The sequence below is a fragment of the Amblyomma mixtum genome, chromosome 6 (genome assembly GCF_055824585.1).
Source record: "Amblyomma mixtum isolate Tamu chromosome 6, ASM5582458v1, whole genome shotgun sequence".
NCBI classification, from domain to species: Eukaryota; Metazoa; Arthropoda; class Arachnida; order Ixodida; family Ixodidae; genus Amblyomma; species Amblyomma mixtum.
This window is the reverse complement of record NC_143017.1, coordinates 65,489,511-65,560,383: the sequence shown is the minus strand read 5'-3', so window position 1 is coordinate 65,560,383 and position 70,873 is coordinate 65,489,511. Positions and strand designations below refer to the sequence as shown.

The window sequence follows — 70,873 nt, the reverse complement described above, 5'->3', positions numbered from 1 at the left end:
ACAGACTCACCAGACTTATCAAGGTAGCGCAAAATTCTGCCGACGAATAGGCTCCCTTTGATAGCGCACCAGAGAAGTCACAGAAATTGTATGTAACGGGTTTAAGTTCTTCCTCGCACAATGCAGCACTCGCAACAATGTCAAAACTCAACGTCGGAACGAAGATGTGGCAGATTTTATCCGAATGCATACGAAGTGCTCCCAACCCATCCAAGCCTGTTTTTTACCATACTTTTTGTTTATAAATAAAGATGGCGACGACATTAGCATAGGTCAAAATCTTAATTTTACACTTTACTAGCGAGAAGCCACGAGCTGTGTTTTTGAAGATACTGAGTTTTAGGGGTTCGAGATATTCTAATACGAGTCGCAAAGGCAATACGAATAGGTGATTTAAATAAAATATATATTTGGCAAGCTCTTCAGATGGATGTTGGAGGTATTGGAGGGAAGTCGGTTTTACGGTGACGGAAAGGTGTGTTGTCTGTATATACCTGCCGATACAAAAGAGCTTCTTCTCTCAATGCCGTGCGGTAGCATAGGGGGCGCATGCAGTGGTCTAGAAGGTGCCCGGGAAAGCACTCTGCAAAGGAGAAGTTCCCGACTCACACGAGCTTCAGAGGAGACCTATTACTCACGCGACGGGGTCCCCAAAAGTGCTGTAGCTTGAAACTGAAGGTTTTTTGGATGCGAAATCCACCAGCTTTTCTACTTACGTACCTCAACTGATAGATTCTAGCGCATACATAGCCGATTTACAGTGATCTTGAGTTTTTTGTTTGCGGTTCTTGCTATAAATTTCTATCTTTTTGCTGCGGACAGGAAATTAAAGACGTTAAAGGGAAAGCATATCACTGTAAGATAATTTTCCATTCTTTCATTTTATATACCAATGTCACACAGAAAAATAAGCAGCATAATCATCGTCATCATCAGCCTGACTACACCCACTGCAGGGCAAAGGCCTCTCCCATGTCTCTCCAATTAACCCTGTCCTTTGTCAGTTGCCGCCACTGTATCCCCGCAAACTTCTCATCCGCCCACCTAACTTTCTGCCGTCCCCTGCTACGTTTGCTTTCTCTTGGAATCCACTCCGTTACCCTTAAGGACCGGCGGTTATCTTGCCTTCGCATTACATGCCCTGCCCAAGCCCATTTCTTCCTCTTGATTTCGACTAAGATGTCATTAACCCGCGTTTGTTCCCTCACCCACTCCGCCCGCTTTCGATCTCTTAACGTTACACCTATCATTTTCCTTTCCATAACTCGCTGCGTTGTTCTTAACTTAAGCTGAACCCTCTTTGTTAGCCTCCACGTTTCTGCCCCATAGGTGAGTACCGGTATGATACAGCTGTTGTATACTTTTCTCTTCAGGGATATTGGTAAGCTACCATTCATGATCTGAGAGAACCTGCCATATGCGCTCGACCCCATTCTTATTCTTCTAGTTATTTTCCTCTCATGATCCGGATCTGCGGTCACTACCTGCCCTAAATAGACATATTCTCTTACTACTTCCAGCACCTCGCTACCAATGGCGAACTGCTGTTCCCTTGCTAGGCTGTTGAACATTACTTTGGTTTTCTGCATGTTAATTCTTAGCCCCACCGTTCTGCTCTGCCTGTCTAACTGATTGATCATGCTTTGCAGTTCTTGTCCTGAGTGGCTTAGCAAGATAATGTCATCAGCGAATAGCAAGTTACTCAGGTATTCTCCATTAACTCTTATCCCCAACTGTTCCCATTCCAGTCCCCGGAATACCTCCTGTAAGCAGGCAGTGAAGAGCATTGGCGAGATCGTGTCTCCCTGCCTGACACCTTTCCGTATTGGAATTTTATTGCTGACTTTATGGAGAACTATAGTAGCTGTGCAATCGTTATAACTATCTTCCAATATTTTCACATAGCACTCTTCTACACCCTGATTCCGCAATGCCTGCATGACAGCTGAGGTTTCCACTGAGTCAAATGCTTTCTCGTAATCAATGAAGGCTATATATAGGGGTTGGTTATATTCTGCGCATTTCTCTATCACCTGATTGATAGTGTGAATGTGATCTATTGTCGAGTATCCTTTACGAAAGCCTGCCTGATCATTTGGTTGACTAAAGTCCAAGGTTGTCCTGACTCTATTAGCGATTACCTTAGTAAATACCTTGTAGGCAACGGACAATAAGCTGATTGGTCTGTAATTCTTCAAGTCCTTGACGTCTCCTTTCTTATGAATTAAGATAATATTAGCGTTCTTCCAAGCTTCTGGTACTCTCGAGCTCACAAGGCATTGCGTATACAGGGTGGCTAGTTTTTGTAGCACACTCTCCTCCGTCCTTCAACAAATGTGCTGTTACCTGGTCCTCACCAGCTGCTTTCCCTCTTTGCATTGCTCCTAAGGCTTTCTTTACTTCCTCCTTCGTTACTGGCAGGATGTCCCATTGCTGTGCTCGACTGCCTCCCTCAGTAACTTGATTAGATTCGCTACTGTATAGATTTTTGTAGAACTCCTCGGCTAATTCAACTATCTTATCCATATTGCTGATGACATTGCCCTGTTTGTCTTTTAGCGCATACATCTGGTTTTTACCTATGCCCAGTTTTCTCCTCACTGATTTTAGGCTACCTCCGTTCCTTAGAGCACGCTCGATTTTCTCCATGTTAAACATTCTTATGTCGGCTACCTTGCGCTTATTTATTAACTTCGATAGCTCTGCTAGTTCTATCCTGTCTGTGGAGTTAGACGTACTCATGCTTTGACGTTTCTTAATCAGATCTTTAGTCTCCTGAGATAGATTGCTGGTATCCTGTCGAACAATCCTACCACCTACTTCTGCGGCGCACTCTGTAACGATAGCTGTAAGATTGTCATTCATTGTTTGAACACTACGGTCGTCTTCTTCAGTTAAAGCGGAAAATCTGTTTTGCAGCGACATTCTGAATTCCTCTACCTTCCCTCTTAATGCTAACTCGTTAATAGCCTTTCTCTTCACCAGTTTCCTCCGTTCCCTCTTCAAATCTAAGCTAACACGAGACCTTACCATACTGTTGTCGCTACAACGGACCTTACCGAGGACCTCCACATCCTCTACGATTCCAGGGTGTGCTCACATTATTTAGTCTATTTCGTTTTTAGTCTCACCATTGGGGCTCTTCCACGTCCACTTCCTGTTTGCTCGTTTGCGGAAAGAAGGTATTCATAATCCGTAAATTATTTCTATCTGCAAACTCTACTAATAACTCTCCCCTACTGTTCCTAGAACCTATGCCATAGTCACCTACCGCCTTGTCTCCAGCTTGCTTTTTACCTACCTTTGCATTAAAGTCGCCCATCAGTACAGTGTACTGTGATTTTACTTTGGTCATTGCCGCTTCCACATCCTCATAGAAGCTTTCAACTATCTGGTCATCATGGCTTGATGTATAGGCGCGTAGGCCTGCACCACGTTCAGCTTGTACTTCTTATTAAGCCTAATTACGATAGCTGCCACTCTCTCGTTAATAATGTAAAACTCCTCGATGTTGCCAGCTATATCTTGATTAATGAGGAATCCCACACCTAGTTCTCGCCTATCTGCTAATCCACGATAGCACAGTAGATGCCCGCCCTTTAGTACTGTATACGCCTCATCTGTCCTCCTAACCTCACTAAGCCCTATGACATCCCATTTAATACCGGCTAATTCCTCCAATAGAACTGCTAAGCTAGCCTCACTTGATAAGGTTCTTGCGTTAAACGTTGCCAGGTTCAGTTTCCAATGGCGGCCTGTCCGGAGCCAGAGATTCTTAGCACCATCCGCTGCGTCACAGATCTGACCGCCGCCTTGGTCAGTTGCTCCGCAGCTGCTGGGGACTGAGGGCCGAGGGTTAATTGGTTTGTTCATAGAAGGTTATGGCCATGTACTACACCAGGGTGGCCAAATCCTGTTCTGGTGAGGAAGTGCGTTGTCGGTTCTGTTCACCGAAATCAGGCCACACTCCAAGCCTGGGTATGCAATTCCATCGACACGCGGAGTTTTTTTTTTTTTTAATCTGGTGGAGAATTGTGTGGCACCGGGATTCGAACCCCGGTCCTCTTGCACGCGAGGCGGATGCTCTACCTCTACGCCATCGCTGCACCTGCTAATAAGCAGCATAATAAGGTTGATTAAAACCCATCAACGTTCAGAATTTTTTGGGGTGTGAACCCGTTTGAACCGGTTCAGACCGATCCGGTCCTAATCGGTTCGAACCGGAACGGAATGTCGCTCCGGAGCCGAATCCGTAACTGAACCCGAAAGGCGTGAACCGAACCGTAAAAGAAGCCGAAAACCTGTTCGATATCGACCCTGCATGCTTTCTACACATGCGCAGGTTCCTGAATCAAACACTGCATTTGCATCAGGTTCCATCGCATAGGCACCACTTGCCCGAGTACGATTTCGGAATAATGTTCTAACTAGCCAAATAAGCTGAGAATGATGACGACGATTATGTCGCCGTGCAACAAATGGCCACCTAAGAGAACGACATCCGGCCAAAGCACATTTAAGAACAAGGTGAAACAAAGCAACGAAAGCCACCTACGGGCCCATTGTTTTCAACAGCTGAAAACAGACAACGGTTAGCAATGAAGGAGCGGCATGTCAAAGAGCTTTCGCCGCTTTCAATGCATCTTGGTCACAGTGAGGCCCATTTTAACTCCAATTCTTAACAGATTACAAGAAACATATGATGCCGTTGTCTGCCAGCATGCGGTGTACAAAAAAAAAATTCAAGTATCCTGATCGGGGCCATCATTAGAAAGCATGGGCAGCCTTTGTGAAAAATGTACAGCCCACCGGGTATGTTTCTCGTAGCTCGTTTTGCATGATCAACTTTCCAAACCTGATCTGTAAAATCTGTTACATCAGCCAAATTCTAGTACTCACCTCCACACAACCTCGCAACACTTCTTATATAGAAGCAAAGCCTTTTTCCCCAGAACTGGAAACTGTGCGCGGACTAAAACAACAAATAAACGATCTAGAGCAATACAGTCGAAGGCAAAACATCGAAATCCACGGTCTTAAGCCACAAGAAGATGAGGACCTCTTGGAAGAAGTAAATAAAATAGCTCAGCACCTTGAGATCACAGAACTGTCTAAAGATGACATTGAAGGATTGCACAGACTGCCCTCTAAACCCGGCAGGCCAGATGTAGTAATTGTCAGATTTGTGTCGCGAGCTCTCAGATCAAAATGGTTTGAAAGAAGGAAGCAGTTGCAGACTAAGAAACCTGGAGTCATATTCTTTGACAACCTGACGGCAACCAACAAGCGTCTGCGCTGGCTCGCCAAACGTAAAGCGAAAGAAAATGGGTATCAGTACGTTTGGATTTCAGAAGGGCGAGTCTTCGTGCGCAAATGCCCTGGTGCAACTGCTGTCAGGATCTCAAACGAAGATGACCTCGAACAAATTGTCTAGCGTTCAGTTCATGCACAGTGCGGCATCCAAATCAAATCATGGCCACTTACACGACTGAATCCTTTAACAGACTGTATAACAGTGAAAACTGGTTGCGTAGGAAGCACGTTGCTGTCTTTCATATGAACGCGAGAAGCCTCCGGAACAAACATGCGGAAATCGAAACATATATTTCTCTTATTGCATGTGCTTTTGACTTCTTGGTTTTTACAGAAACTTGGTATTCTGATAGCTCAGAGGTACTCAGTTTTTGTGATTATAGACACGTTTCTGTTTATCGCTCGGAAAGACGCGGTGGGGGCGTTTCCATTTATGTTCGGCAGCATCATCTGTTTGAATGTTTGCAAGATTTCACATGCGTGAACAATGATTTTGAAACAGTCGCAATTGTGTCCCGTAATGTACTCGTTCTTGCATTTTACCGCCCTACCCATGGCATCCTTGATAAATTTCTTAGTTTTGTGGAAACACTGCTGGTTCTTGCAAATGCCAAAAAATGGCATGTAGTTGTTGTCGGCGATTTCAATGTTGACCTGTTTTCAGCTGAACAACCGAAATGTCAACTTCTCGAAGTTATGCTTGCAAATAATTGTGAAAACCTAATTACCGAGGCCACTAGAGTAACTGCACACTCAAACACGTTGATTGACCTGTGTTTTACAAACATTCCAAAGGATATAACTTTGTCCGGTGTCCTTTGTTCTGATATTAGCGACCATCTATCTATATTTTCAGCCCTTCCAATAGATGAAAATTTTCAAAGTATAAAATACACTAGAAGACATATTAATCACCAGAGTGTCAGTTTTTTCACGTCTTTAGTTGCTAGCTCACAGTGGGTAAATGTGTACTCTGAAAGTGATCCCTCTCAGTCATACGATGCATTCATTTCCACACTACAACACTGCTATAATGCTGCCTTCCCTTTATCAACTGTGCTTCAGTACAAAAAATCCCGGAAACAATGGATAACTAAGGATCTTTATAAGCGCATCAAGCAGAAGGAAAAGATGTTTAGTCTGTTTCTAAAAACACGTGACGTTGAAACACTGCATGAATTTAAACGCTTCAGGAACAGGTTAAATTCAGATTTAAAGAAAGCCAAATTCGCGTTTTTTCAACATAAACTTGAGAACTTAGCGCGAAATAGCAGCAGAGCGTGGAAAGTTTTTCGCGAGTTGACCAATGCTCCTACAGCAGACTTACCATCTGAATTACAAATAAATGGAAAAATATATTCTCGCGAATCGTTAGCCGGTCTGTTTAATGATTATTTCATAAATATCGGAGCTCCAATGACCATTCCCGATAACCAACCAGAGTGCAGCCCTTTATATTATATTAACGATGTCATAAATGACAGTGTATTTCTTGCTCCTACTTCTGAAGATGAAGTTATTTCTCTGTTAAGTTCCCTTGACAACAAATCCGCAGCTGGCGAAGATGATATTAAAGCCCTACCGATTAAAGCAGTTGCTAGTGTTATCGCAAAGCCCCTAACCCATATTTACAATCAAATGTTATCCCTTGGTGTTTTTCCACAAAGATAAAAATTGCTCGTGTTACTTTAATACACAAAGGTGGTAAATACAATGAGTTAAACAATTACAGACCAATCTCAGTCTTATCACTGTTCTCCAAAGTTGCAGAGCGCATCCTATATAAACGATTTAGTACCTTTTTATTGTCAAAGAAAGTTGTTGTCGAACAGCAGTATGGATTTCAAAAAGGAAAATCAACAGAAACTGCGCTGCTGCGCATTAAGGACAAAATCATTCGGAATATTGAAGCTAAGTTATTTACAGTTGGAATTTACTTAGATTTTCGGAAGGCATTCGATTCTATATAGCACCATATCTTGTTCAACAAGCTTGAAGCATATGGCTTTAGAGGCATCACACAAAGTCTTATACGCAGTTATCTGCATGAGAGGTCCCAGTTCACATCCATACACGGCATTGCATCGGGGAAAGGTAATATTAAATACGGCGTTCCTCAGGGCTCTATACTCGGGCCGCTGTTATTCGTTCTGTACATCAATGACATCGTTAACATTTCGTCAGCGGGAGAAGTGTTGCTGTATGCTGACGACACAAGTGTATTTTTTTCCGGAGAAACCCTTGAGGAACTTGAGTCGACGTCAAACGCATGGCTGCATGAGCTTAGTTTATGGGTATTAACAAACAAGCTTCAAATAAATACAAAGAAAACAAAATATATGATATTTTCTTCAAAAAATAAACCCAATGTCTTCAACCTAAACCTGAACTTTAATGATGCATTGCTTGAGCGCGTAGATTGTCATTCCTTTCTAGGTGTTACTTTTCAGTCGAACTTGTCATGGTCCTATCATGTAGAAAATATAAGAATGAAAGTAGCCAGATCTATTGGAATGTTATGCCGCCTTCGAAATCTCGTCCCTGCCAGGCTCAAAAAACAGCTTTATTTTTCACTTGTACACTCACACTTTAATTACTGTGCTTTAATATGGGGAACTGGAATTAAGACCGATAATGATAGATTATCTGCACTGCAGCGAAGGGCGATTAGAACATTATATAAAGAAAATGTACACCCTGTAACCTTAATGAGAACACAAAATATCCGACCTTTTCACGAAATATACACACAGAAATTATCTGCCTACATATTCTCTGAAGTATCAAGCAATTACAGTAGATTTGTTAGTCATTATCTAAATAGAGATACTGGCCACAATTTGCGTAGGACTTTCATTGTCATAGAAAAACCAAGGACAAATTATGCTAAACAGACAATTGATCATCAAATTATGAAACTATGTAATAATTACCCAGACATTCTCGAGATCGCAAAATCATGTAGAAGTCTGAGAACTTTCAAGCGCAGAATACAACTTCTTTTCACTCCAAACAGCTTGCCAAACATGTACGAATAATGATTTCTAATTGCAAACGTATTGTGTTCTCGTTTCTATATTTGTGTACAAAATGTTAACAATTTGTGTTTTTCTTTTTGAACTTGCTCCATGTGCATTTTTGTACGGTGATGACTGCTGTATCCAATTGTATGTGTACTGTCTCCATGTATTTTGTAACCGGAATTGTATTTTGTAACCGCTGCTGTTGTGCCCAGTGGGGCCAGGGCCTCGTCAGGAGACAATTAACTCCTTTTGTCCTGCCCCACGGGCAGTACCATGCATTGCCCATTCAATAAATAAATAAATAAATAAATGTATAGTATTTAAAGAAGGCTCTGCTTTGCAGATAGCAACTCAAACCACCACTCCAGAACTCAGAACGCATTGACAGTGTGCCTCGGTATCTTAAACTGGGCACGCGTCTAAGCTGAATATTTCATATGCCTTGTTAACTGTCACTGGAAGGTACCAAAGTCGCAGTAATTTTTTAAGGTCCTCCTCTGTGGCTCAGTGACTGTGGCGTTTAGCCGGTTATCCAAAAGGTTGCCGGATCGAATCCCCGCCACGGCCGCATTTAGATAGAGGCGAAATGCGAAAAGCCCGTGTGCGGTGTGATGTCAGTTCCCGTTTAAAACTCTAGATGGTCGAGATTAATCGACAGCTCCCCACTGCTGTCCTCAACCATACCACCATTACCAACTATTTTTATTCCGACTTGTTTGTCTCCAAACTAAACACTGTCATCCTCTGTCGTATATAGTTACGGTTTCATAACCAGCAAAGGATATTTACTGTTTAATCCTTATGTCGTATGAAGGAAACGCCTTTAATCGTTCACGCATCGACAGTACAACAAAATCTGAATACAAATGTATTTTTCTCCTCTACCACTGAAATTTTCATGGGCAACACAGTAGCGGCCTGCTTGGGTTGTCTGTAGCACGGATCAGCAAGCCGGGGCGGTGTTTGGAGACTGAGTTTGAAGATCATCCGCGTGTGATCCAGTTAAATGTAAAATCGACCCAGACACACCCCTTCTCAGCAGCACAAACACAGTGACAACGGGGTGAGCACCGTGAAGTTCATCATTGTTTCGTCCTTGATTTACTTGAGTGATTGTGCGTTTGTCACTACGACTAACATTTACTGTCTCTGTGAAAAAGTTAAAAATCAAATTAGGAAATTCAAGAAATGGCGGCACTTTGCGACAATTTACGCACATTTAGATGCCGCCTCACAAGCTCTCGAAGCACTTCCAACGAGAAACCATACCATATCAGACGGCCAAACAGTGTCATACGCTATAAAATCAGTGTCTGAAATATGTCTCAGAATAAATGTGTGCCTCACATGTGTGTTTAAATCAGTGTGTCGAGAAATATTTGTAGGTGTGATGTTTAGGGGAATCCCGTAAGGTGGAGTAGATTACTAATAAATAAACACTTATTAGGGAGTACGAATAAGGGAGTACTAATTACATCCTTTTCAGAAAAATATATAACCACCCAGTGCTGCATTCTCACTGAAACATTTCGGAAGCTAAAGTGCATCCTTCGCTATTTAAGAACCAGCCTTCCCTGGCTGTCTGTTTCTGCCATTCCTCCAACGCTTCGGCAGCGAAGTTGAAATCCTTTTTTATGCAACACCTATAAATGCGCCCGCTGATGTGCAAGTGCACAGTTATGAGGTCTCGGAACGCCACTTTCACTGTACGACGATTAAAATGCCTGTATTTTTAGAGCCACCCGTTCATTGGCGCGTCAAAAGCAACAGGTGTCAATAGATCAGACAATATGCTTCAGTAATTCAAGGAAGAGAACGGAAACGTTCGCTAACAGGCAAGTAAAACCAACCTAAAGATTGTATTCACTCAAAACTTTGTCCCTCCCTTTGATCTGGATTCCTAACCGAAATGCGTAGAAAGCCAAAACAAAAGAAAGATCAGAGCAGGCGATGACATCGGAGAGAATTTGATCTCCACAACGCAAACACACACAACGAATCCACATGAGGCAAGCAAATGTTCACGTAAGAACTAAACTCAGAAACAGAGTTTGTTTTAGCGTCCTTGGGGAGCTAAAGCAATAATATTTTTTTGACGAACGTTATAAAGTAAGCCAACATTCGAATAGACGTTTTTTGCAAGCTGCAGTCAATCTGGCTAAGCCTTCATGACCTAACATTGATGAACCTGTAGACAGGGATGTCAGGTAAGGTCATTGGTAGCGTTCGATATCTTCAAGAGAGCGTCCGCCAATCTCCGGCATGTAGACTACGGCGGCACCGGCAATGAGCAGAAGTGTCAGGCTGTAGGCGACAGTCGACCCCTGATACATGGCGATGCGCAGCACGTGGTCGTCGCCGTGAACCAGCGCAAACGCTACAAGCCAGCGGAAGCTCCAGACGCACGAGGCGCCCAGGAAGCGCCACTTATTCAGGGGCAGCAGCTCGCTGGTCAGCAGCGGCGGCAAATGGCACAACCCCACCGAGTGGGCGAGGGCCAGCAGGGTGACCGAGATCACGGCGCCCCACCGGGTAGCCGTAGGCACCTCCTCTGCCGTCCACTGCCTTCGGTGCATGGATAGACATTGGAGGCAATAGTAATCATCTTTGAATTAGGATGGTTAGCAGGCTATGAAGCAGCTTCGGGAAAAATAGCGTTAACCTGATAATCAGCGCATTTCGAGAGTTCCCAGGGAACTTCACCATCGACAGAAACAATCGGCTGGTCTTATAGATGCTACTTACCGCGCTGCCTAAACTCCAGGCGTTATGTTCGACCGTTATTCTCCCGGTCTCAAGCCATCCGGAAAAAGCTGAGTGCGACCGGAACACCGCGCGAATCGTAGCCGTTCATTTCATATAGAGAGGCTCAGAAAGTTCCTTAATGCTGTATGCATGAATTAATGTTCCACTATACGAGTTCCTTCAAGCGTAGCTAGAACCAGCAGTGCTAGGAGCGACATCCTGTACCGCTGCGCTTAACCAAAACAAGCGGGGACTATTGAGATAAGTAGCTGTTCTCAGCTGGCTCAGCGGACTGTGTTGAGATCAATTCTGAGGAGAAACATTCATGAGAGGAAGCAAGCATGGCTCGGTCATGTAACAACAACTCTAGCTATATCTCACTGACCAAGTTACTAAAGATGGGGCTACTGGCTATGATGGCGTGATGCCACTGCAGTTAGGCGACCATCAGGATAATCTCTATTAGACTAATATTTACACCAACAGAACCAAGACGTTGTCTCATAAGACCTGACAGGAAGGAATACGACTGTTATCTCGATTTGTGTGTGGTGTCTAATGATAACTGGAGTCCACTCCTAACAAAATAGTGAACCTTCTGCTCTGATACAACCACCCTCATGCCCCTCGTACAAAGGCGTCCCCGAGCGGACACGTAGCAAAAAGACAATGTCTAAACTTCTCGTTCATGATTCTTTTTGTCATTATTGTTTGGAATTTCATTTCAATTGCGCAGTATACACTTCTAGCACCCCGCATTTCTGCTGCTACAGCTTGTCGCTACCAGATGTCGGTAGTAAAGGCACGTATAAAAATAATAAAATGTACCACAAACAGGTTCTCTTAAAAGTGTAATTTAGCTGAGAATTGTGCGCCGAGATGCATTTAACAAGTAGTTCGTAAACAATTGTGTATGTACCATTAATCGCCTTACAACGCGAGTCATGTCACGTGCTTTGTCTCGCCTGTCTATACCAAATAATAGCTAAGCGCATGGATAGAGCAGTCACTGCAGCTCAGTGCTGACGTCAACGTCTTTCTAAATAAACACATTAACGCTATGCGGCTTGACCAAATTATGAATAAAGTGCCTCTCTTCAAAAGCTAGGATGATCGATAAGAGGAAAATTATCACTCTATGTCGATATGAACAGGAAATAAAATGCTACCAGACTTTTCTCACATTCCGTGGCCAAAAAATGACGGGGCTAGCATTACCGTGTTACGCAGTCCTCCGCCATGACTGTCCCTGCTGCCGGGCCAACTACAATCACAATTGTTGTAGGTACGAATTGCGCACAAAAGACACACACAGGAAAAACACGAGGGAGACTGAAAGAGCGCAATGCGCAATTCGTACCTACAACAGTATGCACCAACTCGCCCAACAAGAAGTTCTTACAATCACAATCATAGTCCCATATGGTATATTTTCCTGAGCACCCTTTCCCGGCCAAAATATCTTCTATGGTCACGCCCACCTGTGAAACATTCTCATTGGGATACCAAATACAAACACGCAGACACCGATCGCGATGTCGTTGCATTGGAGAAAATCATTAATGCATCTATCAGCGTAAAAAATGAGCAAATGGTAATAGCATGCAAGAAATGCGTGTATAGCTTTTTCAAGACAGGACGCCAACCTGAATACCAGGTGCTCGAGAGGCCGCAAGGTTGCGAGAACGCCAGCCACCAGCACTGCAGAGACTCCGAGCAGACGGCGGCGACCCGCTACTTGCGTCATAGTAACGAATAGAGCCGAGCAGGACACGTGCAAGAGGACAACCAGGACGGCTGCCTCGTGTCCGGACAGTGTGGACACCAGCGGTTCCATGATCTGCACTGCTCGCAGCAACAGGAGCTGAACGCAGGACAGGTTCTGCACCAGGTTCACCAGCAGGCATAGGCACACCATCCTGCGCAACGCAGCAAAAATGAACAGTGAACCTAAATGGCCGCTGAACAAAGTGCAGAAACGGCATCTGTCTACTGAAACTGCTGGACCTTATTCTTCCAAGTTAAGTCAGGCGCGTAACAGGTAAGCTTTTCTCCCTGTTCTCCATACTGGAAAATTGCAGCGCAGCAGTAACAAGGACAAGACAAAAAGGACGCAAACGCAGCGCTTGTGTTTGCGTCCTTCTCGTCTCGTCCTTGTTACTGCTGCGCTGCAATTTTCTGGTATGCAGAACCAACTAGCCAGTCACTATGTTTTAAGCTCTTCTCCATGCTTGTCATACGCCCCCCCCCCCCCCCCCCGCTTCCTCCTCACACTGATATACAGGGTGTGTCACGTAACTTAAAGGGACACTGACGAGGAATTGAAGTTGGCTTGTATCGATAAATTACCCGCTCCTGATTACAAAAACACCACTCAAACTGGCAACAAAGCTCTTGTAACGTAGAAAAGAGCAAGAACCAAAATACAGTTATCGCCGCCACAGGCCAAACTCGCGAGTACAGGCGTGATGACGTCATAGGAGAAGACAGTGTTGCTAGAACCAATCGTTCTAGCAACACTGGGACACGAGTCGCCACGAATCACTGAGGCTGACAAACGAAGGTTGCGCGGTTGAATATTGAAGTAAGTTTTGTTTTGAAACTAATAGTGCGCTTTTATCACACAAGAAAGACCGACAAAAGACAGCCTGAGTGTTGTAAGCGAAGAAAATCAATACTTAGCGGTGCCACAGGTGGCCAGATGAGTTTCAGTATATCATGGCGCTTCGTATCTATGCGCTATGCATGCCCGCGTGGTTTCGTTGTTGACGCGCCTCGATTTACAAGCGCGGAACAGCAGAGGTACTCCAAGTGCCACTCCAAATGCTAGTTAACTTTTGAAGGAGCCTGTTAAGGTTGGTCAGATGATCGCCACGGTCGATGAAAAAGTATGATGGCACGATTTTCGGTGATCGCACAAGGCAGTCTGCAGTGTAAAGAGCACCTTGAGTCTTCGTATGCTCGCCTGGCGAAACGTTCCCGGTTGTGCCAGTCAACACGCAACTACTTGACGCTCTGTGGGGCTGAGGTCGCTGATGTGGAGGCCGAAGTTATTAGACACTTTTAGCATACCGTGTACCGCGTTCCCGTTACCGGAACCTGAGTTCCGGGAGCGCGCGCGCAGCTAATTCATGCGCAAATCGCCTTGACGTCGCCAGATGGCGCCTTGTACCCGGCAGCTACGCCTGAGGAAATTGGACGATAACAGGTGGGCAGCTAAGGTATTTAAATATTTATACAGAAAGAGCGTTGACTCACAGTGGCGGAAAAGAACTAGAAAACTAACCAGTAAGTATGCCGGTCATGAGGACGGAGAAAGAAAGAGCATTAAACGACAGGTTAAAAACGCGGAAGTTAAAAATTGGATGAATTCAATGGAAAAGAAACATAGTGTATAACTATATCGATACTGGAAAAGGCAGATCAGGAAAGAATTTTTCTCTGATAACTCAAGAGGTAGTGCCCTACTTTTTGAAGCTAGGTCTGGGTGTCTTAGAACGCGCAGCTACAAAAAGAAATTTAACGAAGAAGATGACACATGTGCAGTGTGTGGTAGATCTGTGAAAACAATTGAACACCTCATAATCAAATGTGATGGTATCTATCCGGATGTCGATGCAGGCGCAGTCACTCTTCATGAGGCCCTAGGGTTTAAAGGTAACAATGGTCATGTAAATAAATCTGCAGTGGAAGTTAGCAAAAAGCGATTGGAGGATTGGTGGCTGAAAAGCAGAGATGTGGCATAAGGTTAGAATTGTAGGAAACCGTAGGTAAAGATGATGACGAATCTTAATGAGAATTGACAACACACTAAACAAAAAAATAATAAAGAAAGAAAAGCTGAGCATGGTGGCAATTGCCACCACCCCGTTTCAAAGGGGGCGCTCCTATCCATCCATCCATCCATCCTACGCGCGCGCCTGCATCATCAGGACCAATCGGCGCCTGCTCACCGGCGGTAGGCGGGCTCCCGGTACTCCGCTAATGGTAACAAGGTACACGGTATGCTAAAGGTGTCTATTTGCGAGAACTTCGTTGACGACTTCGAGAACGGGATCCATCCTAACGCTGGCAAAACGCAGGTGCAAACTTAAACGAAGCGACGGTAGCGACGGCCGCAATAGCCGATAGATGCCTTCAACGTGCGTCCGGCGGTAGCGTTCATTTGGGTTGCTGCTAGGCCGCACCGCTAGCCGCCAGAAATCACGGAGTCTGCGTTACGTCATGTGCACGTCATATTTTACGTCATGTTTCACATCACTTAGTCCTGTGTCGTCATAAGAGAGTCTCAAGTTTGAATCAGCGGCGGGAAAAACTTTTTCAACTTCGAATCTAAATTTCTTAGAAGTAAATGCATCTTTCGCTGCCGGCCAAGTGGCAACAAAGCCATTAAATGCCGAACTATCGGATTTTGCTATAAAAAAAATATTAATAGAGCTCTCCTCACTATCCCTTTAAGCCTAGGATTACGCCCCTTCACACTGATATACAGAGCCTATACGTAACTTAAGCCTAGGGTTAAAAAACGGGGTATGACGCAAATGCGCGAAACCGATGACAGTCTTTGTTTTTAATTTCGTATAATGGGTAAATTAGCTAAAACTAGCCCTTCAACCGGCCGTGTCGTGAATTCCCGACGTACGTTTGTACGCCGTGCAGCCAGTACAACATGTAGTTAGTACACAAAGTATGAAGATGCTCGCAGCAGCCAGCGCTTTTCGATTAGGATTACTGGCGTGACGGTGCAGAAGCTGTGCGAAAACTATGCGAATAAAAGTTCGTGCGAATGTGCGGCTTCCAGCCAGTGTTTAATGATTTCTCGTCTCGTTTTCTGACAGCCGCTGAGGGAGAAAAGGGAAGACGTGTGTTGGATAAAGAAATCGTCTACTGCCCCTGAACCTTCGAAACTGTTCGATGCATTCAAGTTGGTCTTTCATGCAATTCGGACATGCTGTAGAAAATTAACCAAATGACCACTATCGAGAATGCACGACATAGCAATTTGTCAAATTTTAGCTGCGCTAACAAATTTTATACAACGCCTTTTGATTACGAGTACATTAGCTAGAATAATTTGGAAGTAATGACTTTTCCTGAGGTGCTTTGCAGTTTCGGCAATCAAAAATTAATTCTGTAAAATTTGTAGTATTTGTAGGGAAAATTTGCAGGCTCAATCATATTTCATTCAGTTGTAGGGGATGTTCAGGCGATTCAGTTACAGCAGCGTAACGTCTGACAAAAGCAAGCAAGCATCGGAGTTTTTTTTTTCTTTGTCGTTTAGCGTATTTAAAGCACGCCTTATGCTTTAAATCTGTGTATAAAGTAAGCAGAACCCTTGTCCCCACCTTTCGAGACCTTTTGGTATTTATGGATGTGAGAGCTCCAATATACGGCGGCAGCCAACATAGTCGCATGATCACTTTTCGCAAGTGATCTTGCCAGTGAAGGACCAGGTCCTTTTTTTCTTGCCTGGTCCTTCTTTCTTGCGTTTAAAGGAAACCCGCTAAATATTAAAAAAAAATAACACACGTCACTGCGCCTTTGCACTACTGTAGTGCATAAGATTGCAAGCATAAGATCGAACGATGCGACTAACTATACGCCGTATTTTTCAAAAGGCTTCAAAATCCACACGCACTTGGCCTCCTTCCGCCAGCGCAGCCAAGCCCCGTCCAGCTGAATCTCGCTTCGTGTCGGCCTCCTGCGCCTGAACTCCTGCGGCGGGTCCAGGCCGTACAGCTGTGTCACGGCCGTGTCTGCGTCGTGGCCTCTGCCGCGCGCTCGGAGCCAGAGCGGGCTCTCGATGACGTGGTGCTGCATCGCCAACACCGGGAGGGGCGCCACTGCGCACAGGATCGCCTGGATCTCCCACTTGAATCCACTCAGCGAGTAGGCTGATAGCGCCCCCATGTTCATGGCCACCTGCTGCCACGAAAAGCATACAAAAGCAGAAACATTGCTTGCCTTAAAACGGCCCGTGTACAGACCACAGGACTGTTGACAGAAACTAGCCAGAGTGTGGCCAGCAGCGCCAGTTGTGCCGCCTTTCGAGCGTCTTAGTGAGCCTACTGAATGGCGATTTGTTGGAATCCTGCGGATTATACCGCTAAGAACAAGGTCCCCGAACACGGAACGTCTGCGTTGCGATGTCAAGAAAGTTTTGACAGCAGTAAAATTGCTAGTGGTAGGAAGAACCTGTGACGGCACGCATTTCTTTTTCTAAGAAGACTTAATGAGACGCACGCCCCCATCTCCACCACCTGCGCCTGGCAGATCGTCTACATGGAGTCGCAGCGAAACGCCGACAGCCGCCTGGAGATGGCACGACAGGTGTCGCCGGTTAAGTTGTCATGTGTCGTTACTGAGTTGCACAAAAATGGTATCCTGTGAATCCGGCCTTTGAGCTTCTTTTGTCCCTTTGTCCCTTCCCGGCCACAACAAGCTCAACCCTCGATAGTTCTCGATAACGCAGTATTATGGCGGCGTGTTCCTAAGAGTGCGAAGTCTAACCGGAGTCCTAGTTTTGAATTGAAATCAAAGCACCGAACACTCATTCGCCTATAGTCATCAGCTGTGCGAGCAGTGGATAAGCTAAATCTCCAGAAGTAGAACAGCCTCTTACAGGTGCGCTGCAGAGAAGGCTGGTGAGCTTTGTGAGCGTTTATAACAACTTCCCTTCCAGCTTTATTTGTCGACACGCCAGTTTCTCAAGTGGCAGCTAGATTTTACCATCACCATCAGTGTTGTCTACTACACGTAACTACCCCAACACAAACTCATGAAACAGCCTGAGTTCTTTTCAGAACTCCAGAAGTATATGAGACTTTCTCTTGGATTAATGGAATCGGCGCCGCTATCACCGTTTTAGCACGTCGCAATGATATACTCTCGAAACACATGCTGGCTTATCGCAATGCTATCCAAGAGGTCCGAATGTACTAGTGGGATTCGGAGTGGGCGCTCATGAGAACATGCAATGTTACCCAAGCGGGCCTAGGCTTTAGACGACAAGGGAAGTGGAGAGTAGGCGCTTTCAAGAGTGTGTCATCATGTGTGCTCTTGTGATGCGCGAGTGGCCGTTTACGTAATATGTACGGTAAAGCTCTCGCTGCGGTTTTCTTCCCTTGAAGACGGCAAAAAATCGGGCAGCTATTTCTTCCTTTTTGCAACGTAGCTTTCCCAGGGGCATTTTTCGGAAAGTACGGTGTTTCTATCGTTGTCCTGGTTATATCAATAGTAGTAGTGTGCCGGAACACAAAACTACAGGAAGTCACCTCTTCATCGTCATGTTATTGCTTTTTGAGCAATGTGGTGGCAGAGCTGCCGTGTCTGCCTCCCAGCCAGTGAGAAAGTTATATTTGGAGCCATGTGACTCAGGTCGACAGTCTTTGACTTCAAAGTGTGTCTCTTTGAATGGCGGAGTGTTAACCCAGCCAAATTGATTTACCCGACAGAAGGCGCTGGTACCAAAATTCAACAGGAAAACGGCGCAAAAGACGTGGACAAAAGAGACAAACACGACAGGACCAGCGCCATTTTTGACTCGGGACTGGCATGTAGACACGGCGATGAGGTTGACACACACAACGGCTGGTTCGGTGCGGGAACTTCGAGACAGTAAAGGGCCCATTGTAGAAGAAATATGCTCAAGAAGAACTCTAGTTTGGGCTAGTTGGTTCATGATTCAACAGGAAAACGGCGCAAAAGACGTGGACAAAAGAGACAAACACGACAGGACCAGCGCCACGTGTTTGTCTCTTTTGTCCACGTCTTTTGCGCCGTTTTCCTGTTGAATCACAAACCAACTAGCCCAAACTAGAGTTCTTCTGGTACCAAAAGCCCGGAAGGTTTTGTCAGCCTCATTGTGAACCAATCACAGCGGGCGCAGAGCAGAATGCTTCGCTTACGCACACCTCCGTGAGGCCTCCAAACAAGGATCTCTTCGCCGGAGGAGCCACATCGCACACGTAGAGGCTAGCGCAGTTGGTGGTGACGCCAAGCCAGAGGCCGCACAGAGCTCTGCCGAAGAGCAGCATGGCGACGTGGTTGGACACGAAGAGAGAGATCCACGCGCCGAACTGGCCGACCGCGGACAGCATCAGGGTTCTCCGGTGGCCCACCAGACGAAGCAGGAGCCCTGTGCGCAACCCGGCCACATCGCAGTCGCAAATCTGGCCTCACTAGGTCAAACTGCCGCGAAACGTCGGGGCTGCTATGTCCAGTATTAATGACTTCCCTTTCTGCTCGAAGATGCCCGGAAGGATCATTAGTGAAAACCAAACTGTCTATACTACACGCAAACTGCAAAGTTTATGGAAATTCAAAGTACAGCGCTGAATGGTCTTACCGAAGTCCTTTCTAACGGCATAAGTTGCATGGTTTGATCTGCAAAATTTTGGGAGTTATGAGCCACAGTGTCTCTCGTATGTGTGGTCGGGTGTACGCCGCTCTCTCTGACATGCACAAAAGGTGCACCCTTTGGGAAAAGTTTACATCTCAAGGGATGTAAGCCATGCAGCCGCTCTCCAGTATCACCATGCAAGTCCTAACTTTCAGAAGGGTAAGGGCTATGGGTCAGAGAACTCTAGCCCTCACTTTTCTGGAAGTTGAGACCTAACGCATGGTACTGGAGCCCGGCTACATGGCTTTTCAGCAAACCCATTGGGATGTAAACTTTTGATAGAAGCGTGTACATGACTGCAGGGGCAGGGAATGCGCCACGTCGTGGTTTCGAAATGTACAGGAGGAGTAATGTTCATCCGAGAAAGAGGTTTTAAGCAAAAGGCAGCCGAACGTAGAAAGCACACAGACAGCGCAGAGAAGGCTCCAACTGACGCGGCAGTTACCAACCTGCGTTGTCTACTACCGTAAATAGGTTGCCAGTAACTGGTTCTTGTGAAGAGCTTGTGTTTATTGGTCCTTGTTTTTGCTTCGTACATTCGAGCGTTGTTGGAAGCAGCTCGCCATCCCCTTTAGTTTATGCGTGCATTTTACTCTGTGCAAGCCGCTAATTGACTTCAGTCTTTCATGATTCTGAAAAGCAAATTTGATCTTCCAAATATTTCACGAGAACAAATTGGCTTCTAGCACATAGTTAATGGCACATCTATAAGAATAAATTAATTGTTCAAAAAGATTTTCTTTATGCTCCACTGCAATGCAGCGCAAAAAAAAAACGGCTCGGTTTCTTATGCACACCAGTCAGGCTTCCATATGTTTCATGAACCTGGCAGCCGCCACGATAAGCAGTGAAATGTAGAAGGGAGCTCAACTGTTTCTTGCAATAGATCGTCGAAAGTGCAGTGCCATTATTTCCGGCTGGATTTCTTAATACATGGCAGCGAATAGGCAAAAGTACTGCGTGGCCTTAAATTCGCAACAGAAGTTCGTACTGGGACAAAAACTCAATATTTAGATATCATTCTCTTTCTCCAAGAAGAAAACTTCACCTAATAGGCAGCGTTATGAGAAACGTTATGACAAAAGTTTTTGCTCCGTTGTTTTCTGTCTCAATGAAGCTGCGATGCTTGCCTAAGAAAACAGCCACGTGAGTTTGCGCTACTATAGGAGATTGGCCAAACCATTGCTAAACATCCCATCCGGTGCTTGGAAGCTCATCAAGGATGACATCACTCTCTCCTGGCTGATAAAATATGTAACAAAGACGGCAAGACCAAATGAGACTCATAAAACGCACAAACGACAGGATCAGCGCCAGCGTCGTTTGTCTCTTCGTTGTCCGTTTTGGTCGCGCCGTCTTCACTATACCTTTCGACATGAACGAACTAGCCCGAACAAGAATACTACTATTGCCTGTAATTGGCAATAAAAGAGTAATGTCAAGAAAGGAGTAGTACGGGCGTTTTGGCAAAGATCAGCAAATTATGGGTTAAAGGCTATCCCCTTTATCTCATTTCCAGGGTTTTGTGAGCAATTGCTCAGGCATGTTAAAGAAAAGAGTTATCCCAAAAAGAGGAAAAAGAAAGGAAAGTTTGGATGTTGTTTCGGATGCGCGTGGCAAGTCACTCGGGTTCAAGAGAGATGCGGGGAAGTACAATGTTGAGGTCGCCTTTTCTCCACGCAAGAAAAAATTCTCAGAACACTTGAGCTCCGCGTTAATGCAGCAGCGTTAATGGGCCCCCCTTCAGCGGCCTGGGGTCCTCTTTACATATCACCTGGCAGGCATGGACACTGTACTTCGTTTTTTTTTTAATTTTGTTTTTATTTACCAGTAGAGAAACAAGGCCTCGCTTTAACCAAGTCGAACGTTTCATTGTATGCCCACGCCTTTCAAGCCAATAAAGAAGAAATAAAACAAGTTTCTCAGTGGTCGAGAGGTATAGCGCCCGGCACACGACCCAAAGGCTCCGGTGCGAGACCCGGCTCGAACATTTTTTTATTTTTTTTTCTTCAGAAGTGCACGTAACGATGATGGATTGACGTCGCGACCATGCAGGTCAATGAGGAATTGCGTAATGACGTCATCACGGTTGGTTTGGTTTGGTTTGGTTTGGTTTATGAGGTTTAACGTCCCAAAGCGACTCAGGCTATGAGGGACGCCGTAGTGAAGGGCTCCGGAAATTTCGACCACCTGGGGTTCTTTAACGTGCACTGACATCGCACAGTACACGGGCCTCTAGAATTTCGCCTCCATCGAAATTCGACCACCGCGGCCGGGATCGAACCCGCTCCTTTCGGTTCAGCAGCCGAGCACCATAACCACTGAGCTACTGCGGCGGCGGTTCGCGTATAGCACTACCACATGATCTAGATCAGATGTCGAAGGCCGATAGTCAAATTTCAGAAAATTCAGTTTCACTGCCAGTACATATCATCGACACAGGCACGCAGTCCTGCCGAGATCGTTCGCGGTTAACAGCTCACCGGACAGCAGCGCTCCTGCCGCAGCCCCGACTAGCAGTATGTCGGCGACCCAGCGGTTCTGCGGAGGGCTGCGTTCCAGGCTGTACCAGTACTCGCGCTCGATAGAAGGCATCGTCACGGATGCGTGGCCCAGCGCGGTGCCGGACGCCAGGGTGGCCAGGCAGGCGATCGCCATGGAGCGCACGTGGTCTCCCCGGGGCAGCGAGGTCTCCACGTCGGTGACCGGGGTGCCGCCTACGGCCGAGGGGCACAGCTTGCGCAGTTGCTCCATGGCGGCGTTGAAGGGCAGAAGAGACGACGCCGCGGGCTCGCTGCTCGCGGTGATCATCGCCGGCGACGGAGCGGCCACCGAACTGGGAGCACATTTCATCTCATTTCAGATTGACCTCGCAGTGTCTTAAAGGAGGGTGGAAATCGATTTTCCAGCTTGCTTTTCGCTGGTAGCTTTAGAAGTGATGTAACTGATGAGATGTGCCTTAGTGCCCCGCATTTTATTACACCTTTGCTTTTAGTAGGCAATTTCGGCTTCGGTTCCCGCGACCTGTGGCATTGAAAGATAGCACACACAACCCCAACAGTCACGTGCTCTAACAAAACAAGGACGAAGCACTGCTCTGTCGCTTGCTACGAACACACACGATTTGCGGAGTTTCTGTGCTGCACAGCAGCCGATGGATCAACAAATGCGGCACTGTTCTGTAAGAACAAGGCGTATGGCGGTTCAGTGTGGTATCTTTTTACGGGACAACCTGCAGAAACAGATTCGAGACAGCGGGTGAAAAAAAAAACGTAGTAATAAATTCTTTAGTATCCTGGAGGGCTTATATATCTTCTTCAATTCTGTCTGCCAAGTCCATCCCTATGTAACGAGATATTTTCTCATAATGTTTCCGGAACTGACAACAGAAATTCTTGTAGTAACAACAGGACTTTCTGCAGCACTGTAGAGTCATCTGTTCAAGCGACAGAGCCAGTTATGTCGCTGCAACAGGCGACTACGCAATATAACAAAAAAAAAAAATCTGTGGTTACGGCAGGGCGACGAAAAAAAAGCTACCGTATTTTGGGACCGGCTCTTTTCACTTTTCGATTTCGATGCGCATCGTTATCAGGAGGGAAACAATTCAGTGCACCTACTCATTTTTAATGCGCTAGCCCAAAACGTCAACAAATGTTCCCGGGAAAAGGATTTAAGGCGGCCTTATTCAGGTTGTCCATATCTTTGGCACCGAACGCAGGTGTGGACTTTAAAATAACAGTTTTGCGTTCGACCTTTCATTTCTGGCAAATATCACCTAAACAAACACTACCGCTAACACCAGGTCATCCTCTACATGGGTCCTTCATATAATCTCACCCACTCACGCACCACCACCGCCGTGTTCAAAGACATCCACAGCTCAACATTCAATGCCGCCCCCGTCCAATCCATCAGCATCTTCGAGGCAGAATGCCTGGTCATCGCACTCGCAATCACATACACGATCTTACACCAGACTTGGCACACCACAATACGCAGAGACCCTCTCAAGCAGCACACCGACAGCCCCTCCGAGGCGTCGTCCCACATTCTTCCCGTCGAATTCCCTCAGCCTTGCCCGACCTTAAGTGGCGCCTCTTTTTAAAGCGAAAGCATTACTGTGTGCGTGCGTTCGTTCGTTCGTTCGTTCGTGCGTGCGTGCGTGCGTGCGTGCGTGCGTGAGCACACTCGCAGATGGTACAGAGAATCCTTGCGATAGCAACAAAAATAGGGCGACGTCATCAAGTGGCAGCAGAAAGCCGATCACCACCGCTTCAGACAGTCCTGTACACTCCTTGCCAAAAGTAACCGAGCAACAGGTTCTTGCCTCTCAAACGTATAACGGAGCATTTACGAGCAGCCCTAAAGACCGAACGGTGCCATAATGTAAGGACAAGGTCTCACCTTTCTTTACGCAGAATCAGACCTTAAGGGCTGCCATGAGTGCTTGCTTCGCTACGCGGCAAAGAAATAAACCACCTGTGCCGAGTTACTTTTGACAAAGACTGTACATGTCGTTCGCCTATACATACTCACCACTAGCCGATCTCCGTGTGGCGCAGGTTTTCCCGATATTTGTACAAAAAGTGGGACGCAGCCGTTTGCCGCAGAGCACTCCGCGTGGTGTCATGTGATTTTTCGTTGCACATAACTTCCATGTGCTAGTCAAGTTGGCGGCTAGCTTGCGAGAGGGATTCGAACAGATGGCATATGCACGTTAAATTGCATGCCTTTTCAGTCTTTCGTCTCAAAATTGTGATGCAACCGTTCGTCGTACAGCGTTCCGGGTGGCGTCATACACGCGTGTGTGCGTGTGTGTGGATGGTGTGTGTGTGGGTGAGTGTCAAAGCACACAGAGACAGTAATCCTTTAGCAGGCCCACATTTTTTTTTATGCAACTCTGCACTGCGGAGCTCATTTCTGGAAAACCTCAGAGCGAGAGTTCTTTATTTTAATAGTGGGGCAAGATTATAGGTTATGTATGCGTTGTGCAAACTGAGACTCAAAGAAGCCTGTTCATTTCTTAGGTACTGTCTGTGAACAACGAACTGCAAAGCGCTTAAGACGAATATTTATCATTTTGTTCAAGTTCAATGCCCTCGCTACCTTCGTAAGTGGTTTATCGGTCGTCTTGGTAACGCGCAACGAATAAATTTGGGTTTTTATGTGCTGCAGGATTTAGTCAAGATGCACGGCGCCAAGTGCATGAGCAAAGTTTCGCTCTTTATAGCAAAGTAAGCTGAGCACTCCAAAACCAGACACGCCTACGCTCGGATAGTCTTTACGTGGAATAATCCTCATAGCTTCCCTGGTCGAGCAAATCTTCTGAATGAATTATGAAATATCCATTAGACCTACGATAATACTGGCGCTACATACCTGTGGCGCACAACTAAGGCTAAACTGTGTCACAAGGAAAGCAAAAGTGAACCTCTGTTCTCGGAAGCTTGACTACTTTTTCTTTTTTTTTCCGATTATGTGCCAGTCTCATTCAGATTAACGACTAGCGAGTTTTGACAAAATTAAGCGCCCTGATTTAATCTAAACGATGACTGAGAGGGTATCAGAATTGCATTGACATAAAATTATCAATATAATAGTCGTTTTAATGTAGGGATATGTCATTTTTCCCTGCCACGCAAAGATTTCTAGCCCTGTGTCTGTTCTCGTTAGCAAGATATTACTGGAGTTCTTTGTCACAACATAGACTTGGTCCGTCGTCTGCAGCAAAAAAAAAAAAAACTGCGAAAACTACCAGGCGTATAAAATGCATGTAAGAGGAAAGAGGAGTCTTTTTCGCATGGCAGTAACAGGATGACTTAGTACTGCAGCAAATTATGCTGCTAGTAGAAAATTTTGATTTCACAGATAGCTGCTTGATGTTTTTCCTAACAGCGGAAACTGCACCTCTGTTGAGCCCCCCCCCCCCCCCCCTCCCCCCCCCCCCTTCCCCCCTAATTCGCAAGGTGTTTTAAAAAAAAAACGCCGTGTGGCTATTCATTGCGTTATCCAACTGAAATGAAAATAAAAGAAAAGTTCACAGCTCTGTCTGTCGGAAGCGAAAGTATACGCAGCAGTGCAGGAATTCCTCAGCTGCTCCAAAACAGGCAACCCTCGCTTCAAAAGGTATCCCCATATTCCTCTTCCACTTCGCAAAGCTCCTTCTAAGCCACGCAATGAATCGTCTCCATAAAGCGGCAACGCTTTAAACGCAGAGAACTTGGTTGCATGCAAATACGTAGTGGCCAAACCGCAATCTATTTGTGCCGCAAAGCCGTGACTTTACGATGTCATAAAACTAATTTCTATGACATCCCTGGTCAGAGTACATTGCCAAGCGCCGGAGTACCTAGTTCAACCTTCCTGTAATCATTCAAACATAGCAGCCAGACCACGAGTTGTTTGGCCGCAGAAGACGCTCAGGTAACGAAGAAGCGGCACTCACGTCTGGGTCCTCATTGGCGACGCCATGATGGTGTTTTAACAGAGCGCAAAAAGAACAGCTGATGCGACCTTCTCTGGCTTCTGCTTCTTCGTCTTCTTCTACGTCTCCTCGGTTGTCCCGTGCGTTGTGCTTAGTGCAAAGAGCATTTGAGGTGAAACCTTTACAGTTGGTTCAACTCTTACGCAGACGCTGCAAGACCAAAGATAAATATTTTTCCACCAGTGATGGACTACAAAGTTCTAGTATTCTATAGCGAGGTGGCTAACTACTTAACTAAAGACTGACTTCAGCGCTGCAGGACTATATGAATGCATGAGCATCAAACCCCTAAAATTCAACCTATTATTGTCTCTTGTGTGCAGTCAGAAGAGGAGGACAAAAAATATTTATTATAAAATTATACTGTCCTCGGCTTCTTGAGTGGAGCCCTCAATCCAGGGCTCCATGTGCCGCCGCGACCCTACAGGACTGCCAGAGCAGCTGTCGCTGGTCTTGCGGGTTCGTGCCGGTCAGAGCGGTCTCAAGAAGAAGGGCTCTCAGTTCATAACCCCGTTTGCCACCGCCAGCTTCTCGGCACGCTCGATGAGCCAGCGCTTGTCGCCGGCTCTGTGCTTTAACAGGGCATCTTACCAAGAGGAAGGGGTGGAGAGAGAGGGGGTTATGGGTGGGACGCCGCTGGGTGGTGTTGTGCAGGCCCAAACGGAATGATACAGTGTAGTTCTGTGTTCTTGACAGCTCGGACATTTGTCCGCGTAGAGGATGGGGAAGAACAAGTGTTTGTGATAGAGGTTAGGATAAGTGCGAGTCTGATGCTGGCGCCATGCCACTGCTTCGGCCTTGGCCAGTGTTGGGTGCGGTGGTAGCATTGTTCTTCTTTATGTGCGGTAATATTCTGTGATGCGGGTTGTAAGTGTGCAGAGCCGCGAAGGCGCCCTCTATGTCTGCTTCCTCCCCCGATTCCGTCGACAGCGCCGGAAGATTGCTGCTCGGGTGAGCGCATGTGCGCTCTCGTTGCCGGGAAGGGAAGCGTGATCAGGGGTCCCAACGACGCGCTCGGGGGGGGGGGGGGGGGGGGGGGGGGATTATATTCGGATTGACTGGCGAGAGCGCGCGCGCGTCCTGCAAAGATAAAGTATTTTCGCGAAGGCGCGGTTAGTAGCCTGTAAGTCTGTAATTATTGTGTATATCAGACTGGCATGGTGTTCGTCATGTGCGGATCTGTGGTGTATGCAAGACAGCGCTACCGCTATGGCGGTTTCCTCAGCCGTCGTGCTCGAGCTCATGTCCCGAACGGAGCCGGTAATCTCAACTGAATGAGCAGTCAGAGTTCATGCAATTTGCTGTTATAGATCTGATGTCATTGGTCGCATCAAATAAAGAGGCGTGCAAGATTCGGCTACCCGTGGGTCGAACATCGGACCCCTGCAATGTTTCTTTTTTTTTTATTATTCTTCCAGACTTCTTCCTACCGCATTTCTCTCTAAGTGAACGAAGAGCACAGTGTGACAGGTCTACGTCACCCAGCGCAAAACCGTGAAGCTCAGTTTAGATGCGCAGCTTAAGTTGCAAGTGTTGAATTCTGTATTAGTGAATGTGATATGTGAATGTGCATATTATTATTAGTGAATGTGATATGAAGAAAGCATGCGCAAGGCTTTTTTCACAGATTCTAAATACCTTTCAGATGATACTTATTATGCGGAAAAATTTTCAGATTTTGCTGAGGCCGATACAAATATTGCACAGCAAACTTTCCATCCTCCCAGGCAATTATGCACTTTCTCTCGGGACCTCATGTATCCACACCGCATCTCAGTCTTTTCAGGGTCTCAGTTATACTTTTAAAATAACTAATCAGTACTCATGATTGCCAACAGCAAAACCAAACGGGGCTACCGTAAACGCAGCGCTGCCCATCTTAAACCAGTGACCCGGACCAGAGGACTATTTTCCGCATCACCACGCATGCCCGACTTATTGAGATAGCTTTATGCAAAATTTTTCAGATTTAATCATATTTTTTACTTCGTACACATTTGCGGACATTACGCCTTGTAGTAGAGCAGAACGTTGGGCCATTCGGTGTAGCGACATATTCAGGAAAACTTTGCGCAGATTAACGAAGGGCGGGAGGAAGAAACGCACACAAGCCCGAGCGCAAATTTGCAACTGTATTCTCAGAAACGGTAGACCGCCTTAAGAAGCAGTAAGGGGCGCAGCGTACAATATCCAGTACAACACGTGTGGGAAAAATCAAGCGAGCGCTTGGATACAGCAAATATTGCATCAATGTTAGGCACAAGCAAATTCCTACCGGAACTCAGCGGAAATGCCCCGAAACCAGGAACAAGAAAAGCGGGTTATCTATAGCGAAGAAAATCAAGTTCTTTTTGAGGAGGGCTACCGATGCATTACTCACGTAGCCGTCCGCAGTAGAAATCTCGATGTCCACAATTTCCGGGGCAACCTATCGGAAGCTCTCCCGATAACAACCGTAGAACGGAGGAGAGGATAACATTGCTGTTTCTTCTTCTTATTCCTGTCCAATGTAGTGCTTGCATTTAACTCAATGCAATGACAGGTTAGAGCCGCCAATTGAGATCAGGAAATTTAAATGCTCTCTGAGCCTATCATTTAGACAGCGCCCTGTCTGGCCTATGTACACAGACCCACAGCTGAGTGGAACCATATGCACCACACCGACTGTGCAGGGCGCAAACTGAGCTTGGTGTTTGGTGACACATTTGTTCTTTTTGCTCTTTTACCGTGGCACCTGCTGGTCATGGCGCGCAGGCGGGACAGTTTCAAACGGGCTGTAAAAACAACAACTCCGAACTTACCATCCTTTTGACATTGTGCGCTTGTGCACATATGGGAGGACTTGAAAAGGTCTTTTTTCTTTTGCCAGCTTGAGGTGAGGAACATCGACGGCCCTCTCGAGCCCTCTAAATTGTTCCAGTAGTGACTCCGCCACAGAACCTATTACCGACCTCAGGAATCCAGCTCGCTCTAAACGTTCAGCCTATATACCGGGTGTCCAGCTAAATGTAACCAACGTTTGAAAAAGATGAACAATCCTAGCCCAGCGAGACCAACTGAGGATTGTTCCGAGTCGCGTGCCCTAGTCTTCAGTATTTTTTAGTCCTTCAAAGTTGATTAATTAGTTAAGCTTAATTAGCTAAATTTTTAATTATTCACTTCAGGAAAAAAGTTTCAATGGAAAAGTTTTAGATCGCCTCAAAAAACCGCTAGTAGTGCTGTTTCCATGTAGTTACGATTTACGTAGCTTTATTTATTCGCCTTAAAAAAAGTTATCACGTGTCCAGCTGGTCGTTCAGATCTCTGCCCCAATGTGCACCCAAAGTCTCATCGAGGAGAGGACTTCAGAAAAAATAAGATGTTATTCTCTAGGGCGCGTCTTGGGACGTTGAAGCGGCACCGTTGTCGCGTGGAAGCTTTTTCTTATTGTGCGAGTCATGGTTAAAGGCCGGTAAAAAAACTACTTTACCTAAATAATACCTTGCTCGAAATGTTCCAGTCAGCTGTTATTCAAAGCGACCTACAACTTTTCCATTGACAGTTTATTGCTCAAGTCAATAATTAAAAACGTAGCTAATTAAGCTTAATTATTTAGTTAACCTTGAAGAACAAAAATATACTGCAGACTAGGTCACACGACTGTAAACAACTTTCAGGTGGTTTCAGACTGCTAGGACATCCCGTGTTTTTTAAAAGCTTGGTTACATTTAGCTGGGACACTTGGTATATGTGGTCAAAACTGGATTTGGCCTGTGCGTGCACGACTTCGAAAGGGCTAATCTTAGACAAGAAGACGCAATGCCACGTTTTACGAGCTTAGAATGAGATGAGTCAAATGGTAACAAACCTTTCTTCGAACGCGGCATATAAGCCCAACAAAGGAGTTTGTCATTAGTAAAAAAAATTTTAGATCTAAAAATTTTGATAAAAAAATTGTCGACACTTCAAGGGTTTTTTAAATTTTTAAATTTATAGATCTAAAATAGTTTTTTCCTAATAACAAACACTTTTGTTGGGCTTATATGCCGCGTTCGATATGCACACAGACCCAGAGTAGTGGGTGTGCGTACATAGGCCAGACAGGGTGCTGTCTAAAAGGTTCCGAGAGCATGCCAATTTCCTGAGCTCAATTGACGGCTCGAATCTGTCATTGCATTGCCTTAATGCAAACGCTCTATTGACAGGAATAAAAAGAAGAAACAACAGTGCTGTCCTCTCCTCCGTTTTACGGTTGTTATCGGGAGAGTTTCCGATAGGCTGGCCCGGGAAATTGTGGAGCCCCCCCCCCCTCCCCCCGAGATTTTTACTACGGAAGGCTGCGTGAATAAGGAAGGCATCGGTCATCATCATCATCATCATAAGCCTGACTACACCCACTGCAGGGCAAAGGCCTCTCCCATGTCTCTCCATGTCCTGTTCCTGGTTTCTGGGCACTTCCGCTGAGTTCGGTATGGATTGTCTTGTGCTTATCACTGATGCTATATTTGCTGTACCCGTGTGCTCGCTGTTTTTTTTTTCCCCCACACGTGTTGCACTCGATATTGTAGGCTTGCGCCCTTTTCGCTTCTGAAGGCGGTGTATCGTTTCTGAAAACAGTCGCAAGGCGCTCGTGTGTGTGTGCGTCTCCCCCCCCCCCCCCCCCCCCCCCCCCCGTCGTGTGTTAACCTGCGCAAAGTTTTCCTGAGTATGCACCTTGAAGCCGCAGATTTGACAGCATTCACGTCACGTCTCCAAATGTGATCGCAGTTTCTCGAGTGTTTATTGGCGCGGTATATCTAAGACGCTGATGCCACTACTGTGGATGGAATCGATATGCTTTGAATAAAATTTTAACTTGTTAAATTTTTTTACTATCTGGTTTGCTGGCTTCCGAAGTACTGGAATATTGAAGGCAACTACCAAAGTAGGGCTATCGGCTGGTGAAGCAGTTAATCAGCCGCTGAGAGAAGACTATCTCGAATTCTACAAGCACTTGATCGAGTAGGCTACGTTCTCCAGCTCATACCGCATGCCATGATGCAATGTTCTGCAAACAGCCTACATTCCCAGGTACAGGCGGTTCCATAAAGATGCAGATATAAGTGGAGATCGTTGGTGTCTCGCTGCGTTGATTTCGTCCACTAATGCGTTAATGAACGCTCGCATTCTCAACAGAATATTGTTCCAACACCATTCCACATACACTCATAGCGAAAAGTAGCACGCCGCAAGCAGAAAATGCATAGCTTCGCGATATCAACATTCATCATAAAGCCTGGCTTTCATCACAACAGCACTGATATGGAAGAGTTTGTGTTTTACAAAACGGATAAAACACAGGCCACGTATTTCTAATTTAAGTGTTGACCAACAGCGCTGTGGAGAACGATTTTGCTCTATATACCTATGTTCAATCCGATCAATACTGTTCACGAATTACTGAACGCATAAGCAATTTTGACCCAGATAGAATTTTCAAATATGCACAGATGTCCAATATATCGCGCGGCGAGAGCAACGGTTCACATAAAGTCGCAGCGCGTCGACGGGTTCATCGTCTTTCCCGCGCCGCACTCGAACGCCTCGGCAAACTCGGGCATGTTCAGCAGGGGAACGTTGCAGCGCATGCGCGGCGGCGAGTACCAGCCGGGGCTCTGCTTATCGTCCCGCGAGCACCACTTGAAGCAGCTGCTCACGAAAAACAACTGCTCGGCGCTGAAGCGCGCCAGCGGCGACGACACAGCGTCGCCGGCACTCTCCGTCCCCGCCTTGGACGCAGCGCGGAAAGCGCGGTACGCCTTGAGCACACCGCCGCTGTCGGCGAAGTTCTCGGACAGCGCGTGGTCGCCGAAGTTGACGCCGCCGGACCACGGAATATCGTTGTACAGCCTGCGCAAGCAGGCTAGCTTGGCCTCAAACAACTTGCGCGAGGCGGGAGTCCACCAGTCGTGACGGAGCCCATCGCGGTCGTACAGGCCCATGTCCGGGTCGAACGCGTGCGTCAACTCGTGGCCTAGCACGTGTCCGAGGCTACCGTAGTTGTACGAGGTCGGGTCAGAGGTCACGTAGAAGGGCGGGTAGAGAATGGCCGCTGGTATGACCACCACGTGGTAGACGGGCAGGTAGAAGGCGTTGACCATCGTCAGCGGCACGTTGACCCGGTCAGGCGATGAGCCGTTGGAGCGTAGAAAGCGCTTGGCGTAATTCAGCTCCGCCACGTGCAGAGCCAGCGTCATCTCCAGGTACGTGCCCCGCAGCTCAGGCAGGTAGGGGTAGAGCTGCAGCAGAGCGTGGTCGGAGGTCAGGTTCTCGGGGCTGCCCACGATGGAACGCAGCGTGGCCAGCTTCTCGAAGGCGGCTCGCTTGGTCTCCTCGTCCATCCAGGACACGGCGGCCATGGTGGCGTTGGCCATCGACCGGATGCCGGACAGCATGGAGGACACGTCGCGCACTGTCCGCTTGGGCAGCCAGCGATGCGTGAAGACGTGCGCGAAGGCGTACGGCAGTCTCGAGTCGGCGTCCACGTAGCAGCGGCCGATCATGTAGCCCAGCGTGGCGCTATGGCTGGTGGACCCCGACTCTGTCCGGACGTTCGGGTAGTCCTCGAACTGGGCGCGTGACAGTGGGTACGATGTCATGGGCGCCACGTGTCGCGCCAAGTGCCAGGTGATGTACGACAGCAGTGCAGAGGGGTCGTCGAAGCCGGCGATGAACCACGCGAGCAGTTGGAGCAGCCGCCGGTTCAGGACGAAGATTTCGTCGTCCAGATCTAGGGTAACGGGTAGGTGTTTGTTTACCACCTGCGAATGAGTGAAACATATTGCTGACACAAACTCCGGATGAACCAGTACATTCCGTCTCGTCTGTAGGCCCCACGTGAGATAAATGTTTGCAATTAGTGCGCTATAGCACTAGATGTGGCGCTAGCGAAAAAGCCGTGACTCGTCAAGCACGCCGCTGTGTGACGCGTGCTCGTAGGCGTGCCTAGCTCTTTCTCTGGCCGCGAGGCTTCGGTTTCACCCGAGGGCAGCCCTAAAATTTCTTTCAATTTTAGGAATTCAGTTTTACAAAATTCTGAAAACTGATAAACACATCACCTATGGTGGGATACAAACCGGTCAATAAATAAGGAGTCTACCTGTAATAGTTAAAAGATAACTATTTGGTTAACTAGTTAACCAACCTACGAGTTAACACGTCTGAGGTGTATTATGAGGATTCTGAGGCGCATCATCGCTGAACGACGCTATGTAAAACTCAAAAATCTCATTTCAGGTGAAACACCTTGTATACTGCGATATCGGACACGCCTCGTCTCTGTGTCGAAGGAGAGAGATGAAACGCCATCGTGCTGCACGATATCATGTTTTGGTTTTTGTGAATTAAACCCCGAGCGTTCCTTTAGCATGCACGCCATTTCATTATTTATTAAGCAGGGTTTAGCAGGAATTTTAGCAGGATTATGCTAGCCATTACCTGAAAACAAAAGCCGTGGATACATGACGACGGCCTCTAAAGGCGGAGAACATCCTGCAAAAGCCCACTGAATTGTCACATTTAATAAAAGCCGTCAAGTCATTTAACACACATCTTTCCACCGTCAAACCCTACTTTAAAAGCAAGCTTAGTTGAGGAGCGCGTCATATAAAGTAAGCATTTAGTCCTCGATACGTTTTTTAAAGAGAGAAATAGCGCGGAGTTTACATTAAAATATTCGGGACGCATTTTCGCAACCTCTTCGTGATGCGAAACATACCTGCAGCCATTCAGCAGCAGAGAGATAAGGGCCGGTGACGAAGTCAAGCTGACGGAAGGGAACGTACTCCATTTCGGAGTCGGGTCGCGGATCCATCAGAGATGGCACCACAGCGGACAGCACTCGGTTGTCCAGCATGAGCACCTGCGTCGAACAAGAGAACAATAGCGCACAATAGCTTTAGCAAAGCAACGACTAGCTGTTGACAGTGATGAAGTGGAGGACACGTCATATCATGGGAAATTTAAGGGGCGCTGCTACATACTGCCCTGTACTTGTCAAGGAGAGCTAACTCTAATATCGCCATTCTGCTGGAGGATCCGATGATGGCTGACGTTATGCGATTACGCCGGCATTTCATACTCCGAAGTCTAGGTTAACTATGTCCCACCTATAATCGCATGTGGAAATATTCAGGTTAGACGCAACACTTGAGCTGGTTTTATAGGCGCTCGTGTATTGTGGCAAGCTACTTCCCGTCCGTTATTAGGCACGAAAGATCAATCTTGGCGTATTGATAGTTACGATTATTTGCCCTTGACTTAGCTTCCATGCTGTTCTGGTCAAAAAAATTGTCAGTGGCTTAGCTCTGGTTCAGCCTGTATATACAAGCGAAAAGCTGCAGTTATGCTTTGTTTGACTTCATGGCTGTCGAAGTTCGCACACAATGCACCGGGAGCACCACGATAACGGTGTAGGCAAGCGCGTTATTAGCCCTCCTTCCGCATGCATAGCAACTGTGGTAAACACGCGGCTGCAACGAAAGGGCGAACGGTGGCGAGGAGGCGAGCGCGCAGTAGCCATCTCTCTCGCCATCACTTCTGGGTCTTCTTTTCCTCCTTCTATGGCGAATGTCTGCGCCTCTTTTATGCCCGCCGACGCCGCTCACGCGTTCTCGCAACGCCTAGCGAAAGAACCTTCTCCTCTTGGGACGGCGGCGGCGACCGCGCGGCAGCGGCGAGGGGAAAACCGGTGGCGAGGAGGAGAAGTGGCGACGTAGCGCTTGCCGCGGCGGCGCCGAGGAGTGGCTCACGCGAAGCGCGATGTTGACGAGCCTAGTGAAGCTTTTCGCTTCAAAAGCAAGATTTACATGGAGGCTTCGTTTATATACATACGTCGACAATTTCCGTCACACATAGCTCAGCTCACCTTCTCCACGGTGTCCCGGCATACAGAGGAGCCATTGAGAATGAGAGAGGCGCGGTCGAAGTAGTTGAGAAGGGCTCCCTTCTCCTGGAGGGCGTTACGTGCCACGAACCACTCCAGGAGGTACGGGTTGCTGCCGAAGTGCAAGGTGCGGAAGCCGGGCCGCTTGAAGTACGTGTCCACGCTCAGATGGAAGAACACCGAAATGCCCCAGTCTAGCGACAAGGAGACCAGGGTGTCCAGGATTTCCAGCTTAGACCTGCGGAGGCTCACCCGTGCACACCAGTTGGAAAAGAGGCGGACAACTTGTGGCTATCGATATAATTGCCAGTGTGTGGCCTCTAATTACTTCTATACTGGGCCAAATCATCATAGCCATTTCATTTAAAAGAGGAACACCCGGCAGAAGTCTGCAGGGCCAACATTCACTTGCCTTCATGCAATAAACATTACGGGGAACACTGAGTACCCTAGTGAACACATCAATGAAAAAAAAAAAAAGAATGGCGAATATAAAGTAACGTCCGTGATGCACTTTTGCGCATCATCGCAGTCACAATAAAAATTAAGGTTCACAAAGGCTTCTTTTGTCTGAGTGGACGCCTTGCGGTGCTTTAAAATTGCAATTCCAGGCTTTAGATGCATACAGCCAGCACTACCAGTCAAAAAAAAAATAAAGTAGACTACCATGGGCTATTTTTAAAAAGCAACAGTTGGGTCAAATAACCTTCATTTTTTACGGTCGACAGAACATAAACCCTATATAAAGTAAACATGTGAATCACACTCGAGCGAGAGAAAAAAAAATCCGGGTGCCTTCATGCAACTCTGCTTGTTATAGTCTTGAAGAAAAATGTGTATAAATACGATTCAGTGGTATGGTTTCTGACACTTGATTGCGCAGTCACCCAATGGGCACGTCACCAGGGAGCGCCTTCACTCTCTGGTGTTCGTGATATACACAGCCTCTGGACGGCGTAAGGAAAAAAACTATCCGTGAAATTTATAGTGATTCACGCTCCCACTACTGCAAAACCACGCAGCTTTTTTTCCGTTTCAGAGATCGAACTTGCAAGATATTGCATATATCACAGGAAGGCAGAAATTCGGGCGAGTTGGTAAGTATTCACGATTTTGCTCACAGCGCAAGAAGAACGGGACACGGGACGAGAGAGTGACACAAACAAGCGCTTGTTTGTGTCACTCTTTCGTCCCGTGTCCCGTTCTTGTTGCGCTGTGAGCAAAATCATGAATATATCACTGGCGCGGCTGCTTTCTCGCCTGCCTTCATTCAGTGCGCGCAGCATGTTTTGGATTCGCCGCTCAGCTGTTGGCGATTTTCACGAATTAGAACAGCGCCTCAGTTTATTCAATACGGCGACGCTACGGAGGACTGCTTCTTAGCGCAACCTAGGTGCTTGTTTTGAAAATTCGCGGCAACCTCGCGCTTTTTTGTCGATGTTGGAGCCCTCGCGTGAGTCAGACATTCGTTGTTCGGCAGTGTAAAAGAATCAAACAAGAGACAAGGAAGAAATGCTCTCTGGCATATGAATACGGCTGGCGTTATTGCGGGGCGGAGACAATTTCTTGGACTTTGGAGACTTTGGAGACAATTTCAACTTAATAATATCGATGTCGGAGACTTGTACAACGCGTGAATGACAGAAGCAGATGCGCGTTTTTTTTTTTTGCATTTAGCACTACTGGCAAGCTAGACTCATCGACTGTCGTGCGGCTTGCGCAGAAAACAATGTAGAAACGTTCTCACTGTCACGTCAGTTTTAACCGCAAAGGCTGCCCCAGCTTTGCGCTTTCCCGAGCTTATGACTACGTGCTACCTTAGGTGCGGATATATAATTTTAATCATTTGCACAGGCGGAAAACCAGAACAATATCTGATCGCCTTACCCGAGGACTATTTTCTCATAGAAACCGCTCATTGCGCTCTGTGATAGTGAGCAGTAGGTGGAAGACATGCAATGAATGTAAGACCACCCTGACAAGATTTCCTCCGATTCTATTGGGTTCTTACCATCCGCCCGTCTGAGTGCACATTCCCAGTCAAGATGAAGGCGTGGGGCAGTAACCAAGTGGTAAAGAAACGAAGTGCAAGTAAATCATTAAATCAGCCACATTACCCTCACCCCCACCCGGAGATAACAAATCACCATACACGTACGCCAATAAGGCCTGCCATTAGAGGACCATTCATGCACAAAACTCCTCGAGTTTCCGTTAGCTGTATGTGCTCAGCGATGGTTGCTTACAAATAGCGCCTCGTATTTGCATAAGTCCATGCAAATCATCTCTTTAGAAATAGAGGCTCGGGTGCCTGCACGCGCTCCAGTACACAGCGTGCAAACTTCCTGTTCCCGCGCTCTCAGTATTGCTGGCACCAGAAAACTAGCGCCAAGACGCTTACCGCATCTTCTATCTCCTCCGCGTAACTGAGCTCCTAAGATATATTTTTACAGCAGAACTCTGACACCTACGTCTGAGCGTGTCGGGGAACCACTCATGCAACGAAGCAAACATCGCGGATTCGCGCACCATCCTCCTTAGAATAGTCCGCGGCACCGCCGCAGCGCGGCGCTGATTTCGTGAAAATCGCCAATCTGTGGCACTTACATGTTTCGTTATAAATATCCGCCAAAAATGGCAAATCAAGCCCTTTTCTGCCCCTCTATTCTGCCATTACCCTCTCACTAGCTTTCCTGCCTGTTTCAGCTCACTCTGGCTACGTGCCGTAGTGTTCCTCTGTGCCGCCGCACTGCGCTCCGCGTAGCGGAAGATGTAGGAAGCGCGCGGAAGAGGGAGCGAGGCATTCTGCGGAGCGAGACGTACGCCATTGAAAAGCCGACAGCAAATTTTTCCTTCCTCCTTATATGTTAAGCAGCTGTCGGTCTGCGCCCCGTCGCGGTGGCTATAGGAAGTAGGATGCCTCGATGCCTGTCCGCCGCGCCGTCGTTCAACGGCGTCGTGGTGGGCAGGCATCGAGGCACCCGGCGGGCAGGCATCGAGGAAGCGCCATGCGGCGCCGTGCAGCGGAGTCTAGCCGCACCACATCGTGAATGGGCGGCGAACGGTGGTTCGCTCTGCTCCATGCTCTGCTCCCATTGGAAACCGAGTCATACGACAGGCATTCATAATAAAGGAGGCGTTAGAAGAAGACTGAAACCAACGAACCTGGGTACTGACGTGGGCCAGCTGAGGTTGAAACGTGCCAGGAATCCCCGCAACTCGTGCAGCCTGTGCTGCTGGTTGAATGCCAGTTGTGCGCATCGCTGGAACAGGCGCGCCACCTGCTGCCTCGGTCTGGGACCGTCAGCATCTTCCAGCATGAGACTCACGATGGCTGCTAGGGCTACGCGCTGTTGGAGAGCCTGCACGCATGAGAGGCCAGAGTGGTGAACGAATGAAGCGTTTGCTCTGCACGACCACGGTCTCAGAGGCTCAACACGGTTTCAAGGAACATGACTCCGAAGTACTGGGCCCCATTTACAGCATTCTCGGATACAAAATTTGAAAATTGAAAGACACTGGTATGGAAATATTGAAGGTAGTTGTCTATTCTTCTGATATATAGCAAAATGTTTCTTTTACAGTGCTTTCATCGATCGTATCGAACAGTTAAGACTGCCATAGAGAGCCAATGGGGAACGCTTTTGATGACAGCAAAAAAGTTACTGGATAAAAATTCATGACTGCCGTCGGGTGATCTGCGAATATATTGATTGTCATAGGGAAATCTCACATTATATTGAAAAATTGCGTTCATAGACGGTTTCCGCTCAAGAATGCTTTTGTTCAGAATCGTTGGGTATGCCCACCACTGGAGCGATGGGCGCTAGCGTCGATCCTGACCGCGGATGACATTACGTGACTCCTCATACTGTGGGAGCATAGAGGGGCACTTAGAATCTATAGGGCTCTATCGAAACAAGTTGCGCTATAACTCTTCAATTTTCGTTGTTAATGAATTCCAGCGCTGCACATTTTGATCGTGGGACGTCGCGGTAGCGTTATCATGTTATTTATGCTTCTGCCACGTTAATTTATTACTGCCTCAATGTCAGACGCACGCGACAGAGTTCGTTGCAAACTCACATTTTGATCCGAACGATAGCAACATGCGAGAAGCGTGGTTATTCGCTCCGAGATTGGACAAAAAAACGTGTGTACGCTGTCCTGTGTCTCGCAAGTATTTCAGGCAGCGAAATTTCGTTCATGAGGTCGCCGCTAAACTATCTTGTAGCAAGCAGTCGACGCCGAAGGAGATGGCTGAAGCACAGCTCCATTGTCCTGTCGTGACTGCTTTATCTTCCGACTTTAAATGTGTCCATCGGAACAGTTGGCCTACATATAATTTGTACTTCATCGATATGATTTGGCGTCCTCTATACAGCTCAGCACTGGTCCCGTGGAAATTTTTGCACCGGAATTTAGAAACCTGGTGACTGCCTGCCTCTGACTACTGGCGTAGCAGCTTCAGTGTTGTACATAATGGCAGCGATATGCGCGCTGAATGACAGCTAGGGGATGTTAGTCATTTTACCGTTTGAGCAGCAGATAAAAACTCCTCCGGTTACACTGCGCCAGCTTGTTCACACGGTGAGGTGCAAAACGATTTCACTCCTCATGCGGAGTTCCAACAGGAGCGCAAAGCCATTAATGCGAAACTAAACAGCCAGTGACGTAGCTCAAGGTAAGAGGGCCACCTGAGCGCTCGTGTCCTATCTTCACCTTACCTGTGTCTTGTGTTTCGCGCTACGTTTTTCGAAGATGCACCTGAGATCCCTCTTCCAGAGTCATGCGGGCGATGCCGAGAGATGGCGCCTTGGTATAAGAAAGTTTTTCAATGCCAAAGCATTAATAGTCAGTCCCATTACGAGAAAAGCCGTTGGTGGTGTGTGTGTGTGTGTGTGTGTGTGTGCGTGCGTGCGTGTGTGTGTGTACGCGTATCTGTGTGTGCGTGTGTGTGCGCGCATATGTGTGTGTGTGTGTGTGTGTGCGTGCGTGCGTGCGTGCGTGTGTGTGTGTGTGTGTGTGTGTGTGTGTGTGTGTGTGTGTGTGTGTGTGTGTGTGTGTGTGTGTGTGTGTGTGTGTGTGTGTGTGTGTGTGTGTGTGTGTGTGTGTGTGAGTTTGTGCGTGCGTGCGTGCGTGCCTGCATGCATGCACGCGCGCGCGGATGGCACAGAAAGTGCACATTATACGCTAGAAACTGCGGAAAAAAGCGATGTTACTACTGGCGGCAAAATATGTCTCCACAATAATTTTGGACGACATGTTACCCCGCTCACTGTTTTGAAAAATTATTTACCGCGTTTGCTATGTGGCACAACCAGAATATTTGCAATATGAAGGTTGTGAAAGCCATCTTAAACAAAGCTGCGAGTTTTCTTTATACACAACTGTGTACATAGCGTGTCAACGCGTTAAGCACTGTAATTGCCGAAAAACCGAATAATCTATACTCCGCTCGTCCAGCGTGCTCTCAAATGTCGAGAGTATTCAGAGCTCTGCGTCTACATAAATGGTTTCAGCAAAGCGACTCAGGCTATTAGGGACGCCGTAGTGAAGGGGTCCGGAAATTTCGAACACCTTAGGATCTTTAACGTGCACTGACATCGCACTGCACGCGAGGCTCTAGAATTTTACCTCCATCGAAATGCGATCGCCACGACCGGGATCGAACCAGCGTCTTTCGGGTCAGCAGCCGAGCGCCATAACCACTGAGCTACCCCGGCGGCTTACGTCTACACAACTCAACAAGAGTCGCATGCACCCTTGATAGACGGCTGTACCTTTTTAATGCAAAATAATCATTAAGCTGGTACGCAGTACAAGGGCGCTCCCCTAACCTGGAAATGGTTGGCCGCCACCGGGTTGGCGCGCTGCCACCCGCCGCACACGAAGCCGTAGAAGTCTTCGCACGGATCCCCCTTCGCGTCCTGCAGCGACCTGTCCAGCGTGGCGCTGGCATCGAAGCAGCTGGGGTCCATGCAGCTGAACATGTGCCGTCGTAGAAGGTGCGACAGCGCGAACGCCAGGAACAGCGTCATCAGCGTCAGAGACGACACGAATGTGCCGTACCGGTTCCACGATGCCCTCCTCGGGCCGGCGCGTGAGACGGTGCGCCGTTCGTCGTGTGGCAGGTACGTCGCCTTGGCCAAGTCTCCGCTGGAAGGAACCTGGCTGGAAACGGAGACTCGTGGCTGGTCGTGGGAAGACGCCATAGTTGAGCTTTTCGGCGAAAGCAGTATGACCGCGTCGTCGTGTGGCAAAGCAGTATGGCGACCGAGTGGAGCGAGACCGGTATGGCGCGCCTTCGTTTTCGTCTGCGCACGCGAGCTCGAGACCTCGCTGGTCTTTCTCCTGGCGGGCTGACGTTGATTTTGTTAATAAAAAAACTGGGCACACTTAAACCTAATGACAGAAAAGAAATTCTGTTCAACATTCTTCGACAAAAAAAATTGAAAATTGAAAAATTATAATATAATTTTATGGAAATATTGAGAGTAATGGTCCTTTCTTCTGATAAGTTGCAAAATATTTATTTTAGAGTGTCTCTATCGATCGCATCGAGCAGTTTATAACCACTATAGAAAACCAATGGGGAACGCATTTGACCATAGCAGGATCAAGACTGCCGTCGGATGATCTTCGGATATGTTGATGTAATAGTGAAATCTTACATTATAAGAAAAAATTATAAGCGGTTTCCCGCTGAAAAGGGCTTTCGTCAAGAATTGCTGGGCACGATTGCATGAATAATCGCTAGCCCTATGCTACCAATTAGCCATAGTGATATGTCACTTGTGGGAATACTATTAATCTGGTAAGATGAGCAAAGATAATTTACCTTTAATAAAGAACGCAAATTAAGTGCTCAAAGCTCATTTCAAACTATTCTGAGAGATTACTTTTTCTGACAAAACAAGTTAGTATCTCTGGGTCCCTCATTTGCGAGAAAAATGGCCGCGATACTAAACAATTCTATCGCTCTGCTAACTCTCCGTCATAGACTCACACGATCGACCTGCCTTTTTTATTGCCTTGCTTGACTAGTTCATACTCAGAGGCAAAACAAGGTGTAATGAGATAAAGTATTTTAATGTACTAGTCCTTGTCACAGACTTTCAATTACCATGACGCTTTGTGCATGCACCTGTGCTTACTTGTAGAAAGAAAATAGTACAAGTTGCCCTGTACAAGACGAGATAATTTTTTTGACCGCTCTCCAGATGCAGATTATTTATCGAGGCAATTTTTTTTTGAACGACGATAACGAGCGGCGCTGGAAGAGGTTATGTACTGGCAATAACATGCCACCGAAGAACCTCCTTTTGGCTCACGCATCATCGAGGATCACTTAAAACACTATGTAGTCTGTAGGATGAATAAAAACATACCACAGTTTTCATTACTTTTTTTTATTAAAAGCAGCTAAACATTCATTTGCGCTTCCATACATGGCTTAGAAGTTAGCTGCTGTGATCCGGAATGAAATGGCTTCCTTCTGACCTGTCGAACACGTCTACCAGATCAACGATCAAAACAGGTTTGCCCATTCAGTGCGCGCCGCTGAACGTATTAGTATGAAACATGCCGTTACCTTCATAGTGAGTATTGGGAATGGCGTCTTATTCAGCAAGAGCTAAAGAAGTTCCGGCAATCTTAAGGAGTCTGTCCTGATCGTTTACCAGGCGAACCAACGTGTCCGGTCGTTTATTGACGGGTTACAAGTGTCGGTCGCAAGTTCAGCTTTTGCGACTGCTTTTGAAAGTGATCTGGGCGCCCTAATGACTTCAAAGCTGACCCAGCCACCCTGGAATTTCTGGCATAGTGTTTGAAACTAAGATCAGTCATGTTTTTATGGTTGAAGACTTCTTGACGTGGTGGAGATGCTAACGTGCTGCTGTAGTCGTCCGCCGAACTATGCGTGGTACTAATGGAATCAACATGCTTTGTTGAAGGAACATTTTCCTCTTCCTGGCCTAAAGTTCGCCCTTTACGAGTCCTCGAACTTAACCAGTTCCTTTTAAAGGAATGGTATGCGCGCCAGAATCGCTTGTATGGAGTTGCACGGCTTAGCTCGTCCAAGACGCCGCTTCTTTCCATCAGAGATGTCAGGGTGCGGACCACCGAGCGGCTACGGTCGAGGAAACCAGGTCCGAAGAGATTTCCGTAGTCTCCATACATCGAAGAAACTCTATCACGCATGTATGGTTCGTTGTTCAGCCACTCGGCTCCCACGTTGAGCAGCCTGTACGCCGCAAGAACCGTAAGCGGCATAGGCTGTGTGCCTGGCGAAAACTTACTGACGGACGTAGGTTGAGCGTCGCTGAGGGTTTCACCGGTATTGACGTACGACATTATGCGATCTGCCATCGCACGGTCGAGAGTCTGGACTGTGTTGTTCGATGACAGCAAGTCATGGAACCTATAGTAGTCTTCATTAGACGAGGAAGGCATGTTAATTAATTCTTGGAGGACAGCTGTAGCGTTCTTGTGTTCAGTACGGATTGGGAATCGACACGGCGATGCTTTACTGGCTTCCACGCAGAGCATTTTGACGGGGTCAAAACGCGTTTCGTGTGGACACTGAAACACGTGTTTCAAGAAAGTGGACCGCGCGACCCTGAAGCACGAGTAATACTTTCGACACCCGGATTTAACGTCAGGGAAATAGGATCCTAAGTTTGACGGACAAATTTTGCGCCTCCGAGCTTGCTTTCTACGTTTTCTGTTTTCATTTATCCCCGTCTTGACTTCGTGCTCTCTTTCATTTGTTTTAGTACTTATCGTCTTCACAGTGTCGTGAAAGTGAGTCGCATTTTCTGATAGGTCACGCCGGGAAGCTATTTCCACGCTTGCGACTGTGGTGACGTGCTCCGGAAGTTCCGGTTCCATCGTTGCCTGGTCTTCGGGACCGCATGGCACTCTCCCCCACCCACAAGCTCCCCTCACAGCGTCGAACATTGTGCCCGGAGGGCAAGGCATTAGACGGTATCGCCAGCTGCCGTCTCTCGCCCTCGTGCAGTAGTGGTAGCGCTGGCAGCCAGATGAGATGTCGGCGTAGAACCTTCCACGGATGCGGTCGCAGCTGAAGTTCTCCCCTGTTGAGCCTTCATCCGTCTTCTTGACCTTTCGAGAGCAGGGAAAAAACAAACATAAGGCGTCATATGAAAACTAATGGCATGAACTTACGAGGAGCTGATTGGTTTAAAGGAACCATAAAATAACATTTACTGAGGTTGGGAAAAGAGCATGAGTCATAGGTGTTTTGTCGCTCGGCACCGCACCGCAAAACTTCAGCTAGCTTCATTAACACGGAAGATATCGGCGACTAAAAATGATGCTCCTCTTAGGCCCCTTCAGCTCATAAACGCCGAAGCGCCAAAAAAATATAGTTAGGCAGAGTTTAACCATGGTTATACCCAAAGTTCGAGCGATAGCTCTGGCATGGCTAGACAGACGGTCCCGACTCTTCTTCTTCCATTTCTAATGAGGCAAGCGTGGATACGTGGCACTTTTGTACGCGCCATTCGTTGCCGTCACGTCACGTGACCTGACATAGCTACACCTCGACAAAACTCCTTTAAGTTGAAATTTTAATGGTCAAAGGTCAAGGTCGGAGGTCAAAGAGCAAGTAACTATGGTGGACATGGGGCACCATGGTGTACCTTTGGTAGACATGGTGTACTATAGGGTTTTAACTTGGTTAAACCTAATATACTGTGAAAGCAATCCCAAATTGCCAAGGTCAAATTCTGGCAATAGCCCGAGGCAAATGTGGAGACCGCCATCATGTCGCGCACGCTCAGTTATGGTTAGACATCGATTTTGATCCAAATCAGCCAAGTTTGAATTGCAGGGGTGGCCTGGGACAAATTTTGGAAATGACCCAGGCCAAACTTGGAGGTCGCCATCGTGTCGAGACGCCGAAGCGCCAGAAGAAAAAAAAATGAATAAAAGAGGTCGGGACAGTACACCGCCGCGCCCCATCTAGCCCCACCACGCACAAGCCCCCTGGGCACACCCAATGAGAAAGCTCGCCCAGATTGGCCACTGACGCCATCGGGGTAGGTGAGGCTAAGAGCGTGCGGTGAGGTGTCGCCCTGACCGGTTGCCAGCTACTGAGAGCAGCAATTTTTTGTAAATTATAGGGTCCACGCAGAGCGTTTAAATTTAACTCTAGTACCCACAAAGACCACCTCTACCTATCTGTTGTACTAGAACATGATCATCGAAATCATTTCAGGGTTCCTTAAGTCAATTAATAGCATACCTCTTACTGTATGCAGTGGCCCACGTTAGTTGAACCAAGTTTAAAGGGAGACTGAAGATTATTTCACCCAATTTTTGTTCTTAGTAAAAATCGCTTTTGCGGTTTTTTCTGGCTATGTTAATGTTTTTCCCCGAAACAAAAAAAAAAACAAAAATCCTTGTTTCTGGCTGGCCTCTTTCCACGATGTCACATTACCTAGGGGACACTGTACTTGTTTGTTTTGCCTACCTGATGCTGTACTAGTGCGGTGCCATTTTTCGCAGCTTCTTGGCACAGTGCGTGGTCGACAAGTCCAGCGATAGCTGCAAGAAATAAAACGAACTGTCTTTACTGAAACCTTTGAAACCAAAGTACTGGAAAACCAGCGAGCAAATGAACGGGTTCCTTCGGTTGCACAGCCTGAACGACTTCAATTTCAACCCTTCAAAAATCAGTACATCGAAGTTATGAACACGAAATCATCAGTAAAACTACACTTTTCTCAAACTTCTTGAAGCACAACTGGCCATATATGAGGAGTTTTTTTTTTTTTTTTCGAAACGGGCCAAATCGAGACACCGAATTTAAGTGAAGTTCAGTTCTAGTCCCAAGTTGACCGATAAATCTTTGCTTTGAAAAAGTATCAAAATTAAATGGCACATACAACTAGCATCTTAAAGCATATCACGAACAGCTTCCAATGTGCTGCTTCCAATCTGTTCCGCGTTTCTCTCGGTTGCAATCAAGATGGATTTGGTTCATTTCGAGAAAAAAAAACTCATATGACGTTTTATTTTTCCACGACATTTAATTACTAGTAAACAATTTCGCTTGTAATAATTCTGAACGAAGCAAGCCGTACGAAAATAAAGGGGGGGGGGGGGGGGATCCGCGAAAACTTTTCCAGCGAATGCATAAACACTAACGAATACGCGCACATTTGAAGCATAGCCAGGCTTGTTTGACATTACTTGAGTACAAGAATTGGAAATGTCTTACGTGTTTGGAATTAGAGGGTTACTTAGTTGCTGTTGTAGGTGTGTGGTTCAAATCAGTTCTACGCACATTACAAGCTCTGTGAGTCACTAAAACCAACCATCTTTCAGACTTCCATAATGCAGGAAGTCGCAGCTAGTGTTAGTCTTGCCTTTTCAATGAAAAGTATAGGGCAGGTGCAGAGCACGAATTCGAAACAGAATTGTTGTACGCCACTGAGAGCAAGGAGCATTGCTGTTTTTAGTCTTACTTATGGAGGTAATTAGAGTAAATAATGATTGAACTCTTAAATCCTTGAGCTACATGATAAGTTTAAGATCTACTATATAGTTGAAGAGTGCCGAAAAAATGGGAAAACTGGAGTAAAGTTAACTGGTTCTTCATTGTGCACCTGGGGTGCGCCGTCTGAGATGGTTCGCTGACTTGAAGGCTTCTTGCACATGAGGTGCCCCATCGGTGACGGTGTAATGAAGACTTGCAACACCGGGAGGTACCACGAAAAATGAACTGAAGTTTATATAGATGAGATTTACTTAATGTGCAGCACATTAAACAGTAACAGATAACACGGAACTGACTAACAGGAAAATCTTCATGCTCGGCATAGCCGTGGATGCAAAGCATCTAAACCTAGCCCAGAATGACGGATTGGGCTTCCTGGCTCGGTTTTAAACCCTCGGGAGTCCATCTCACATTCAAGGAGCATCCAATAGTAGCAAGCCTCAACACGATTGGTTCCTTGCTGCGTGCTGCCCCTTCAGCTTTGACCGTCTTAGACTCTTCCCTACAACACAAAACGAAAAAAAAAATTAATTAGCTGCAAAGTGGGATGCACAGAGCGATCTCCACAAAATCAATTGGCCTCTGAATCACGCGTCCCGCCCTAAAACTTTGATAGCGCGCACGAAACCCACTCTCAAAGTAAAAAAAAAAAACGAACTAGATGGACCCCGGAGTCCCTTTCTGCACGGTTCAATACGGCGCCTTCGGTTCAGCTACACGTTCACCCTTCAGCTATGATCCCCCTGCGATTCCCAAGGTTAGGACGTTGCGGTAAGCCGGAAAGGTCACTGACGTGCAATCTGCCCTTGAGGGGAGGAGGAGGGGGGGGGGGAGGTCTTCGTTGCGCTCCGTAGCAGCTTTAGCTGTCAGCCTGTCACCGGCGGCCTCCTGACGGGGCGGTGTCGGGTCGAGGGGAGATTAGCTCGAAGGTTTGTATGCGCATGGCGCTGGCCGTCTAACGAACCGTTGACAGCCGGCCACGTGGTCGTGCCTGTCTCCCCAACGGGTGCCGGCGTCGTCCAACAAGCTGCCTCTCACTAGCCGCCCTTCCTACCCAGGCCATTACTGCGACGGAGAGCCCCCCACCGTACAACGCGCGCTTTATTCTGGCTCATTGACCCTTACAACTGGCGATATTTTGGAGATATTTATATGAACATAACTGCTACCTATTATCTATTATCTATCTATTAAAGCCCCAACTCCAAAGACAATTCCTGGGCGGACGCGCTCAGGTACTGTGGCTCAGGGTCGGCGCTCTTGGCGTGCGCCTGAACGGGCGTCGAAAAGCGGCATGCTCTCCATGTCCCTGATGCTGGCTCGCTCCCCCTCTCGAGTCAAGAGAAAGAATTTCAAGCCGGGAAGAAAAGGGGGGGGGGGGGGGGGGGGGGCGCTGAAAGGACCGATTAAACCGCGAAGAAAAGTTCGGGGAGCCCGGAAGAGGTTCAAGCCATGAAGAAAAGAGTCACCGAGGCTCCCGTGGTCCTCAGATTGCTGTAAACCGGAACCGGCTTCGGAAGCGTACGCGAGCGCCCGTGCGCTGGCGCCGATATCTAGCACGGACAGATATCGGCCTCTCGCCGAGGTTCGCTGGCGTCTCCTGCAGTGCGCATACGCAGACCGGTTCTGGCGTACGCCAAGAGCGCCGACGCTGAGCGCGTACGCCCAGGAAGGGCCCTTGGAGTTGGAGCTTAACTACGCTTTGAAGGGAACGCGCGAGGCTCCGGCGGTCAACAAACGCTGACAAAAAAGTGACTTCCCTTTTCAACCACCAGCACAGGAGTGCTGCTTGTCACAAATTATAAAAGCGTATTCTTCTGCCTTGCCTATATCGGATTTCACTTGCTTTCCTCAGCGAGAGCAAAACACCGTCGCTCTAAAACAACCGCTAAAAAATTGCGCCGTGGAACTTTCCGAATACTTCACAAGTATGTCTGTTTATTTTAAAAGTTTACTAACGACTAATAATTCATTTTATTAACGCGAATAAAAATCGCATTATTTTGATCACACGACAACTGACAGGAGCGGTTTAGTTTTCGTTTAAACAACCATTGCTGCTTTCTCGTTAAACTCGCGATGAAAGGAACACCCTTTATACTGATCACGGATTGAAAAATTTTCGCTACTTTATTTTAATTTCTTATTTTTTGGAATTTTAATTTATTTCTCTAATTTACGCAAAGAAATATTGTTAAAAGATTCATTCTCGCTAATTTACGTGAAACAATATTGTCTAAACGAAAGTGATATTTTCGTTCCTTTCCCAATTTAGACTGTTCGTTACTGCCGCAAGTTGAGTACAAAAATTTAAAACATTTACCGACGACCAGCACTTGTACGTGCATCCCATGTTACCCTCCAATACCAAATTATTCCTTCAAAGAACACACATTTCTTGAAGAACTCACCCAACACCAGGAGAATGAGCCAATGGCCGTGCATCGTTCTCTGCAGTGCCTGCCAAGTGAAAAGACAACTTAGTATGAAAATGCCACCTTCTTGCGCTAGATACGGAGAAAGCCAACAATAATCGTAACCAAGGAAAGTATAGGGAATGGCTCCGTATTTTTTTTTTATTTGGGGGGTTAATCAATAGTAAAATGTAATCACTTTTTGGTTGAAAGGTAATTTGTTAGAAAGTTGAAGAAGAAACGGCCGCAAGCCGCTGGAGGGATCTGAACCCATGGCCCCCGTATTATGCGTGCGGTGCTCTACCAACTGAGCTAGGGCGGCGACTGTACAGTCTTCTTTCGGGCGAGTTTATGTTGTGTGTAACCTAACCGTGAGTGTGTTCACCGGCACCACCCTTGTTCTTAGCGGTGGACGCACTACGTCCTAACGTTTTCAAACGTTGGTACGTCCTGTATTACCGACAGTGTCACGTGGAACGTAATCGAACGGTGAGGGCAGCATCTTTGTGAGAACCCTCTTATGCTACATATGACATCAAGACTGCCAAAACCGGGGCCATATCGTCAAGCTACTGAGCAGACAAGGTTCGGGAAATGAAAAGGCACATTATGACATACATTTGCAGAAAGCACACAATCACTGAAACCAAGAAAAGCATAGAGAATGTTTCTATTTCGTTTTTTTTTTGTAACAGTTAGACCAATAAGGGCGGAGTGAAATTATTTGACTTTATCGAAAAGCTTTGTCGAAATCGTGCTACGCCGCTCACGCTAGCATGTGTACGCCATTTTCTTTTTATTTTTTTTGTACAGCCACCTGGTAAAAAAACATGAGAAAGAAAACAGGCTGAAGTAAACCGCAGATAGCGCACTCAACCCCTCCCCTTTTTTCCATCTTGAAAATGGCCTTTACTTCTCCCTGGACGGAGATGTGCTAATCAGCGGACTTGTTAAATGCAACAACCGCGGATGTATCGCATGTTTCGAATGCACTCGTTTACGGCTGGCGTAGTAACGTCAAAAAGGTAGCATATTTAGTGCTGTCCGACAGCTAGACTTCCGGAGAGATCTTGTAATCCACTTCTTCAACTGAATTCAGACCATTTTGCAGATTTTTTATTTACTTACTTGCCCTCAAGATAGGAACATTACGGATAGGAGTGGGTTGATGGTGAATTGGATGAAGAAGCGCCATTTTTACAAAATACAAAACAGCACAAATTCATACCACCTATTATGAGGCACTAAGTTGCGGATTCACATAAGTTCTCTTGCGAACAGAGGCGCTTAATCACGTGGGAGAGAGGACCATTTTTCCAATTATTGCCTGTACTACGCTTTGCGTGCAAAATCTAACTGGCATAATAAAAGGCGCTCGCTACGTTCTAAAGCAGAACGTGAAACCCAGGCGACCTCGACGGTTCTCGAGGCATTCAAGGCAAGCGGCAGCAGTGGAGACAGCTGTTGGCGAACCAATCGTGGGCATCTGCCTAAGCATGCATACAACTTATGGAGCCGTTCTCTGCTCCGTACAAGTTCTGACACTTATGTGAGTAGGTGAGAGACTCGGGATCCCTAAATACCGTTTTTTGCCTGCCATGCCAGCCGCTTTTGCCACAAGAAGGCGTGACCGTCGCTTCTATATATCAGCCGCAGGATGGCCAATGAATGTCTTTGCATGCTCGAACGCGTGATTTACAATCCCTGCTCTTTTTTGAATGAGTGAAGGAAAGCTCTTTAGTGGAAAACGACATTGTACCGGTGTGTTTGAAATTGCCAACATGCTGTTTTGAGTAGGAAAAGGTGCTTACGCAGAGGAATGCCACAGGAAAAAGGTTGGAGAAAAACATGTTTAGGAATAACAAAACCAAGCCACATGAACGTACAGTCTTTGTCAAAAGTAACCAGGCTGCATGGTTTTGCTTCTCAATCGTATATTAAAGCTATTATGCCAGCCCTCAAGCTCTAAATCTCTGTACGGTAAGGAGAGCCCTTGCCCTCACCTTCAAATAACTTTTCGACCTTAGGGAAAGCCGTAAAGGCTCTACTATACAAATGACAAGCAAACCATGCAGCCTGGTTACTTTTGACAAAGACTGTACCTTCGTGGTCTAGCTGTAGCTTTTCTGTCTCGCAAATGCGAGGGTAAATGGTTCGATTTCGCAGTAGTTATCCGAATTTAATTTTTATTTACTTACGTACCGTAATGGCATTCCAGTCCTGTTTGGACCTTTGTAATTTCAATTTATGTGGTGTCTGAATCACTTTTTAAATCCGCCGTTCCACGCGTGACGTCAAATCTTTTCGACAAGACCAGAGTTTCGTGACAGAACTCCGGACGCCATCCACGGGATGCTGGATTTTCTGCCGAATGGGAACCTTAAGCGGACACTGAGGACAACGCTATCATATTTTTTTACCAAAGTTTTTGTTAGTAAAATTCGATAGCTCACCATTTTGTGGCTTTTTTGCCTCTTGTCCGGTCGCGAATGGTGCATTCATTGCTAAGAGATTTGGATTCGAAATTGAAAAACCTTTTTCCCTCCGCTACGATTCAAACTGGGGAGTCTCTGATGACGAAATAGGAGAAGAGTGACGTAAAGGGGCGGAAACGAAAACGAGGACTCCGTGATTGCTGGTGCCGAGCTCTGCGCTCCCGCCCAGCAGCAGCCGAAATGAAAACTATTTCCCGCCGAACGTTATCAGCCGTCGTCGTTTCGTTTACGTTTTCACCAAGGTTTCGATGGATCCCGTTCCCGACAAGGAAGTTCTCGCAAAGAACTGCGGCTTGCGTTCAGAGCTCTCAACTTCACACAGCATGCGATGCTTTCGAGGGCTGAGGCGACGGGTCTTGCAAGAAAGTCTAGTGTCGAGGAGTCGGCAGCGTCGCTGTCACCACCGAGCAACCGTCACGACTGATGTGTAATGACTGGTACGTGCGGGCTCATTTAAATTTCGTAATGATAGTTCTCGTAGGGCTGTTTATGCAGCCCAGTGTCTTGGTACGTTGACGAAGTAAACGCGTCAAGCGATGCGTTTGCTAACGTGGATGCGCGTTGAACATTGGCTATACACGACTCTTTTTCCTTGCCGCAGTTGCGTGCCGTTGCAGGTACTTCGTCCCTGGAGTACTTAAAGAGGCACTTGGAGGCCCTCTGCTGCTCCGCCCTTGTAAATCGAGGCGCATAACGAAACCATGCGGGCACGCAGAACGCATAGCCACGAAGCACCCCAAAACATACCGAAACTCAGCTGGCCACCTGTTACGCCGCCCATTGTAAGCGTTCTTGGGCTTCCAACATTCAGGTCGTCTTTTTTCCATCTTCCTCGTGTGATAAAATTATACACAAGTGAAAGAAAAAGAGGTGCTCGTTATGGTGCACATGACGGCCGTAAAAGTGCACTAGTGCTTCCAAAACAAAACAAACAACACGTAACCTACATGTACATTTGTCAGCCTCAGAGATCCGTGGTTTCTTTTCTCCTGTTTCATCATCACGCTTGTATTTGCGAGATTGTCCTGTGGTGGCGATACCTGTATTTTAGTTCTTGCTCTTTACTACCTTACAAGAGCTTTGTTTCCAGAAAGAGTGGTGTTTTTGTGTTTCAGAGCTGGTATTCTATCGATGCAAGCCAACTTCAATTTCTTCTCAGCGTCCCTTTAAAAATATATCGCTTTAAAAAAAATGTGGGTCATTTCCGTCGCTTCACGCGTCGAACGGAAGAGCCAGATCTCTACAGCATTTATAGCTCACTAAGTTGAATGGGGACGTGATCAAATGAGGGACGCCAAAAGAATCTTGAAATTTTCTTACGGCATTAGCATGAACTCGCGCCTTTCCCTGTCCTGCTATATTTTTCTCTATTCTTCAATTCCTGCACATCTAAAGTTGGCACACGTACTTATAAACGAAGCGAGTTTAGGTTGAGAACTTAGTTTTTTCTCTTTCTCCAATCTGATCGTTAAACAATGGCGAGACTATAAGCACAAGGTGCTTATTTTGTGTCAGTGCCGCAGTACCCACTCTACTAAGAACATCACGTGCCGTAATATCCGCAACTAAAACCGCGCAAATAACTCCCTTCGCAAATGATGCCCGGTTTAGAGATTTACTTCTGTATTTTTATCTGCCCATGACTCTGTATTTTGTAAGTTGACGTAGAATGCATGCAGTTCTCCCATACGCATTTAAGATTTCTCTCATGTGGCTGTGACCGACGTGCCATTTTTTATTTGCAAAACGACTTCGGTCTCAACCTTTTCGTAACAATCTCGTATGTAACGCCCGATTTGTTTCCCAACCAGTAAGCGCTTTCGAAAACTTATACCCTAACTACACAAACTGAGTAAACGTTGTCATGTCGTACGAATTTCGCCCTCAATTCGTGCACAGGCAGAAATAAAACAGAAAAGCTCACCGATCAGGCACAGGCAGTCATCCTTCAGGCACTGCTCACGACCAGTTGACGAGCCGGCATACGGCACTGGAGCTTCCACTGTTGGGCGTCTTTTGCACAGTTCCTTTGGTCGCTGATCGCTCCGTCACCGTAGCGCCCCCACAAAGCCAGTGTCGGCCCATACATGCTGCCCACACAGCAAATTCCTGAAGGGGGGTTTCGCTCAAGTGCGCAGTTTCCAGGGAAGAAGCTTGACTTCGGGTGCGTGTGGAAGGGGGAAAAAGTGGCGGTTGCTAAGCCCAACTAGGGTGGCTAGACCCTAGCCCAACTGTGCTTTGAACATCGGGAGGGAGACGGGGGTTAGAAGACGAGGGAGGACGGTCATAGCAGGAATAAAGGTGGAAAAGGGGGGGAGAGGAGGTAGAGAGAGAAAGTGAATGCACTGAACACACGAACAAAGCTGCGCCTCTCGTTTTCGGGGAATAAACTGGGAAGACGGGACAGTGCCCGATGTGGACAATATATACACTGGCAGGGAGCGGAGAGATGGCGCTTTGAAAAAAAAAAAAGAAAAGAAAAGCTCTTGCCGTTTTTTTCCTATCACTCCCCCTTTACTTCGTCTTTTTTACTGTCTTCTCCCCGTCCTTTTTACTGACGCTAGCCGCAGCTCAGATGCTTCAGGTATTCATTTCCGATGCCGCGACTCGCAACATGTTTTTCTTCCATTGTTATTATATTAGTAAAAAAAATGATAATAATCTGGAAAAAGGAGCAAGATTTTGCCGCGTAATGTTTTGCCCCTTTCACTCGTTTTTCAATCCTCTCCTTTCTGAAACTATATTCGGCGACTGCGACTTGAGGAACAACTTGAGTCGGTCGAGGTGTCGATTCGCAATGAAGATAATTTTGTTTTCCTATCATGCTTAAAGACGGGTTGCAGAAATCTGGAAGCTAGCTACCGTGCACAGCGAAACCCGTTCATCATGGCGGCCCGGCTTGTTTTAGGGGCAGAAGTGACGTGCAGTGGTGGCGACTTCTGGAGTCACAATAATGTAGCGCTCACGTCTTTAACGCTCGTTTCTGCTGTGTACGTTGCATACGGAATCAAGATATGCTTAGCTCTGACAATACTGCTTAACAGGCGCAACTCCCCTTCCGCTTTAGAGTTCAATGTCGTGGTTATAGTGAGAAAACATTTGCATTTTCCACTGAGTACCAGTGGCATTGAAATCCCCAACAAGAATGGCCTTGTGGTCGCAATTAAAAATAAGCGCCTGTTCAATAGAGGTCAGGACCTGTATAAACTTTAGAGGAATTACATTGGGTACACAATAGTGCTTACACAATAGACAGCCAATAGACAAGACACAATTACACAATAGACAATCTACCAATAGAATCTGTGTAAACATTTAAGTACCTAGGCGTCACACAATCAACTAACTTATCCTGGAATGCGCATATTGTGAACATCATTTCATCGGCAAAAAACTAGGTTTCCTCAAACGCCACATACGCCATGCACCAAAAGACTTAAAATTACTAGCATACAAGTCACTGATAAGACTTAAACTTGAATACGCATCAGCCATCTGAGATCCCCATCAAAATTATCTGAAGGCTAACCTTGAACAAGTTCAAAATCGCGCTGTTAGATTCATTCATTCCGCATACTCATACGACATCAGTGTATCGTCTTTAAAAGCTGAAATTAACTTGTCACTTCTTTCCCATCGCCGGCACATTGCTAGTCTCTGCCTTTTTCATAAATTCTTCTACAGTTCATTGCACGAAGCACCCTACATCGTACGCCGCATGCACATATCCCAGCGCACTGGTCATCCGCTTCAAGTTGTTCGTCCACGCTCCCGTACCACTGCATTCTCGGCCTCGTTTTTTGCCCGAGCAGCATCCGACTGGAACGGCCTTTCCCACCAAGTCGCATCCATTACCTGCCCATCAAGATTCCACCAAGAGTTAACGCAGCTGATGTTAGATTAAACCAAACCTCGTGTTATATCTGTCGCCCCACCCCTTACGTAATACCCCTGAATAGGGGTCTTTAAGGAAATAAACTGAACTGAACTGAACTGAATAAAGAAAACGACCACTCCCAGTTCTTCACTCAGCGAAAGTCGGCGTTCATACAGATTTCCTCAAAGCTAGTTAGTTAGTTATATGGAGTTTTATGACGCATAAACAACTGTGGCTATCATGCGCCAAACACAAAGTTAGATGATGTTACATTAAGTGTATATTTGTTTATTTGTTTGTTTGTTTGTTTGTTTGTTTGTTTGTTTGTTTGTTTGTTTGTTTGTTTGTTTGTTTGTTTGTTTGTTTGTTTGTTTGTTTGTTTGTTTGTTTGTTGGGTTTTATGGCACATAGGCAACTGAGGCCATCATGCGCCAAGCTCAGGGTATGAGGGATAGTGTCCTGTGCGGAATTTTATAGGAGTATTAAAATAATCGCCGGTGTAGGGAGCCTATAACATTGGTATGTGTTATCTAGTGATGACAGAGGAAAAAATTTTATAAATGGCTAATGATGAAAGCTTTAAAAAGGTCAGGTAGGCTCCGAGGCCATCCTTGGCAGGGCAAGGACGTTGAGCCTCCAGATTTCCTCAAAGCGTCGAAAGGCCGAACTGTTGCGTGCCCCGGAGAGAACTGTGCACTGAAATAAGTACCCGATCCCCTTTAATAAAGTTCATAATTATACAGTTTATAATTATACATAATTATACAGAATTATACAGCATGTGTCAGTGGTGGCAAAAAATACCAAACGCACGTCTTAGAATATAGTTTGATTAATGAAGTAGTAGCTGTTCAGTCGTGGTTGCCCTCTTACGCAACAAAGCACCTAAGCAAAGAGTTAGAACACATATAGAGTTTAACTTTATTCAAAACAGCTTTCATTAAATGGATATAATATCGCCAAAGAGCCCCGCTTTTCAAGTTATGTTATCGGAACGGTGGTTATCTAGTTCACACCTCCATGTGATCAGTAATTGATTATTTACCGAACATGTATGACTGCATTATCAAATTTGTTCTAATTGCCTGTATGAAACAAAGTGCGACACCATGCACAGAAAGAGAGCGAAAGTTATTGAACACACTTAGTAAGTATTTCTGGGTGCGTGATGATGATGATGATGATGTCCTCAGGCTTAATGGCACATACCCACGGCGGGAGATTAGCCAGGGTGCATAGCGGAGACATGGTACCGTGCTACTGCTTCGTTGTTTCCCTTCTTTGTCTTCACTGCAATGAGGTCCAAGGCGCATTGGTATCGCTTTCGTTACTATTTATTTTAATTAGGTGAATGACCGCATTACCATCATCATTTCATCATCCGCCTCCCACTTGGGGGAGGGGGAGGGGGCGTTGGCCAGATCCAAAAGATTCAGCCTCATAATCATCATCAGCACCATCGCGTGGCGCGCGGCGCGCGGGCCGGTGGTGCGCTCGGGCCCAGAAGACGACCCGCCTCAGCTGAGGAAGGACGTTTCTTGCGGTCTCACCGTACCCACATCGGCAACGGACCCCCCATCGTTCAAGGCGAGTGATACTGTCAGGAATTCACATTCTGCTCCTTCAGAGATGCCCGCCGCGGTGTCTCAGTGGTTAAGGCGCTCGTCTACCGAGCCGGAGTCCCCGGGCTCGAACCCGACCGCGGCGGCCTCGTTTCGATGGAGGTCGGAACGCAAAAGGCGCCGTGTGCAGTGCGATGTCAGTGCGTGTTAAAGATCCCCAGGTGGTCGAAATTACGGCATCTCTTTCTCTCTTTTTTCACTCCCTCCTTTACCTCTTGCCTTACGGCGCGGTTCGGGTGTCCCCCGAGATACACGAGACAGTTACTGCGCCATATCCTTCCCTCAGAAAACAATGTTCAATATTTTTCCTTCAGAGATCATAGAGATTATGCATTAGTACGTGCTCCGGTGCTTTTTTAGTGCGTCAGCACAAGACTTCCACTCACCGATTTCGCTGCTGTCTGTCTGGCGTAATCACAACCTGCACACTGGATTGTGGGTAAACTGCCTTCCGTTACAGTAGAGTTAATGATTGATCGCAAGTGGTTGCTCGGGAAGAGCAACCTGACTTGCACCATCGCCACCGGTGGCAGCGCATATACCATCGCAGGGCAGTGGCGCATCGCTTAACCACTGCACCACTGCGCTAGGAGCGGTCTACGAATGTGAAGTCGATAATTACCTCCGCGTATACTCGTACATTCACCCATTATCGCTATCGCGGCATACCCTCAAGCAGGAGCTTATGTCCCCTCCATTGAAGCCGAAGTGAAATCGAAGTGGTAGCGCACCGAATTCGCAGTTGGCCTAACCACGTTAATTAGGTTGTCATTTTCTTCCGTTCCAATTAACAGTGATCTTCTTGCCTCTTCTCAAATGCTTAGGGTTAGCATATCTTTGGAAAAGAATAATACGGCTATGGTAGCGCTTGCTAATGTTATTCGCCATGGGTTTTGCTTGCCGTGTGCACTAATTAAAATAATTCGACGTGCTTGGCGGACCGCTTCCTTGCGACAGGAGCTGCTAGTCTGCCTAGCCTATGGATAAGGTTTTCTCATCTTTTTAATTTTTGTTTCGCAATCCCAATACGAAGGCATCGTGCCGTGCATATAGTTTTCCATGCCATCCGCTGGATTTTTTCCCACTCCGGTACTGTTGATTTACGCATGTGCATGTGCATGAACACTATGCTGGCCATGCACATTAAGGTTTTGGATGTGTTTATTCCGTTCGTAACGTTTACCGTCGTGCCGGCTGCAGGCACGCTATATACTTGTACAGTTTATACACACGAGTACTGATTATCACGAGATAAAAAATTTGTTTAACTTTTAGAATTCGAATCGAGGAAAGCATTTTTAAAACACTTGATAGTGGCGGGACTAAAGCCTCAGTTCGAATAAACCGTATATTCCGGTTAAGGGATTTCACATTAGCCCATTGTACGGCTTTCAGATTTCTTAGCTGCAGTGCTCACACCATGTGAACCAACGATCGGTAATGAGAACCTGTGGTTCCCGCCAATGAGACTCTCTACGCTACATTCCCATGCTGTTTTTGTGTGTGTGTGTGTGTGTGTGTGTGTGTGTGTGTGTGTGTGTGTGTTCTTCGTTCGGAAAATACCGAGGCACAGGAAGCATTTTGCATCAGCACTGACAAAGAGGATTACTTTGGTTTGAAGGAAGAGTTTTTTTTTTCACACCATTTCCTACGATGGTGATGTCGCGGAGGGTATTATAGGCGCGCTCGTGTTTCTCCATAAGGGGGAGCAAGGTTCATGGTGGCGTCCGTTCGGACCTTTTGAGTAGCAGGAAACAATAGGGTAAGAAATTTGAGCCCCATGCCCGAAAATCGAAGCTTTAGAAATTATCCGAAAGACCACAATCTCATCACTACGATGTCAAGTAGCACGATGCGACGCCTGGGCGGTGAGGCGGTGAGGGCTGTAGCAGGTAGCAGGACCCTCACGCTGTTCAGTGTTTGTAGAAGTTTGTTAAACTGGTTTTGAGGAAAAGCAAGGCGCAGTGACTGTCTCATTTCTCGGCGGACACCTCAACACCGCCATGAGAGAAAGGAGGAAGGTGGAAGTGAAAGAAGGAAAAGAGAAAGATGTCACAGTGGAGGGTTCCGGAATAATGTCGACCACCCGAGGATCGCTTAACGTGCACTAACATCGAACCGCCCACGAGCTACGTTTCGCCTCCATCGAAACGCGGCAGCCGCGGCCGGGATTGAATCCTGGCCCTCCGGCTAAATAGCCGGGCGCTTTACCACTGAAGCGGATACGTCTCCTCCCTTCCCTCCTCAAAAGCTAATGTAAAAAGGCAGTTTGGTTTCACGGTCTTGTTCCAGTACAAACAAGCCGCCAGTAGTAAGCACCCCTGCGTAAAGCACTTTTCGCCTGGCTGAAATGTTTAATGGCGACACTTAAGAAGTCAATCATTGTTTCAGACGATGTAGATAAGCTCAAGAATTGGATATACACTCAAGGCAACAGACGAAAATGAGCTGTAGCATTCACTATCGCATCTGAAATGAAAATCAAGCAGTTGCCATCTCGGCACCCTCTTATGCATATGCGAGGGACAAATAACTTTTGACTTCTAAGACTGCGTTTTGTGGCGAACAACGGTTGTTGAAAAAAAAAGAGCTAACTAGTTAATTTCACGGCAAGATTATGATCATGTTGAAAGCGAGCAAAACGAAACAACAGGTGCAGATACCTTTTAGGAACCTACTCGTTGTGAAAAGGTCACAGCAAGAAAAAAAAGGGGGTCCCCGCGTCGACGACCAAGCATGGTTTCCGTTCTGGCTGAATGCGCCATGACAAAAGTTGGTGGTGCAGCCCTTAGAAATTTTTTTTAGAGTATATAGGCTGTTGACTTCTGTCTATAAAGTCTAGAGACTCTTTATACATAAATCCCAGAGAACAGTCTATAGGCAATACAAATGCAATAGACAGTCTATAGACAATCTATAGATTTATGGCCATGCACTTTTAGTAGACTTTTGTCTATAGACAATCTATGTTCTAAGAATATACAAAAATAAATATCGATAGGAAAGCAATAGAGTCTATAAGAAGTCTATAGACTGTCTATAGACCATTTTTAGAAGAAGCGAAGTCACCGCCATTTACCCGACACCTCCTTATCTGACGCTCGACGCTGCCTGCGACAGGCAGCGGCATGAGCGTCCTTTTGCAGGTCTACGCCATCGTGTGGAAGGACGTGTACGTGCAGGCGATCAAGCGCCACTACTCGGTCACCTTGTTCGAAGTGGCCCTCATCTGCCTCTCCTTCTTCGCCGTGGAGCAAGACCGGCCACTGGTGCCACAGCCGGCTTCCTGCGAGAAGCCGCCCTGCCTCAGGCTGAGCCCGCCCCGCGACTACCCGGAACGCAACGAGAGCCACTTCAACGCTCCACAGCTGGCAAGGGCCTTTGGACTGCTTCGCATGCTCTTTGCGCTGTCTACTTCTGTATACTCCACGCGCTTTGCCAGTTCATCTTTGCATCGAATGAGCAAGAAATGCTGCCATATATGGTCTATGCTGCGGTACCATGGAGGAGGTCAATGCTTCATAATCCATAACTACAGCGCAAACGACAGGACAGAGATGAAGAAGGGACACCACACAGCGCTTCATCTCTGTCCTGTCGTTTGCGCTGTAGTTATGGATAATCGAAAACACCAACTCGCCCAACAAATGCTTTTGTCGAGCTTCATAATCACTTTAGTTTGGAAACTTACCTGAAAGTATACGCATAAAAATTCCGTCCTCTGATTCGTCGAGAAGTCCCAAGTTGGCTAACTTCCCCGCCACTCAGGGTTTTCAGACCAAGTTTTCAAGGATGCCCAGGCCTAGTACGATGTGGAAAGAAAAGTGACAGTGTGCAACGTTAGCAGACGGCCTAATGGAGCTCCATGCTAGAAGCAAATCCGGGGCTATTGACTGACTGAACTACCAGTGTGGCAGTTAGTCCACCACGGAGACATTGGAAAGAACACAGTTCGTCATATTTCCCAAAGCGACAGGATCTGCTTTCGAGCCATATATTGGGGCACTTACACCCGAAGTTCAGAAATCTGGAGGGTGAATGTGAGTATCGTCCTCGCCCTTGAGAACCCTGGTAGCTTCATAGGTGCCGTAAGTGCCCGAATATACTCCTAAAAAGCCGACCCTGTGGCCTCGGAACTTTTGACCAACTCTACACATCTATTTTAAGAGTTTGATTTCAGCATCCTTCTGGCTTTTCATACTGTGCTCTTTAAAGTCATTATGCCACCATGACAGGCTAAAAGATGCGAATCAGTACCATCCATTGCTACTAGCACTGATAAAACATATCCTCAACAAAAGCAATCTGCACCCGCACTCAGGAGTGTATGGAATGCAACGTTGGCGAAAAAAACTGAATTCCATAGCCGCCTATATGCGCGCAACGTGGAATAGATACATGCAGCCTAATTATGAGCTTGGAAGTTGCGCAGTAGAGCATTAAGAGTCGAACAATGCGCCATGGATGCAAAGAAAATAAATTTCATTGCAAAGTTGTGTTCCATAACTTATGACGACAAGTGTGCGTAAGTCACAGTTCAGAGTCATTTAAGTAATGCAATAAAGCTCGCAATAGTTTCAGTCCTTTGAAAAAGAAAAAAGAAATGACTGCACCAGTGCCTTGCACTCTGTCCACTTTTGCTCACGGCTGTCTTGTTTGTTTATGGGTAATTAACGCCCCAAAGCGATTCAGGCTATGACAAACGCCATAGTGAAGGGCTCCGGAAATTGCCACCACCTGGGGTTCCTTGACGTGCATTAACATCGCACAGTACACGGCCTTGTAGAATTTTGCCTCCGTCGAAATTTGACCACCACGGCCGGGATCGAACTCGCGTCTTTCGGGTCAGCAGCCAAGCGCCATAACCTATGAGCCACAGCGGCTGCTAATGTCTAGTTTGTGCTCTCTCTGTTCTTCCTCTTGCACACTAGTCCACTCTCTCCCGCTAACTTTGCACTGAGTATGGCTTCATGTTATTGTATATCCGCACAGCCGACTGTACTCGATCCAGCCTGTTCTATCTGCTCTATTTCGGCGGCTGTATGACTCATTTCCCCCTTGACAACGCTGCAGCGCCCTCCATAAGCTGGCATAGCGCTAATTTTCACTGTTGTTTTTCTCCTCAGATCCTGTACACTCCGCGTGGCGAACACGGCGAAAACGAGGAGTTGGTGAAGGCCGCGTTTTCGCCGAACAATCTCGTCAAGACGCGCGGTTTCAGCAGCGAGAAAGACATGCTGGACACCTTCTACCGGTTGACCCCACAACCGAAGTACGGTCCCGAACAGCGCGTCATCGCGGTCGTCTTCGGCAAGCCCCACAACCAAAACGACCTCGAGTTCACCGTGCGCTTTTTCGACGACCCCCACTATCTTCAGCGGCGCCGCAATATCTTCGCGGTCTTCAGCACTCTGCCCAACCCGGTGTCACAACGTGAGAGCATCGCCTACTGTCAAATAGCGCTCGTGCGAGCCAAGGCCGAAAAGCTTCGCCAGCTCGCCGCCACGAACGGCAAGGACGTCGCCTCGAGACGCACCTACAGCATGACGACCCGGCGAATGAGCGAGGGCCCGGTGCCCGAGGACTCCACGTCCGAGCGCTGGATCATGGTAGTGCGCATAGGCATCGGCTATCTCGTCCCCTTCTGCACGCTCGTCGGGCGCCTGTCTGAAGAGGCACACGGCGGCATCCGCGAGAAGCTACGGCTGGCTGGGCTGAAAGACCCCGTATACTGGCTGGGACACTTCCTGGCGGCCATGTTCAAAGGGAGTCTCAGCATTCTTATTGTCATGACATACATGACAACAGTCGAGTACGAGAACGGAGGCCTGCACACCACCTTCCTCGAGAATACCGACAAAAGAGTGGCGCTGGTATCCCTGGTGCTCTTCAGCATCCAGTACATCACGACCGCCATGGTTCTGTCACTGTTCTTCTCCGACACGACGGGGGCCATCCTGTTCGCCATGTGCTACTGGATAACTGCGTACGGCACACCCTGGCTCACGCTGGAGGATTTCGAGGGCCTCTCGGCGCACTACATTCAGCTGAGTCGTCTCACCAAGCTGCTGAGTTCGGTGCTGCCATGCATGGCTCTGCACTGGTGCTTCCGCATCATCGGTTGCGCAAACGTTGTTGGTAAGGCTGCACGCTTTGCCGCGAAACTGCGCAGACACAGCTCGGGTCGCTAAAGCGGTAAATGTGCCGGCAAAATATTTTAGGAAGACCACAAAGGGGAGTGAAAACGTTCATACATTCCATCGTTCTCAATGGTAAACGACGTGATTTGGCCATGGTATACGGTTAAAGACGGTTACTGCAGGCACAGCTGTATAGCTAAATAGCTGGAACTGGCTTAAAATATACAATTTTGAGATTGCTCTCGATACTAAACTAAAATTAGGCTGCTCATTAATGGCATCAGCAACACTGCAGGTGTCCTAAAAAAATTAATGGCCACATCTGCACTCGACGAAGCATTCTGTTCTAGAAAAGCGACAAGTGTTTTGCTGCATCATACTGAGAAAGTACTTGATAGCTTCCGGCGCACAGCGACAGACTTAGGGAAGCAGATATTCTTCAACGCGTGACATCAACAAAATATTTGCTAGTCACGCTCTGGCCCTAGAAATGGCGATGAGCTGGCGTTCGATCTCTCACTGTAATCCGCCGTTTCCTTTTATTCAGCAAGTTCACTTTTGTGGTTTCATGCATTGAAGCCTCATCCCAGTCATACTGTTAGTTACTTTGGCATATTGTTCGAGAGGTATATGAGTGGAAAGAAATACGAACAAGTCACCCTTCTGAGTTTTAACGCCACTAAAATGCTGGTTAGTGAAAGCTGAAACTGCACTATGGTCGGGTACAAATCATGTGGCCGACGCCCCTCAAAGGCGCCCTCCAACCAATACCGCCGCGGTCAACCCGATTAAGCCATGATTAGTACCATTTCATCTGCCACTCCCTACGATGTCTCGCTAGCAGTTACAAAAGGATTAACCACTACATCATTGGAATCGGTTGGCGCTATTGGCTGGAGAGCCTGCTTCGAGAGCACGCTCTCTTCTGTTCTTTTCTGTCCGCGCACATGGATGTCCACAATGTCCCCGAGTCCGCCAGGACTGATGTAACCACATCTCAACATCGTCGTCCCTTTGACAGGCGAGAACTACAGCTTTTCATCTGTATCAGAGTACGTGCTCCAGCGGGACAACGTCACCATGCTAGAAGTGTGGACGGTGATGCTGGTGTACAGCTTGGTCATGTGCATCACCATCTGGTACATGAACAACGTGCTCTCGTGGGCGCGCGGTGTGCCCCTGGCGCCCTGGTTCCCGCTCTCTCCCGCGTACTGGCTCCCAAACAAGCAGGGGGCCTTCCAGCAGCTGCCGCCCGTAATGCCCGACGGTGTCCACTTCGAGCATTACCCGCGCGACAAGCAGGAGGTCGTCTTCGTCAACAGGTGAGAGCCTGCCGTGTGCGTGCATGCTGCCCGCCGCCTTTGGAGCTCAGTATGCATAGGCAGCGCCACTTTTCAAGTAGAACTCCGAAAAAAAAAACTACGCAGACGCTTTAGTCACGTGTCACCCAGACTCCTCATTGGTCGCAGCTTCTCTTGCAACTTCTGTATGTGTTTGCGGTAGTTTCTTTAGAATTGTCGTTCCACCAACCGCCATATTCGAACTGCTAGCTGCAGCAGGCATTGGCTATGCTATGACGGTGCCAACATTTACATTTTTAGCGCGATATAGCGTTAAATCGCAGAAAAGATGGCGTCGGCGTTGTCGGCGTCGTTGACCGTGAGCGAAAATTAAATGAAAAATGCCCAGAGAAGCAACCTAGGAAGCATGTGGACCACCTGTGTCACGTGGTCTTGCGACGTCATCACAACCTGCCCATCGGATTGTGAGCAAACTGCGCACCGTGGCTGGTAGCAGTTAAATTAAGGATTGGTCGCTTGAGGTTTCCCAGCATCAGCATGTACGTGGTGCTGGTGCGTCCAGATCTGTTATGTGGCGGCAAGAAAAACCGAAAATTTCCGCCAATTGCATGACTGAGGGAAGCGGGCCACGACAGCAGAATATAAGAGGCATTCCGTCCTTGTCGTTTGTCTTGTGACCATCGATGTCACAGCTGCGGTCGCCCGCAATACAGCGTTCCTGTAGCGCTGTCCGAAAATCGCAGCGGTCCTATATTTATCTGAATAAGCCGCGCAGCTTTCTAGAACCTAGAGGTGCTAGCAGCCAATCGCGATCTTAATTCACAAGTACCCTTCCACATAAAAACAGCTCGTATTGATCACAACATTAGCTTTCTGGATGTTGTCATGGTTCAGCACTATATTGCCGAAAGATAGCAAACCATTCTTGGATTAAAGCAGTTTTGTGCATTTGGACAATGACTAGCTGACTCAAGATGTCTGGGAGACTTCATCTATGCGAGACTGCGGTCGGAGAACGAAATAATCATGGTACGAATCGTGGCTGGGTCATAAATGCTTGGTCTTCGAGCAAGCGCCACTAAAATCGATATCCTGCCCGAAATCGTCCTCTTCCCGCGCACTTTTGCATCGTGATGCGTGGATGGACTGCAAACCGAAGCAAGTGAAGCTGATACCCTGTCCTTCCAACCACGCCTCAAAGATAACGCGTGAACTTACAGTGCGAAAGCACTACTCCAGACGTACCAACGCCGAGCAAGAATTTTGTCTTGTCCTGTGCTCCGTGCTAACCCCAGCTTACCCGAGTTACTCGGGCAGCTCTGATTAGTTCGGAGGAGCATCTCGCAAGCTGCAGCCATTGGGGAATAGTTGGCAGGTAGAAGTTCAATTATAAATATTTGGTCGCGAGAGCTTTCGCGGGAAGAGCAACATGGGTAGCACAATCAGCACCGGTGGCTGTGATAGAAACAGCCGCCTGGCGGGGCTTAAAGGGCAGCTGCAGCACGTTTTTGAGAATTTCGCGATATTCAAGGATTAAAATCTATGTAGGCTGTAGGTAAAGCATGCCAAGTGTTTTTGCACTAGCATTTCAAATAGTGAGGTAATCGACGATTGATTTTGCGCTTCTCCCCAATGCACTGAAGAAGTGCAGGAAAACTCAGCGTGACGTCACGGAAAGTATGATTTCAAATTACCGCTGTCGTCAGCCACACCCTGCCCTGACGCGTTAAACGCTGCCAAACAACTCTCGGCAGGGTTCGCCTTGGGTGGCGTTGGTTTTTTCCCTTCAAAGCAGGCGTTTCTGCGTTGGAAATGTACCGATACCTTCGATGACGTCATCATACGCTCCCCACTTGGCGTTGTGCGCTGCGGAGAAGCTTGAAGGGCGTCCGGATTTTAATCGGCGATTGCTTCACTATTTCAAGCGCTAGCCAAAAAAGACTTCGCATGCTTTACCTGCAAGTTTCATACATTCGACCCTCTTAAGCTCGTTGATTTCTAAAACCTATGCAGTTTCCCTTTAAGTATCCCCTATAACTAAAGAATGAACACATGCTTTCGCGCGTCTACTCGGTTCAACTACGTTAAACCCCAGCCACTCTTTTTCCTCTTGCGCACCACGGCGCAGACTGGAGTATGAAGAGGAGCACACCCACGTCCTCCGCGACACGAACTTCAAGGCGTACCCGAACGAGCTGCTAGCCGTGATCGGACCGAGCGGCGCGGGCAAAACGTCGCTCATTCGCATCATGACCGGAATGCAGCCGCCCACCGGAGGCCAAGTCATTGTCGAGGGCTACGACGTGACCACTCAGACGGCAAGCGCCTGCGCCAGCATGGGCGTCGTTCTGCAGAGGCCCGTGCTGTTCAACGACCTGACCGCCTACGAGCACCTGCTCTTCTTCGGCGCCCTCGCAGGCCTGATGGGCGAGACGCTCATCCACCGGGCTATCGAAGTCAAAGACATGCTGCTCTTGACCGACGTGTCCACCATGATGTCTTCAAACATGAACTCTTCGTGCAAGAGGCGACTGGACTTGGCCATTGCCATCCTTCTGTCCCCCAGGTACCCGCACCGTGCTCGAGCTGGCTTCTGTTATCTCACATGTGCCCCACTTGTGCAAGCACACTAACAATGCGATGGAGAGTTGAGATAGTGACAGATGATAATGACTGCCGGGATTTAGAGACAATGTTCGCGAGGTGTTGACCCGTAGACGTATAAGCTAAACGAGCGCACTGACTCAAATCCAACAGCAGGGACGAAACCAGGGTACTGGCAAACATTACCAAAACAATTACATATTCGTTGTCCTGACCAATTAGGTTACCATTTACCAAAATAATCATGTATTAATGGTCCAGCAAGACCTATAGTTATGCTCTGGTTGCATATCGCACTCTGCGTTTCGCTGCGTAGCTCGATTCTGTGCACGTTTTCTATAAAACTCTGATATTTAGTTTTTATAACGTGGCTGTTGTAAATGTGCGTCGCTGCAGCTATTCGATGGCTTTATTATAAATGATAAGACTTGATCCAGTCAATGAAAACTTTATTCACTGAATTTATTTAAAGATTAAGTACAAAGGATCAATAGCCAACAACTGCACATCTCTCCGAACGCTCGAGCGGTCAGCGGAGCTAGCTGCTCGTCGTTTGGCGTCCGGAGTGCAACTAAATTCTCCCCACAGAGTCCGAAGCCCATCCAACCACGGCACGTTTGGGAGGCGTTAACGCCCGCGCTCATACATAGAACTTCCGTTGCTCTGTCTCCCGCAGGCCGGCAAGACTCTTAATTTATTTCCTCAGAAGTTCAGAGCGCTAGCCTCCAAACGGCCCCCGGCGCCCTCCGTGGCGGGGGGGGGGGGCACGGCCAGATCGTCATTTGAAGCGGTGGAAGAGGACAAATTGGAGTCAGATTGACAAATGGCAACAAAAAAAAAAATGGGCAGTAGGGTTAGCACATCCTTGCTACTCGTGTCGCAAGGTCGTAACAGTAGCAGAGTTGTTCAATTCACTACACCAGCATGCCAAAGCGCATTTCAAGATTATCAAAAAAAGTGGTTTCCCCGACGTCATCGGGATTTTCCGTTCCCGCTTAATGTGGAGCAACAACACGCCTAGCTGTTAGTCTTTTCAAGAAAAAGGTCCAATATCCTATCAACATAGGTGTGGTGAAGGTCCTCTCCTCTCTGAGGGGCTAGGAATATCGCATGCAGCCAAAAACAGTTGTCCGCTTTGCAGAGCCGTCTGCTCAGAACAAATGCGCGACCTTGCACGGCAGGACTGTTTATTACAGTTTGGCAAATATTTCTATAAACTCATCGCAAAGAATAAAAACTCATAGAACATATGTAATATTGTCATGCCTTTTTTTCTCAACATTTATTTGCGCAGCAATGTACAAATGCTCACTTTTTTGTTTTGACACCAACAGGGTGCTCATTCTAGACGAGCCCATGTTCGGAATGGACATCGCGTCCCGCTACCACGTCTGGGGCGTGCTGAGACAGGCAAAGCAGAAGACCTGCGTCATCATGACGACATCGGACATCGACGACATTGACGCAGTGGCTGACCGGGCGGCTATCCTCGGCTACGGAGGCCTCAAGTGCTTCGGTACACCCGCATTCCTGCGCCGACGCTACGGCTGCGGTTACAACCTGCACTTAACCAAGGCGCCCAATTGCCAGACCAGCCAGGTCGTGCAGGCGCTCCAGGAGGTCTCCAAGGAGACACGCGTCCTGCAGGTACGAAAAAAATTCGCTGTGGCTTAGCTTGGTTAAGCCCGGTAATTGCGAAAGCAATATCCGTACCTACGTCATGGTACAGCTGGTAGTGTAGCTGGTGGTGGTGCTTGTGGTTAGACTTGTGGTGATGCATCGGTTATACAATCCAATCCACTCCAATCCAATCCAATCCAATCCAATGCAATTCAATCCACTCCTATCCAATCCAACCCAATGCAATCGACTCCAATCCAATGTAATCTACTCTAATCTAATCCAATCCAATCAAATCTAATCTAATCCAGTCCAGTCCAGTCCAATCCAATGTAATCAAATCTAATCCAACTAATGCAATCAAGGTCAAATGAAGGTCAATGGTGGTCACCGCCGCGGCACGATGGTGGTCACCCTGGAAAGTGCAAGTAGTATTGCTTTCGCAATAAAAGCGTCAACCGTGTGAGGACCGTGCGTAACAAGCTGCCTTGTTTCAGCCGCACCAAGCAGCTGAATCGATTGCTAAAAATTCAGGGGGCACTTTGGCTCTCTAAAGTGCTGCAAGGCGAAAGCGTTTCCTGGCCACTGTTTGTTTTTATTTACTTTTCTATCTTTCATATTTTGTTTTTTATTTATTTTTGCTCCTTTTCTTAATTTTATTGTTTTTATTTTCACATCCTATTTTTATTTTGTTTATTTCCTTATTTTTATTTTTTATTTTCCATTTCTTGACTTTACTCCTTTTATTTTATTTATGAAGCCCATGCATTCACTAGATGCGCCTTTATTCATGCTGGAACCAATTGAGTCTTTTAAGCAGTGACGCCGAAAGGCGGGCGAATCTGCCGACGCGTCTGTCGACACGGCTGCCGACGCGTCTGCTAACGACAGTATGAGGCATTAAAGGCTTTCGCCTTAATACCTGCGGTCTCCCGCTGTTGATCCGCACTTCAGTGAATCTTAGCTGCCTGCACATACCCAACAATTCTGGACAAAAGCATTTTGAACCGGAAACCTTTGATGAACGCAATTTTTTTCATATAATGTAAGCTTTAACCATAACAATCAATATATCCTCAGATCACCTGATGGTAGAATTATTTTTCTATTACCGTTTTTTCTCTCTTTAAAAGCGTTCCCCATTGTTTTTCTATGGCAGTCTTAATTGGTCGGTGCGATCGATGGAAACACTTATTTTGCTACATATCAGAAGGATGGGCCATTACATTCGATATTTCCATAACACTATCTTATATTTTTCTAATTTTCAAATTTCTTGTCCCGGAAAGGTGTACATGTTTTGGCATGGGCATTCGTTATAACAGTGCATTTCTAAAAGCCACTGACGCGTCAACACTGTTGTTAATATCGCAACCAATAAAAATAAGGGAGCTTATTAGCAGTCGATCAGCTATTCGCCTGATAATGTTCACGTAACGATTTAAAAATCATGCTTTTCTTTTTCAGCACCCCCGAAAGGCGGTGATGAAACAGCTGTGCCCGATTCCCCCCCAGTATGCTATTAATTGTTCACCCGTCACAGAAGAATTCATTAATTGTCGGGCTGGTGTTGCCGTTAACTGTGCAGCCCAGTGGGGCTGTGGTAGCCTATTTGGGCAGATCTACATCCTTTCTAAATGCCAAATGTGGGCAGATAAGCGACACTAACATAAAATGTAAAATGTAATTGGACCGCCGCGGTGGCTCAGTGGCTATGGTGCTCGGCTGCTGGCCCGAAAGACGCGGGTTCGATCCCGGCCGCGGCGGCTGAATTTCTTTGGGGGAGAAATTCGAGGCCCGTGTACTGTGCGATGTCAGTGCACGTTAAAGAACCCCAGGTGGTCGAAATTTCCGGAGCCCTCCACTACGGCGTCTCTCATAGCCTTAGTCGCTTTGGGACGTTAAACCCCATAAACCAACCAACCTAAAATGTAATTGGTGCCTTCTGTTAGGGTTCGTTGGCCTAATGCGAGCAAAGATAACTGCAGCTAGCGCCAACAGAATTAAAATTCGCATAGAACTGGACCGCTACGCCATAGAGGAAGCACATTCATTAACGTAAACCATTTTTCATGATTGCAAATAATGTGTTATTTGTCGCCGTATAATCCACACCGCCCATGTAATGCCCCGCGAAGGTTTTTTTTAGGATTAATAACCAAATAATAAAATAAAACGCAAGCTCCACGGCCATGCAGGACCACAAGCAATTCGCGATCGTGAACCTCGGCGACCGGCAAGACCCCGTGGCCGTGTCGAACGCGCTTCGGGTCGTCGAGCAGCGCCAGCGGCAATACGGCGTCGAGTCGTACAAGGTGGGCGTCATCACCATCGAGGACATATTCCTGCGCGTCATCATGGAGATCGACGCCAGCAGCGTCGAGTCCAAGCGCCGCGCGGCC

General features: G+C 47.2%; 4 protein-coding genes across 4 annotated transcripts in view; 1 reads left to right on the top strand and 3 right to left on the bottom strand.

Moving 5' to 3' along the window:
• Window positions 1–10,549: 10,549 nt before the first annotated feature.
• On the bottom strand, window positions 10,550–25,956 carry LOC149339259 (solute carrier family 2, facilitated glucose transporter member 6-like). Its single transcript, XM_089550441.1, has 6 exons — window positions 25,931–25,956; window positions 21,966–22,318; window positions 18,995–19,218; window positions 16,720–17,006; window positions 12,728–13,000; window positions 10,550–10,901 (listed from the first exon to the last, which is right to left on the bottom strand). The coding sequence occupies exons 1-6, from the start codon at window positions 25,954–25,956 to the stop codon at window positions 10,550–10,552; spliced, it is 1,515 nt and encodes a 504-aa protein (XP_089406567.1).
• Window positions 25,957–31,470: 5,514 nt separating this feature from the next.
• Window positions 31,471–41,086, bottom strand: LOC149339258 (endothelin-converting enzyme 1-like). The gene is made up of 5 exons (XM_089550906.1): window positions 40,712–41,086; window positions 38,037–38,233; window positions 34,854–35,109; window positions 33,705–33,848; window positions 31,471–32,748 (listed from the first exon to the last, which is right to left on the bottom strand). The coding sequence occupies exons 1-5, from the start codon at window positions 41,084–41,086 to the stop codon at window positions 31,471–31,473; spliced, it is 2,250 nt and encodes a 749-aa protein (XP_089407032.1).
• Window positions 41,087–41,270: 184 nt separating this feature from the next.
• LOC149339257 (uncharacterized) lies at window positions 41,271–56,644 on the bottom strand. Its single transcript, XM_089550905.1, has 3 exons — window positions 56,549–56,644; window positions 42,909–43,997; window positions 41,271–41,276 (listed from the first exon to the last, which is right to left on the bottom strand). The coding sequence occupies exons 1-3, from the start codon at window positions 56,642–56,644 to the stop codon at window positions 41,271–41,273; spliced, it is 1,191 nt and encodes a 396-aa protein (XP_089407031.1).
• Window positions 56,645–59,934: 3,290 nt separating this feature from the next.
• The window catches only part of LOC149339256 (phospholipid-transporting ATPase ABCA3-like), a 22,192-nt gene continuing 11,253 nt past the window's right edge, over window positions 59,935–70,873 (top strand). Inside the window, exons 1-6 of the mRNA XM_089550904.1 lie at window positions 59,935–60,177; window positions 61,933–62,944; window positions 63,968–64,268; window positions 66,376–66,813; window positions 68,186–68,498; window positions 70,670–70,873. The exon at window positions 70,670–70,873 is cut by the window's right edge and continues 1,048 nt beyond it. Of these exons, the coding sequence (XP_089407030.1) occupies window positions 59,935–60,177; window positions 61,933–62,944; window positions 63,968–64,268; window positions 66,376–66,813; window positions 68,186–68,498; window positions 70,670–70,873 (2,511 nt within the window). The remainder of the gene's footprint in view (window positions 60,178–61,932; window positions 62,945–63,967; window positions 64,269–66,375; window positions 66,814–68,185; window positions 68,499–70,669) is intronic.

Coding starts and splice junctions, on each gene's coding strand:
- LOC149339259 (XM_089550441.1), bottom strand. CDS start 25,956: ATGGCGTCGCCAATGAGGACCCAGAC. Junction 22,319..25,930: donor TCGCCAATGAGGACCCAGAC/GTGAGTGCCGCT, acceptor ATGTGCTCCCAG/TTCGGTGGCCGCTCCGTCGC. Junction 17,007..18,994: donor TGTTTGGAGGCCTCACGGAG/GTGTGCGTAAGC, acceptor TTTTCGTGGCAG/CAGGTGGCCATGAACATGGG.
- LOC149339258 (XM_089550906.1), bottom strand. CDS start 41,086: ATGGCGTCTTCCCACGACCAGCCACGAGTCTCCGTTTCCAGCCAGGTT. Junction 35,110..38,036: donor TGGCCCACGTCAGTACCCAG/GTTCGTTGGTTT, acceptor GAGCCTCCGCAG/GTCTAAGCTGGAAATCCTGG. Junction 33,849..34,853: donor GCCGGGACACCGTGGAGAAG/GTGAGCTGAGCT, acceptor TGTTCGACGCAG/GTGCTCATGCTGGACAACCG.
- LOC149339257 (XM_089550905.1), bottom strand. CDS start 56,644: ATGGTGCTGATGATGATTATGAGGCTGAATCTTTTGGATCTGGCCAAC. Junction 43,998..56,548: donor CGGATGATGAAATGATGATG/GTAATGCGGTCA, acceptor TGCTCTCGAAAG/GTCAAGAAGACGGATGAAGG.